We start from the raw sequence: 70,014 nt of genomic DNA, 5'->3' as shown, positions 1-70,014 counted from the left end.
ACACTGTTAGGAAATGGCTCAGGATCAGAAAACACCCCATGGATTCCCTTCCATGATCCGGACATCCAGGTATGGTGGCTTGATCTGAATACCAGCATTACTTTAAAACCCGTAGGAAGCACTCATGTTTATGTGGGGGAGGGAGAATTGGGATTACAGGTAAACATCTCAGTCCCCACGGGGAGGGAAAGTAATTGGATGGTGGGGATACAAACTGAAGGCTATTTTGGAGACAACACCACAATTGCATACTAGCCCTTACTCCCCTAGATTTGGGATGGGTTTGTAAAATCAGGAACCTTGGTAACAGTTATTGTCGTATACTGCCCACACACACACACAGAGGCATTCCCAGATGATTGTGCATGGAAGTGGGAAAAAGAGTATGTATTTATGAGAAATGCACCAAGGTCCATGAAGAAACCTGCACTGTTCAAGGTCCAGACCACACTGGTGAAAGTTTTAGTAAGCCCCCTTCTGGTAAACATAAAAATTAACATGGATTGGACAAGGTTAAATGTTTCTAACATAGAGCCCAAATGTATACCTTACTCCCTTTCCATTCTTTCAGCGTGGATAAGAACACACCAGCATTCCCCTCTCACTAGGGCCAAAAGAGATCTTATGGATACAATGCTGGGGAGTTTTGGTGTGGGAGAAGGACTCATGAATTCTGTGGATTTAAAAGCAATTAAAAATAAATTAAGCTCTCTGTCCCAGCTCCAGGACAGCCTGATACAGAAACAAATACATGCTAATGTGGATCTAGTCCAAATAGGTCTTGGTAATTTAAAAGCTAGATGGAACCTATAGTAATGGCTCAATGCTACCACCTGGCTGCTGCATAAGAAACAGGTAAAAATGCAAAACCATGCATAGCCATTTGATGTACTGAAATGCAGATACTTGCTTTGTCCACATTGGCACACAAAAAGTTTTCGGTAATATCAGGAAACACCAAGGTTTTAATACACTTGTTGAAGCAAAGAAAAAGGTCATTGTTTGATACTGCATCTACTCATATTGACAAGTATGTTTCTAGCATGGTAAAACCAGACCTTTTAATTGGAGAAATTGTTGTCAGGATTGCACATCAACAGCCTCTGGAAGCAAAGATATGGAAAGTTAGCCCACTCCCCATATTGCACATTGGATAGCTCTGGCTACCCCGGATCTCGAGCCAGTGGGCTGGGGAGGGAGGGAAGCTATTGGACACGAGAGGTTATACCGAGTGGACTCCTCAAAAGTGGGTGTGCTTGTCCCTACCTGTTGCTCCAGAGCCCTGTAGTAAAGACATTTCACTAGGATCGTGTATGTGGGATGAATTAAACAATGAAACCAAAGTATTATATAATGAGCAATGTGTATGTGTTAATTCCTGGGAGGAGGTGTTTTGGGAGGATGGAAGTGTTAGCAACCCACCAGTGGACAAATGTAAATGCAATGTAAATGCTGTGTTTACCAATAATCACACCTACTATTTGGCACAGCCAGAAAAGTCTCCGCTTACTGTAAGCACTGATTTAGCTGAGTTCTCTGTCAGTCTTGGCATTGAATAGCAGGAATTCACCAATCACCTGTTTAAAAGGTAAAGAGGTAACACAGTTCCTAGAACAGACAAAAGGCAATGTGGGAAACCGAACAATCCATATTATGCATGCAGACGGGGACATGTTAAGAATTGCCACTGCAGAAAGACAGATAACAGTTTACATATTTTCTGGATGGTCTCCCACAACTACTGGCAAACTATCTGTAATGCAACATCCCCTACTAATTGTTTTGGTTTTGAATTGTATTTGTCTAACTGGGATGTTTGGAATGTGTGCAAGACGAGAGCCACAGGCCCAAATTGTCTCCCCGTACTTTCTATTAAACAGATTAAATAAGAAGTGACACTAGTGATTAACAGGTTTCAGAGTAGCAGCCGTGTTAGTCTGTATTCGCAAAAAGAAAAGGAGGACTTGTGGCACCTTAGAGACTAACCAATTTATTTGAGCATAAGCTTTCGTGAACTACAGCATCTGATGAAGTGAGCTGTAGCTCACGAAAGCTTATGCTCAAATAAATTTGTTAGTCTCTAAGGTGCCACAAGTATTTCTTTTTACTAGTGATTAATAATCTTACTGTCTAAAAGGGGGATTATGTTGAATTAAAAGTAATTAATTAATACATTAATTATTTTCGGGAAAATATGGTCCAGTACAGACCCCGGATTTGGCTTGTATTATTAGAAAGAAATATGTCTCTCAGCCTGTTCTCTCATCCTGCTGAGTTTCTGCTAAATGAAGCAGGCCTGTTAGTTTGCAAGGTCTGTGCTAATTGAAGAAAAACATTCAGCGACAAAGAGTTTGTCCTAAAAGTGATATGATAATAACATGTTACAAATGTTTTTTCTGAACTCAGGAACAAGATTTGTTGTTCGTCCACTTTTACATTCCTATCTTGCTTGGTTTTTTTTCATGTGTGACCAGTGGCATGGATAGATTCATTGGAGTCTCTCATGCCCCAATGATTTGAAAATAGTTACGTTAAGTGAAATAGGGTGTGATTGTAAATGTATGTTCGAATGAGTACTAAAAGGTTGAAGTGCCAGCCTAACAAATAATAACTACCCAGGAACATTCGGCCAAAGAATGTGCAGGATGGAGATTACCGGATGACTCCGCAGGGCAAACCGGAATCCGTCCCCAACTACCCCAAGGACAGAGGGGCCAGAGAACCGAAGAACAAGATAACAGCAAGCTGTCACTGCTGTGCCATCTGCGTGATGGACTATCATTTTAAACATGAGAACAGTGATTGATTATCACTTCAAATGTGAAAACAGCATGACAAAGCAAACCCTATGGATTTGAATGAGGATGAACTCCTATAAAGACAGACTCTAAAAACTGAGAACTTTGAGTCTGGTACTGCAACCACCCTCCAGGAGCATTGGATGCGCATCTGACAAGACTTGGCTCCATCCTCGTGTCCAGGCCACCTGGCCAGTAACTTGGCACGAGCAACCTCCAGGCTGGTAACTATAACAACCTTGCAGGACTCTATGTATGAGTGAATGAATGTGTGAGAGAATGGAATGTTATAGCTATAACTGATCGCTTACTTTAATTCTTTCTGTATTCACAATAAACATGGCATATTGCCTTATCCCTTAAAAAATATCCTGCTGGTTTTCATTTTCTAAGTATAACACGGGGACGTGGCATACTTGGGGAAGGAGACGGGGAAGAGGCAGGGTGGGGGTTTGGGGGAAGGGGTGGGATAGAAGCGGGGCGGGGATGGAGCAGGGGCAGGAAGAGAATGGGCAAAGGTTTAGAGGAAGGGGTGATTGGGGGGTGGGGCAGGAAAAGGTGGGGCGGTGCTTGGGGGAAGGTGTGGAGTAGGGGGGGTCTGGGGCAGAGCGGGAGTTGAGTGCCCACTGGCCGGAGGGGAAGTCGGTGCCGTCTGAGGGGATGGACAAAGGACTGATAGAATCATACAATTATAGAAGATTAGGGTTGGAAGAGACCTCAGGAGGGCATCTAGTCCGACCCCCCGCTAAAAGCAGGACCAATATCCACTAAATCATCCCAGCCAGGGTTTTGTCAAGCTGGGCCTTAAAAACCTCTAAGGAAGGAGATTCCACCACCTCCCTAGGTAACCCATTCCAGTGCTTCACCACCCTCCGAGTGAACCTAGATCTCCCCCATTGCAACTTGAGACCATTGCTTCTTGTTCTGTCTTCTACCACCACTGAGATCAGCCAAGCTCCATCCTTTTTGGAACCCCCCCTTCAGGTAGTTGAAGGCTGCTCTCAAATCTCCCCTCTTCTCTTCTGCAGACTAACTAATCCCAGTTCCCTCAGCCTCTCCTCATCCATCATGTGCCCCAGCCCCCTAACCATTTTTGTTGCCCTCTGCTGGACACTCTCCAGTTTGTCCACATCCTTTCTGTGGGGGGGAGGCCGAAATGGATCGCAATACTCCAGATTTTCGCCTCACCAGTGCCAAAGAGAGGGGAAGAATCACTTCCCTCCATCTGCTCGCAATGCTCCTACTAATGCAGCCCAATATGCCGTTAACCTTCTTGGCAACAAGGGCACACTGCTGACTCATATCCAGCTTCTCATCCACTGTAATCCCCAGGTCCCTTTCTGCAGAACTGCCACTTAGCCAGTCAGTCCCCAGCCTGTAGTAGTGCATGGGATTCTTCTGTCTTAAGTGCAGGGAACAACAGCAGGAAGGTAAGTCGACCTAAGAGCGTCTCCCATCGACCCAGCCCAGTGTAGACACAGCAGTAAGTTCACCTAAGCTATGTCAAATCCAGCTCTGTTATTCACGTAGCTGGAGCAGCGTAACTTAGGACGACTTACTGCGGTAGGATAGACACAGTGTGAGCCCTGAGTTTCCACTGCAGTCTGGATGCTCAGACACTGGCTTGGGAACACCAGTCAGCAAGCCCAGGCCACATAGAGACAGGCTCAGTGTGCAGTGTGGACAGACCCTCCGACAACCCCAGTACTGTCAAATGAGGAAAGCCTTCCTGTGTTTTGACTTGCTGGTAGAAGAGCCGAGTGACATTGGAGCTTGTCAAGGTTCCTTCCCCACTCTGAACTCTAGGGTACAGATGTGGGGACCTCCATGAAAACCTCCTAAGCTTACTTTTACCAGCTTAGGTTAAAACTTCCCCATGGTACAAACTATTTTACTTTTTGCCCTTGGACTTTCGCTGCCATCACCAAAGTCTAACCGATATTATTATTAGGAAAGAGTCCGTTTGGAAATGTCTTTCCCCCCAAAATCCGCCCAAATGTTACACCCCCCTTTCTGGGGAAGGTTTGATAAAAATCCTCACCAATTTGCATAGGTGACCACAGACCCAAACCCTTGGATCTTAAGAACAATGAAAAAGTATTCAGTTTCTTAAAAGAAGAATTTTAATAGAAGAAAAAGTAAAAAGAATCACCTCTGTAAAATCAGGATGGTAAATTCCTCACAGGGTAATGAGATTCAAAACATAGAGAATCCCTCTAGACAAAACCTTAAGTTACAAAAAGACACAAAGACAGGAATATCCATTCCATTCAGCACAGCTTATTTTCTCAGCCATTTAAAGAAATCAGATTCTAACGCATATCTAGCTAGATTACTTACTAAGTTCTAAGACTCCGTTCCTGTTCTGTATGTTCTGTCATAAATGATCTGGAGGATGGTGTGGATTGCACTCTCAGCAAATTTGCAGATGATACTAAACTGGGAGGAGTGGTAGATACGCTGGAGGGGAGGGATAGGATACAGAAGGACCTAGACAAATTGGAGGATTGGGCCAAAAGAAATCTGATGAGGTTCAATAAGGATAAGTGCAGGGTCCTGCACTTAGGATGGAAGAATCCAATGCACCGCTACAGACTAGGGACCGAATGGCTAGGCAGCAGTTCTGCGGAAAAGGACCTAGGGGTGACAGTGGACGAGAAGCTGGATATGAGTCAACACTGTGCCCTTGTTGCCAAGAAGGCCAATGGCATTTTGGGATGTATAAGTAGGGGCATAGCGAGCAGATCGAGGGACGTGATCGTTCCCCTCTATTCGACACTGGTGAGGCCTCATCTGGAGTACTGTGTCCAGTTTTGGGCCCCACACTACAAGAAGGATGTGGATAAATTGGAGAGAGTCCAGCGAAGGGCAACAAAAATGATTAGGGGTGAGAGCACATGACTTATGAGGAGAGGCTGAGGGAGCTGGGATTGTTTAGTCTGCAGAAGAGAAGAATGAGGGGGGATTTGATAGCTGCTTTCAACTACCTGAAAGGGGGTTCCAAAGAGGATGGCTCTAGACTGTTCTCAATGGTAGCAGATGACAGAACGAGGAGTAATGGTCTCAAGTTGCAATGGGGGAGGTTTAGATTGGATATTAGGAAAAACTTTTTCACTAAGAGGGTGGTGAAACACTGGAATGCGTTATCTAGGGAGGTGGTAGAATCTCCTTCCTTAGAGGTTTTTAAGGTCAGGCTTGACAAAGCCCTGGCTGGGATGAGTTAACTGGGAATTGGTCCTGCTTCGAGCAGGGGGTTGGACTAGATGACCTTCTGGGGTCCCTTCCAACCCTGATATTCTATGATTCTATGATTCCCCGGCAAAAGCATCACACAGAGAGAGAGAGAGAGAGAGAGAGAGGCTTTGCTTCTCCCTCCTTCTCCCCAGCTTTTGAAAGTATCTTGTCTCCTCATTGGTCATTTTGGTCAGGTGCCAGCGAGATTATCCTAGCTTCTTAACCCTTTACAGGTGAGAGGGATTTTAAAGGTCTTTACCCTTCCCTTTATATTTATGACAGAGCTCACCGACCTTCATTGACAAACGCAGTGCTCCAGCACCTGAGCTCTCGGGCTCCCTGTTGAAAGAAAAGCTGAATGAGTGACAAAGGTCAAAGAGAGGTGCTCGTCTTTGGCCAAGGGCAGGGAGTCCCACCCTCAAAGATAGAACATTTCTCTCTTTCTCTGTCTGTGTTGGGGCAGGAGCGATAACACGTCCTCCTGCATTTGCTATTTCAGAGAGTAGTTTCTGACTGTCTTCTCAAAGATAGGGTGCGAAACAGGCCTCAAACCTGACTGAGTGGAAACAAGAACGATGCAGCTCGACTGAGCCAGCTGAGAATTGAGATGTGCCCCTTTGCTCGAGTGAGGGAATGTCCCGTGAGGGGACTGGAAACCTGACCGGCCAATTTTTAACTTGCACTCTCTCAGCATCTTTCCTCTGAGTGCCGTCACTGTAGTTTCAATACTCCAGCACCGGACGCCCTGCCAGCTCTGGGCCCGACAAGCTTTCCTTGTGATTGGATTCTGGAGAGCAGGGGTGCAGGGAAGCAACAGGTGCATCTGACTCCTTGGTGAGGTTTTCCTTGCAAGATGTGTGTGTGAGTCTGTGTGTGTCGGAAGCAATGAGTGTGGCACTCTCACTGAACCAACAGAGGGCGATAGTGGTCGGAGCGAGACAGCAGAAGAATAAAGGGGCAACAAGAATGGCATCAGATTAGCAGACCTTTGCTTTAATTACTAGGCCAACTTGAGTGATGTGCTTGCTGTCATTTCACTGTTTCTAAGGTCTCTGAGTCCTGTAATCTTTCCCCAAGTTCGTTGCCTGGCTTGACACGGGAGGTCTGGACTACTGAAAAGAATTAAGTGACAGGGACAAAACACTTAAATCCCTCCTGGTGGGAGGAGCTGGGTTTCTTCTTCAAATTCTCTCGTTCGTAAACTTCCAGGTCTGGGAATGTCCCACAACAGCATTTCTAATGGGAAGCTGGCTGCAGAACAATTAAACTGCAGAGAGCTCCTATGGAGGCGGGATGGGAATTCAGTCTCTGTATTCTGTCAGTGCAGCTAGAGCAATAGGAAATCCCCTCCAGTCACTGCAGCAACTCTCTACTCCAGATTGCTACAGGAGCTTTTTAAGTGCAGCCAGCCTGAGAGTGAGACCAGATCTACCTCCCGTTGGCACCTGGATGCTCCGGCACTAGGACTACAGCAATGACAACAGTTCACTGTTTCCATAGTTGGTAGGATTCAAACCTACGTGGGAGGGCCCCAAGGGATCTCTAGTCCATCCCCTTAACCACTCAGCCACAAGTACCTGATGGATGGTCCCTTCGCTTCACTATGATTCTCTTCTCACTGAATTATCACTTCAAATTGTTTGCTCAGACCAGCCTCCCGGGCACACCCACTGCTGTGCGGGGGTGTAAGTGTGTCCATTGTGTTCATTCCTGCTAGTTACACAGGGGTTTGATGTTGCTGCTTTGAATCCCCCGCCCCGGGATAAGGAGCAATTCAGGCCATCACTGAGCTGAGGGAGGGAGATGATTTTCTGACAGGGAGGGACGCCTCCTCCCAAAGGTGTTTGGCAGGCAGCCCTCCTTCCCAGGTCCGTCCCGACAACACCCAGTTGAAAAGGGACCCTGCCCAGCCCTCCTCAGCGCGGTGACAATGAGCGAGTGAGTGAGCGTGGGGGAGAGGGAGCGACGGAGGGGAGGGAGATGGTGTGAGCGGGCCGGGACCTCGTCAAAGGGGGGCGTAAGGGTGTTCAGTTTTGTTGGGTGCAAAAGTTGGCAACCCGAGATCCAGGGGCAACAACTCCAACCTCCAAAGAGGCTGGGCAGGGGCAGGACATCAGCTTGGAGGGGAGGGGTGGGTGGGGCAGTGACATCACAAAGGCCTTTTGCAGGAACTCAGCCCATTGGGCAAAGGTGGTGGGGAGGGGGTGACCTCACCGAGAGACCCCGACATCAGCCGGGCAGGGCCGAGGTGCAGGGCCAGGGCAGTAGCTGAGACCCCCCCCGGCTTTGCTGCCGCACGTCTCCTTCTCCAGGTCTCCTCTCGAGGACGGGGAGAGAATTAGGATTCACGACTGTGAGCATGAGGAGGAGCCTCTGTGGAGTTTTCTCCTTTCCCACCCCTGGTTGTGCCAGAAAACGAACTTCCCCTGGACAAGGTCAGAGGCTCCGAGAGGTTTGGAACCTGTTTGGTCTGATGCACCTGCTGCAGGCAGAATTCTCGGCACAGAAAACACTGGTGTAAGGGGGCAGAATTTGATTTCCTACCTAGGACTTTGACCCTTGGAATCACTGGGGACCTTGGGGTTTATCCTTTTTGGTTTCCCTTTTCCTCTTTCCTCCCTCCTTTCTCCTCGTCTCTTGCTTCTTTTTTCCCTGCTTCCCTCCCTCTACCAAGGAGGGGTGTGTGTGGAGTGTGGGCGAGGGAGGGGGGGTTGCTCTCATTGCGGGAGGTCCTCACAAAGGGGTGGGTCCGGATCTGAGAGTGATCCACTCTGATGGTGACCTGGGCCGTCCTTTGAGACATCTGGTGAGACCTCTCAGCCTCCCACCGCTCAGTGTCTCAATGCTGATTGGCCGAGCAGGGGGCTATCCACAGCGAGGAGATTCAGGTCCTTTTGGTCTCTTTTCAAATCAGGGAAATAAGACACAACCAATCCAAAGTATGGGATTCATCTTGCTGCTTCGCTCCATTAATTGTCTCTTAGCAGTTCATGATTTCCTCCAGTGTTCTAGGTCTTCTAAAATACTTGCTGAATAATTCCTGTGAACAACTGTTGGTCTGTAGGTCACCTGAGAGCAGTTTATTCTCATTGGTCAATGTATGAAATTCAAGATGTAACGGATTGGTTGAAAGTCAGGAGCAGTGTTTCCTCTAGTTTGTTCTGTCCGTGTACGGAATGAATGTTGTTCTGTGCATCGATATGGAAGTGAGGGGTGACCCCTCCCCTGTCTCTTGGTGCAGATCGCAAAATTCATTCTGCACATGGACGGTGTGTGGCAGGGTGAGGCCGAAGGTTTCGGAGTGTGGGAGGAGGCTCAGGTGGGGCAGAGGGTTGGGGTGTGGGCTGTTGTGTGGGGCCAGGGATGAGGGGCTCAGGGCTAGGGCAGAGGGTTGTGGTGCAAGGGTGTGAGGGGTCCTGGTGAGGGTGCGAGCTCTGAGGTGGGGCTGGGGATGAGGGGTTTAGGGTGCAGGTTGCCCCAGGGAGAGAGGACTCCCCCCAGCCCTCTCTCACCGTAGCAGCTCAGGGCCATGTAAGAGGCACCTCTCTCATGGCCGCAGCAGCTCCAATGGGGCCGGGTTGGGACTGGGGGAGGGGATGGGATTTCTTTTTTCTAAGTCAAAAGGGGGAAGGGAAGGAGTTATGCTTAATTTTTTACCTCATCAACTTCGGTCCCGTCTAATCTCCAAGATGCTATGGAAATAAGACACCGTGTCATGTGGTGAGCTCACAAGAGCAGAGGGTGTGAGAACTCCAGCAACTGAGAGGGCAAGGGATTTACCATCAGATTGTTTCAAATGCTGCATTTGTCGGCTGACATTTAACATCAATGCTTAGCTAACATCATGGAGAAAGGAATTCTCTGCTAAGGATTCAACGTGTCCCTTTGGCCAACTCCACCCCTTCCCTGAAGGGAGTGTGCTCAGAACAACCCCTCCTCACCAGAACACACACAAACCCACAGCTGGGCACCCAGCACAAAGCAAGGGAGGGGCTTGCTTGGCTTGTTTTACTTTTTACTTTACAAAAGTTTTTTTCAAAAGCATTTCCTGCCTCTGTTCCCCATGGGAAGGAAGCAGATGGTTGTGGGGAAGGGAACCTCAGCGTGGTGGAGCTGGGAATTTGGGGAGAGGCAGAGGGAGGGGAGTGGCTGAGGGGGTAAAGGGGCAGTTGTGGGGGAGGGAGACTAAAGGGGGTCAGATGGGGCAGCTAGGTGAGGAGTTCGGGGGGAAGGCTGAAGGAGGGCAGTTGGGTGTAGAAGGGGAAGACTGAAAGGGCAGCTGGGGAGGAGTCTGAGAGGAAGGGGGAAGGTTGAGGGCGGCGATGAGGGGAAGGGGACTGGGGCAGTTGGGGGAGGCTGAAGGGGTGCTCAAGAGGTGATGGGAGGAAGGGGACATTTGGAGGGAGGCTGAAGGGGTGATGAGGTGAAGGGGGCCAGGGGCAGCGAGACAGCTGCGGGGGCTGCTCATCCCCACGGGAGGGGAGGAGGAAGAGGAGCTGCCCTTGTATCAGAAGCTGCTTCTTTATTACAGCTTGGTACTTCACTGTTCCTGAGCAGGGTCCTGGGATCAAAAGGTTCGACAGGGATCTAGAAAGATTCATGGCGGCTCGGTCCATCGATGGCGATTAGCCAGGATGGGCAGGGATGGTGTCCCTAACCTCTGTTTGTCAGAAGCTGGGGATGGGGCGACAAGGGATATATCCCGGCATGATTCCTGTCTGTTCATTCCCTCTGGGGCACCTGGCATTGGCCACTGTCGGCAGACGGATACTGGGCTAGATGGACCTTTGGTCTGACCCCGTCTGGCCATTCTTATGGTCTAATGTTCTTATCACCTGCTCAGTGACATCTGCAAGTTGCTGCCCTCACTCACCACCAGCATCTGCTCCCTGCAACCAAAACAAATGGATACTTTTGTAAGTGTTCACCCAGTTTCAAAGAATTCCTGGCCAGTTTCCGTCTCTATAACGTGTCTGCTTGGAGCCTCATAGGAGCTCAAAATGTGTCCTATCTGCTGTTCTGATTGCCTGAATTGGTCTCCCTGTCCTGAAACCCCCTGGCTTGCTCTCATTCTGCATCTTTTCATGATTGATTTCCTAACAATGTTCTTTGGATGACACTGTCCAGTGAAGCAGGAACCCACCCGAGAGGTCGGAATTAGGAAACCCCGGTGATCCAATCCCCCTGGCCCGAGCTCTTTCATTATTTAGCCTCAGGGAACCAACTTCCACAGGAGCGCTGGAGAGAGCCCCACCACAGCACCGTGCTCCACACACTGACCTGAAACATGGGGACCCTGGTTCAATCCTTCCTCCCTTGCAGACAGTGGGGGGGTGACGCTGGCAGCACCAGCTCATGCTCAGGCCTCCCTGAGCCACAGATCGAGCCCAAAGGCAGGCTGGCCTCCGTGGCAGGACAGAGCAGAGTGCCCAAGGGGAGTGTCTGGGACTCCCTCTTCAGACTGCTGCCGTGCCTGGGGAGTTGGCTCTTGGTGGGTGAAACAAAAATATCGAGCTCCCAATCCCCATTGGGTGTATGCCCTGGTGTGTAACACTCTGCCCTGAGGTTGGTACTCACGCCCCGAGCAACGCTAGGCAGCTGGACACCTCCCAGGTGAGTGCTGTGAGAGAAGGGTCGGGCTCGGACACCTCCCCCTCGTCAGTCTCTCCCATTCAAGGGCTTGGCCTCATCTGGAGTACTGTGTCCAGTTTTGGGCCCCACACTACAAGAAGGATGTGGAAAAATTGGAAAACGTCCAGCAGAGGGCAACAAACATGATTAGGGGACTGGAACACATGATTTATGAGGAGAGGCTGAGGGAACTAGGATTGTTTAGTCTGCGGAAGAGATGAATGAGGGGGGATTTGATAGCTGCTTTCAACTACCTGAAAGGGGGTTCCAAAGAGGATGGATCTAGACTGTTCTCAGTGGTAGCTGATGACAGAACAAGGAGTAATGGTCTCAAGTTGCAGTGGGGGAGGTTTAGGTTGGATATTAGGAAAAACTTTTCACTAGGAGGGTGGTGAAACACTGGAATGCGTTATCTAGGGAGGTCGTAGAATCTCCTTCCTTTGAAGTTTTTAAGGTCATGCTTGACAAAGCCCTGGCTGGAATGATTTAGTTGGGGATTGGTCCTGCTTTGAGCAGGGGGTTGGACTAGATGACCTCCTGAGGTCCCTTCCAACCCTGATATTCTATGATTCTATGATTCTATCAATATAGGGGTTACAGGGCACCTAGAGGAGTTGGATTTTATGTTTGCATTTTGCATAATGAAAGATAAGGGATAATCATGTATTAAATGGATTGATGTAGGATAGGATTTGACCATGTTCTGCCAGCCACCCTTTCTGAGAGCAGGAAGGAACGGCCTCATGTGCCATTGGTAAAGAGGCATCAGCCAGATTCTGATGTCTGAAGCTGATTTCAGGCAGGAATAGACCAGAACAGTCCTGGTCACCTTTTGTTTTAGGATAAGGTTTCATTATGGTATTTGCTCTAAGGTCTTGTTTCTTATCTGCATTACAAATTAAGTTGTGTTTCTTCTCTGCATTGCAAACTAAGTTGCCTAAGGTTCTTTTGTAATCACTTTAGAAACCATATCATCCTTTCTAAAATGTTATCCTGTCTGAAAGTCTCCCTGAAATTGTTTGGTGTGAGTGAGAAATGTGTGCATAGTTCAAAATAAAGGTGGAAAGCCATCACAAATGTCCAGATGGTCAAGAAGAAGTGAGAGACTTGGAAACAGCAGGAGACAGTCAGAAAACATCCACTGTATCCGACGCTAAACATATTAGCAGCATTGATGACCTCAGCAGCGAGGCAGGCACCCTGAATGCAAGACAAAGAAAGAGCTAAGGATGGGAAGCCAACAAAACCACCAAACGATAACAGCGGAAAACCCGGAGATTAACCCCATTTAAGGACTAACGATTACAGAATGGCATTGCAAAATCCATAGACGAAAGTGGGAATTTACAAGTCTAAAGCTGGGGTGTTTTGCCATCAGACTCTGGGTTCAGTCCTGCAAAGCCTCGGAGCATGGGATCGCGACCGACAGAGCCCAGCTCCTCGCTTGTGTTCAATCTAACTGGCCATTAGATTGACAAGAGCTACAGCAAACTGATAACTGTAAGACCATCTGCAGGACACGTGTGTGTGTGTGTGTGTGTGTGTGTGCGTGTGTGTGTGTGTGTGGTTAAATGTGTATGCTTACAGTTGTATTTTCAATAAATGCGGCGTATTGCCTTTTCCCCTGAAAAGATGCTCCCCCAAGGAATAGAGTGTCACAAACACATCCCATGACTCTGCCCCCAACAACTGGAACTAGGACATGAATATGGAAGAAAACAAGAAGAATTGTTTTAATGGTTTATTTACAGTAAGTGGAAAGCAGGAAAGTAAAAGGAGCTGAGAAGGATCTTTCATAACGACAGCGTAGGGCAAGGAGACCCAGAGATTCTGAGAACAGTTTTCTTAATGGCACTAAAGTCACAGAAATGGCCAGGAACTAACCCAGGGAATTAAGGAATTGCCATCTCACTTGAATAAATCTCTCTGTCCCGCTCACTGTCCCGTTCCTTCTCCTTTTGCTTTGCTGTTGTTTCAGGAGTAGCTTTTCTTTCCCTGCTCGAGAGCATGACTGGCTGTCAGTCGCCCCATCCTCTTCTGGGAGCAGGTGCCGAGAACTAAAAAAGCTTTCAAAGACTGGGCTCTTTCTGTTTTGATTTTCCTTCGACTCTCTCTCGGGCTGTGTCCTTGCTGCCCTTTTGCTGCTGCTTCCAGGTGGTTGGTTTGAGGTCCATGGGGTCTGTGGTGTCCCGGTTTGGGTGGGTTATTGGAGGAGGGGGAGGACCAGCCCATGGCAACAGCCTGCGATTTGCCTTGCCTGCCCGGCTTGCGCTTTTGGCTTCACTTTTGGTTTTTGATTTTTTCCTTCCACTATCATCAGTTCATCTCTTCATCATGTAATTGTCCGGAGCCTGGCTCAGAGCTGGAGGCAGGAGGAGAGAGACAAGAGTGAGATTTCAGCATCTCCAGGTAGGGACCACAGCTCCAGGAGGCCCCAACAAACACTGTGGGGTTTTTAATTGATAGCTGTTGGTCGGTCTTGGGGAAACCCTGGCGCACCAGCGGGGGTGGGTGGGTTGGCAGGGGAGGGGGCCCAGCTGGGAGGTGGAGGGGTCTGTGTGGTGCGAGCTGTGGGAGGAGGAGAAGGGGGTTGTGGACAGGGGGCGATTGGGTTGTAGGGATGGGGACTGGGTCTGGGAGAGTTGTGGGGGAGGGAGAGGCTGTAGGGGACTTGGATCGGGGTCAATGGCATGGCTGTGGCGGTTGGGTTGGGAGGGGCAGCACCATGGCTGCCCCCAGGGGGACACAGCATGGCTGTGGGGGGCTGTAGGGAGGGGAGGGGTCTGTGGGGTGGCAGCCGGCTGCACCCTGGCTTGGGGCGAGGAGGACAGTCGGTGGGGGATTGTGGAGGGACTGGCCACACTAGAGCCTGGGGGCTGGTGGGGAGGGGCAGTGGGGTGGCAGCCGGCCATGGCTGTGGGTCGCTCTTGGGGCATCTCAGGTGGGGGGCCCCAGTGGGGGATGGCGGGTCTGGCAGTGCCCCCGGGGAGAGAAGGAGAGACCTGCCCCCCAGGGAGCTGCTCCCGGGGCAGCCTGTGCGGGGCGGGGGGGCCCAGGCTGCTCCCAGCGGGGGGGCTGCGAGTCCCTGCCCCGGGCAGAGGGAAGCTGTTGCAGCTCCCCAGGTTTGGGGGGCAGCGACATGTGGGGACCGGGGGGGGGCAGAAGGGGGGCAGGGGGCTCTGAGCCGTTCCGCCCGGCCCCGAACTCTGGAGAGCCCCCGGCCCCACCACTGCTGTTCCCCCCCGCCGCAGCCTCCGCTCCCGGCACCGCCGGCCCATGCTCCGGGCAGCGGGGCTACGAGACAGGGCTCCAGGCAGCGCAGTCAGGGGCAGGGAGCGGGGGAGGGGTGGGGTAGAGGGCAGGGGAGTTCAGGGGCGGGGTCAGGGACTGGGGGGCGGATGGGGTCGGGGCGGTCAGAGGGCGGGGAACAGGGGGTTGAATGGGGGCAGGAGTTCCCGGAGCGGTCAGGGAGAAGGGGCGGTTGGATGGGGCAGAGGGTCCGGGGGGGGCAGGCAGGAAGCAGAGGAGGGGGTGGATGGGGCGGTGGGGGGCAGGCAGGGGTGGGAGTTCCAGGGGCTGTCAGAGGGCAGGGAGAAGGGGTGGTTGGAGGGGGCAGGGTCTTGGGGGGCAAGCAGGAAGGAGAGAGGGGGTTGGATGGGGTGGTGGGGGGCTGTTAGCGGCGGGGGATCTGGGTCTCCTCAGGGAACAGAGGGGTTGGATGGGGCCGGAGGCACGGGGCAGCCATCCCGGGGCGAGAAGTGGGGGTCGGATGGGGGCGGGGGCCAGGCCATGCCTTGCTGTTTAAGGAGGCACAGCCTCCCCTCACTGTCCCTCTGTACAATTTCTGAAACCCGATCCGGCATCAGGCCAAAAGATTGCCTGCCCCTGGCTTAGGGCCTGATTTATGCAAAGACCCATTGGGAGTGTGTGAACATTGCCCCATTTCTGAAACTGGAAACAACCCCCTGGACAGGGCTGGGAAAACAGAGCAGAGAACTGGAGCCTGAACCCCCTCGTTAGAGACTGCGATGAAATCCTCTCAGGCATTGGCATCCTGACAGCAGGATTATCTGGCTGTGTCGACTCTCTCCTCAGGCCCTGTGCTTTTTCAGGGAGTTTCTTGAGCAGATGGTGCAGTTTCTCTTGGTCACCCTGAGTGGGATCAGAGGGGAATGGGCTGGAGAATGTGGAGTTGGAGAGCTGCCTAGCAGCCTTTTGTTCATATTCCAACCTATTCATGAAGACAACAGCACCTCCTTTGTCAGCCTTTTTGATTCGGATGTCAGAGTTGTTCCTGAGGCAGTGGACGGTGTTGTGTTCTGCACGGCTGAGGTTATGGACCAAGTGATGCTGCTTTTCGACCACTTCAGCCCGTGCTCGTCGGCTGAAGCACTCGAGTTGAAGTCCAGTCTGCTGTTTCGACCTTCAGGCAGAATCCTTCTTTTTGTCGTTTTGGTAGGAAGGTCTCTGTGGATTAGTGTGTTGTTCAGAGGTGTGTTGGAAATATTCCTTCTGTCAGAGACGCGGAAAGTCGGATTCCAGGTCACCGCAGAACTGTATCATGTTCGTGGGGGTGGAGGGGCAGAAGGAGAGGCCACACAAGACACCCACTTCCTGGACACTACAGTGCTAATAAGCGATGGTCACATAAACACCACCCTATCCTGGACCGCTATACTTACCTACGTGTCTCCAGCTTTCATCCAGACCACATCATACGATCCGTTGTCTACAGCCAAGCTCTAAGATACAACCGCATTTGCTCCAATCCCTCAGACAGAGACAAAAACCTCCAGGATCTCTATCAACCATTCTTCAAACTACAATCCCCACCTGCTGAAAGGAAGAATACCCAGAAGTCACCTACTCCAGGACAGCCCAACAAAGAAAGGAACAGAACACCACCAGCCATCACCTTCAGCCGCCAACTAAAAGATCTCCAGGGCACGATCAAGGATCTACAATCTATTCTGAAGGATGATCCCTCACTCTCACAGATCTTGGGAGACAGGCCAGTCCTCGGTTACAGACAGCCCCCCAACCTGAAGCAAATACTCACCAGCAACCACACAACAAAAACACGAACCCAGGAACCTATCCTTGCAACAAACCCATTGGCAACTCTGTCCACATATCTAGTCTAGGGACACCATCCTAGGACGTAATCACATCAGCCACACCATCAAATGTGCCCAAATACATTTGTTAGTCTCTAAGGTGCCAGAACTACTCCTCGTTTTGTTTTTTTTGTTTTGTTTGTTTGTTTTGCTGATACAGACTAACATGGCTCCCACTCTGAACTAAATGATTGCATCTCTCCCCAAAATAGATCTAGAAGCACAAAGAACACCATAGAGACCAGGCCTGTAAACGTTAGGAAACATCAGAGTTAAGGTGACGTGTACATACTTCGCGCAGTGCTGTTGTTCATGTGTGTTATGATACAGACTCACAAGTGTGGCCTTGGGGTCAATTCCCTGCCCCACACAGCATCAATTTCCTCCAGACTCCCAAGGAAAGTGGTGCTTCCTCGATCCCTTGATGAGATGCCTTTCTCGAGTCTGCTTTGGTCCAAAACTTGCTACTGCACCATGCAGGAGGCCTGTGATGTGCAGGGGGGCCAGATGAGATGATCTAACAGTCTCTTCCGGCCTTCAAGTCTCCAAATCTCTGAAAAACCAAGTGCAGCACATTGAGCATCCTCTGATGGTTCCACGTGTGGCCTGCGTGAACCCTTGCACGACCACTGAGTGTGTGGGGGTGACCCAGGGGGAGCAGCTCAAACATGCACAGGAGCCGGCTCGGGGCAGGACATGAGCCCTGCAGGGCAGGGGTGGGGGTGGGGGTGGCAGTGACATCACAAGGGCCTTTTGCAGCACTCAGCTGATTGGTGAAAGGAGGTTGGGAGGCCGTGACCTCACAGAGAGTCCACGACAACGGCCAGGGAGGACAGGCTGCAGGGCAGGGGGATCTCAGAGACCCCCGGGGCTTTGCTGCAAGGAGTCTCCTTCTTGAGGTGTCTCCTTGAGGACTTAGAGAGAATTCAGGGTCTCGTATGTGAGCGCGAGGTGGAGACTCTCTGGAGTTTTCTCCTTTCCCACTGCTCATTGAGCGAGAAGACAGACGTCCCTGTGGAGAAGGCAAGAGCCCCAGAGAGGTTTGGTACCTAGGCAGCCTGATCCACCCAGTGCTGGCCAAATTCTAGGCACGGAAAACAGGAGGTTAAGGTGGGACAATTTTCCCCCAGCTAGGCCTTTGTCCCTTCGAGTCCTTGGGGTTTGTCTTTTTTGGTTTCCCTTTTCCTGTTTCCCTCCCTCCACTGGTGAGGAGGGGGCTGCTCTGTAGCCCTCATGGTGGGAGGCCTCCCAAAGAGATGAGTCCGGAAGCGTGCTCTGAGAGTGATCCTCACCGGTGACCTGAGCCATTGCTGGGCCATCTGGTAGGGAGGAGACCCAGGACTTTGTTGTTCTTGTTTAAGGCCCAGCAAATAAGCCAGAACCAATCATCTGCTTAGTGAATTGTTCTCCTTCTCGCTGCTGATTGTCTCTGAGCCTTCCCTGGTTCTCGCTGGTATTCTCGTGCTTCTGAAACACTTGCTGAAGAATCACTGTGAATGGTTGTTGGTCTGTAGCTCATTGCAGGTCACTTTATTCTGATCATTCAGTGTGTGAAACTCCAGACTGATCATAGAATCATAGAATATCAGGGTTGGAAGGGACTTCAGGAGGTCATCTAGTCCAACCCCCTGCTCAAAGCAGGAGCAATCCCCAACTAAATCATCCCAGCCAGGGCTTTGTCAAGCCTGACCTTTAAAACTTGTGAGGAAGGAGTTGCGGTTCTCGCCGCAATCCTCGACCTCCAGGAGGGGTCCGGGCAAGGCTGAACTGCAGCCTCCGCCCACCCAGGGACGCCAAAAGCTGTTGCTGGCACCCAGTGCCGAGAGGCTGAACAACAGCTTGAGTTGGTTCGCTACCCGGTGTGCTAAACCCAATAATCACAACGGGGTGGAGAAGCAGAAAAGTTTATTTGAAGCTTCAAAAAGGTACAGGGAGATTTGAATCTCAAATCCTGTACCCGGAGCAGGAAGTTACACAGGCTTTTATACATCCTTTTTCCCAGCATACTTATTTAATAGCAAGCTGCCCCGAGTATCCATATAGCCAGCCAATCCAGTTCCCAGCTAGTTCACTGGTTCTCTGTATCATTTGTTAACCTATACATAAAGCTGCTTTATTCAGCATTGTTCTTTCATATCTGCCCTGTGTGGCCTTGCTTAGTTTCAGGCAGTCTGACTCTGCAGCATATTGTTGCAGATTCTCAGCATAACTGCTGTGAGTGCCTCCAGGTCGGGGGGGCCAAGGACACTTGGGCCTAGTACGCAGAGCTGCTGCGAGTGCCTCCAGGCGGGAGGGGGGGCCAAGGACACCTGGGCCTAGTGCGAGGGGGCTTCATCAACACTCGTGGTCTTCCATCCCCTCGAGTTACCGAGTGGCCATGCCCCAGTGTCCCCAACAGATTGGGTCTGCACTGCGGGTAACCAGACAACAGCTCTGCCATGAGGGATTCGTTCTGATCGATAGAGGGAGGGATGGGGCAGGGAGCCAGTCAAGCTTGGGGAACAAATTCCTTCTCCAGGACACTTTGCTCCAGGATCTTAGAGCCCAGGCTCTACGGCCATTAATTCCTGCACCACCAGCCGGAAGGGAAGGGCTGGGACAGGTCTCTGCACTCCACATGTCACAGGAGGACAAGGCAGAATGAACCATGACACAAAATGAATCAATTGCATCGCCTGGACTAGAACCCAGGACTCCTACCGGCCAGCTCTCTTCTCTAACCATTAGACCCCACTCCGCTCGCAGTCAGGATAGACCCTAGGAGTCCTGATTCGTCCACACACACACACACACACGCACACGTTTCTCTAACCCAGTGGTTCTCAACCCGGGTTACGGGTGCCCCTGGGGGTACGCAGAGGTCTTCCCGAGGGTACACCAACAGTCTACACAAAAAGCATGAGCGAAGTCAGGACAAACTAAAATGTCATACAGACAATGACTTGTTTATACTGCTCTGTGTACTGTTGGGTGTGTTTTGTTACAGGATTATAGTCTGTTAAAATATGTGTATATTAAATTCAATATGGGGTTTGTGAAGACAGAGCAGCAATCCAAGATGGCGTCTGAACGGCCATCTTGTGACCGCCATCTTGTTGTTTAGGGTGATCATGGCCCAGTCATAACTGGATCCAACCGGTTTTTCCCGCCATTGGCAGCTCCCAGGACAATTTTACCTCAGACTGTTCCCACCCCGGCTGGGGCTGTACCATGTTTTCCCGCCGCTCCGTGCAGGAAGGGCCGGACGGGCTGAGCAGGGCACAGTCCGTTCCCTCCGGCCTCCCCGCCCCCGGCAGCGCTGAAGGACGCCATTCCCGACGGGGCGAGACAGGCAGCGGCCGCTCGCGCCATTCGACCTGCTCCTGTTCCTGGTACCACACAGGGCCTGGCTGGGAGGGCTGGGGGGGAGGCGAGGTGCCTGGCTGACGGGGGGGCTGGTTGGAGGTGGGCGAGAGGCCTGACCGGGGCGGGGGGCGAGGGACACTGCTGAGGGGGGGACACTGGTTGGAGGGGGGACTTGCAGCTCAGTGGGAGGCCCTGACTGGAGGGGGCTGAGGCCCCACTACCCCAACCCCGTCCTCACCTTAGCCCTGCCCGAGGCGCCCACCTCCCTCTGCGCCCCACGTGACCAGGTGGGGGTTCAGTGGGGACCTGCGTGGCCCTGTCACCGGGCGCCTGCCCCTTGGTGCCCAGGCCCAGCCCCCGCAGCGCCAGAAGTGGGGGGCTGTGGCGTTCAGCCGTCTTCAGCCTTGCAGATATCGACCCGCCAGCACCCCAGGTGCTTTATACCAAAATCAGTCACGGGGGGGGGGGCTGGGCCCGTCCACCAGTGACACAGGGGGGGCTGGGTCCATCCGCCAGTGACACTAGGGGGGGCCGGGCCCATCCGCCAGTGACACTAGGGGGGCCGGGCCCGTCCACCAGTGACACAAGGGGGGGGCCGGGCCCCTCCACCAGTGACACTAGGGGGGGCCGGGCCTGTCCACCAGTGACTGATTTCAGGGTCACTAGGGGCCGTCGCCCAGCGTCACAGACGCTCCCCAGAGCACGGCAGGGAGAGGCCAGGGGGTGCCCAAGGTCAGGAGCAGAGCCGGGGCAGAACCCAGGAGTCCTGACTCCAGCCCCACCCCGCACACAGCTGAGTCCCACTTCTACCCACAGGGCTCGAGGGGACGTGGCGAGAGGCGGAGATGGCCCCGTCCGGGCTGAAGGCAGTGGTGCGCGAGAGTGAGTGCGGAGCCGGGGGGTCTAAGCCCGGTCAGGGGCAGGGTCTGGTTGGGTGTGGGTCTGGGGGGGCAGGGCCCAGTTGGGGGGCCCTGGGAGGGGCGCTCCTGGGGGTATCACACCCTCAGGGAGGATTAGGAGTCAGTCGGAGTAGAGAGCTCCCCCCCGCCTGCCTGTCACACACCAGGAGGGGGCGGAGGGTGTCTGCCCCACCCCCAAGGGCTGCCCCCTCCCATAGGAGCTGCACTTTGCGGGGGCGTCGTCGTCCTCATCCTCGTCTCTTTCCATCGGGATGACTCCCGCCAGGGCTGGTGCAAGGATATTTTCCACCCTCGGCGAAACTTCCACTTTGCACCCCCCCCCCCCTCCTCCCTCCGACAACCTCCGAAAACTAGTAAAGTTAGCATTATAAACAGCCTGTCAGAACAGGTAACGGCTGCACGCGAGGAGAAAAATGATGTCATAGCCACCCCACCCACCCACCCCCGTAGTGAAGCAGTACACTTCTGCCCGGCCCCAACACAGAGCTGGGGTAGGCTACAGCTGTAATGTAGGAGAGAACAAGTTAAAGCCTTACACTTGATGAGCATGGCCTCCGCTGCCTTGTGCATGCTGGACTCTGAGGTGTTAGTTGCTATGTGTTAGTCATTGTCTTCTGGCAACACCCTGACCCGCTGTAAGAGCTGTGTTACTTCAGAAGCACAACCCACTGCTGAATCTCCAGCCCAGGCTGCAATGGATGGGGCCTGTGGCTAAATCCAGACCACAGACCTGGGGTTTAAAAGACCCTTGGAAAGTGGATTAAGTTCTGATGTTCCATGGTTTCCCCCAGAACTGGGACAGAGGAAAAGTGGCCCACAGCTCAGGATGGCCGGTGGTGCTAACAACCCTTAGCTCTTCTCTTAGCTTTTCCTCACTAAATTGCACAATTAGGAGGGCCTGACACGTGACTTTTGAATACTTGGGGTGGGCCACACTGCCCTGGTTCAAGAGGGGTCTCTGAACAGGAATAGCAGGGTGCTGCGGGTCAGGAGTGAAGGGCATCTGCAGAGCCGTGCGGGGGGAACCCAGGACTGGAATAGCTGCGGGTCAGGAGTGAGGGGCACTGGCGGAGCTGGGAATGGGGGGGCGGGGGGGGGAGCAAAGGGCTGGGATAGCAGGGGGCTGCGGTCAGGAGTGAGGGGCATCTGCAGAGCCGTGAGGCAGGGATCCCAGGACTGGAATAGCTGCAGGTCAGGAGTGAGGCAGAGCTGGTGGGGGACAGACAAGGGCTGGCATAGCAGGGGGCTGTGGACAGGAGTGAGGGGCACTGGCGGAGCTGGGAGTGGGTGGGAGCCCAGGGCTGGGACTGCAAGGGCTCCAGTCAGTAGTGAGGGGCACTGGCACAGCTGGTGGGGGTAGTCCAGGGCTGGCGTGGGGGGTGGGGGGGGTGTAGCTACAGTTCAGGGTTGAAATGCCTGGGTGGAGATGCATGGAGAAAGCAGGTTCGTGTCTGCCTTCGCCATGTCTGGATCCAGTCTGTGCTGCCAGCCCCTTACCGTGCACTCGAGCCCCACGTGCCCCAGTGAACGGGGCGTCCGCATGCCGCAGGTGTAAAGGAACTCATTAGGACTGAGCAGCCAAGTCCTGATGGGCTAGAGGTGGGGTAGGGAGAGGCATTGCTTGAGTTATGGGGGAAACATAGTGTGTTGGGCAGTGCACTCACGCACGCCCGCTTTCGGGAGTGAGGGTGAGAGTGAGAGCACAGGTCAGGGTCTCGGGGCTATTGCCCTACGGGGCCAGCCAGAATCAGGTGCTTCGTAGGGGTAAAACAAACAGATGTATTATGGTAGCACCCAGGAGCCCCAGTTATGGACCAAGGCCCCATTTTGCAAGGTGTTGTACATTATTCATTAGGTGTATTACGGTAGCACCCAGGAGCGCCAGTCATGGGTCAGGGTACCATTGTGCTGGGCACAACAAAAAGATGGTGCTTGGCCCGAAGAGCTGACTATCTAATTGCTTCGCTTGGCCGTGGAAGGTGCCCAGGAGACAGGCCGGCAGTTCCCTGAGCGGGGCATGCCTTCGAGGGGTTCTATGTGCAGGACTCAGGATTTGAAGTCTTTGTTCTGTTGCTGTCCCCCACATGCAGTAGAGGGTCCCTGGATCCCCTCCAGTCGAGAGGTGCTGGGCAGGATCTGTTCTCTTCCTGCACGGGGCCAGATCCTTAGTTCAGCTGCACTCGTATCCAGCCTGACAGAAAGGAAGGGGGATCAGACCCATGGCCCATCTAGCCTGTCACCCCACCACGATCGCTGACTGGGGGCTCTGCTAGGAGCACAACGCTATCTGGCCTGAAAGCAGCCTCTGAGCCACTTCCCTGAGGGGTCCTTCCACCAGCCAGTCCCATCCTTCCACCAGCCATCCCGTCCGAGCCCCACCGCTAATCCCTGTCTCTTTCCCTTGCAGAGAACCTCAGCGTTGTCCTTCGTAGCGTGAAGAAGGAAAGAAAATGGAAGGTAAGCAGGCCGGGCCCCCTGGGGATATGCTGTATCCGTATATCGTGCTCCTCCCGCTCCAGCCTCTTGGGATTCATTAGGAACCTGAGGTTTTCCAGGCTGGATCAGATCCCTGCTGTCTAGCTCATCATCGGTCCCCAGCTAGGCTTCGGTATGTCTGCCTTCCCACTGTGCTGGATCAGACCCAGCTTGTCCAGCTTGCCCCATATCTCCACCCACACACACACACTGGATCAGACCACTGGGCCCAGTCAGCCAACCTGGGTGGGAGGAGGAGCAGGAGAGCGCCAAGCATGGGAGCAGTATGCACCATTGGGCAGGCAGGTTATTGAGCCCCCGGCATGGACTGGGCTGGGGGGTGTGGAGCAGTGGGCTAGGCCGGTGCAGCAGAGCTTGCTTAGTGGCCGGATTTGGTGCAGCGGGATACTGGACTGCACAGAGCAATGGGTTCATTCAGCACGGCAGGAAGGTGGTGGAGATGTTGGGCTGATGGCCTACAGGGCTTTCCTAGGGGAACACGGAACTAAATGTAAAGCATAATTTGTGCACAGTGCATCCATTCCCCACATTTCAAGATTTTGAGACTTTGGATATGAGCAGCTAAGGTTCTTATGAAGCACTTTTCAGTTGCTCCTCTGTACACTGCATTCATTTTATTTATTTATTTTTTGTTTTTGCAGTTATATAAAAAAGCTTGAAATTGCTTATGGGGTTTTTTTAATAAAGCTATTTGCTAGCCCTAGACTTAGAGGCAAATTGTTAAACTGATTAATGGAAGTTGTATTCAGACTTCAGCTACTGTCTGAAGCGCTAGTTTTGTTAAAGTTCCGACATTCCATTAAATGTGTAATGTGAAAAAAAAAACCACGGAGACTCCCCTCATTCCATTTCTCTGTGCCCTGATCCTGGTTCTGACCGAGGGCTGGGGAGCGGGTATCTGGTGGATCAGAGCAAGGGACTGGGAGCTAGGACTCCTGGGTTCTGTCCCTGCCTCTTGCACTCACCCTGTCACCTGGGCGAAGAGGCTGATCTCCTCCAGTCTAGGAGGATGGAACCATTCTGAATGGCCAGGTGTCCCAGGTTTGTCTCCTACATCTCGTACCAGCCACTCTGCTCGGAGCTGCTCTCCCTGTAGCTCCTCACGCAGTCCTTAGCATGGTCAGCTCAGCCAAGTGCAGGCTTGGTACCGGCCCTGCTGCTCTGCTGTGGAAGGGCTGGGCCGGGAGCCGTCAGCTCTGCTGTTAGCAGTCGCTCTGCTTCCTTGGCTGTGCCGTGGATGATGATGGTGGGCGGCTGGGCTCAGGGCAGTGACTAGTTCATCCGAAGTGGAGCACTCATCTCTCGCTACCCCAGGTGCTGATCATGGACCACCCCAGCACGCGCATCCTCTCATCGTGCTGCACGATGTCCGACATCGTGGACGAAGGCATCACACGTGAGTGGCCTCTCCCTCCCGTCTGCTCCCCCCGCCAGGGCTCCCCTCCCCCTTGGATACACCTCACAGTCTTGGAGTTGACTTGTCTACATTCACGTTTGCATCTAGTTTCCCTCCTTTGCAGCCCCCTAGACGCCCTCCTTGCTGTTGGTACCTTCCCAGCCAGGTCAAGTTCCCTTAGCCCAGCACTTTCAGCCCCTGGAGCCTCTTCACCGCTTTTCTCAGACTCCCGTTAACTCCTTGCTGCTCCTCCCCCATGCTGTGGGCAGGGTCCTGGCTGGGGAGGGGGAATGCTGGCTCCCTGCTCCAGGGTGGAGGAGCCCTGGGGTTGAGGGGCACAGAGCTGAGCCAGCACTCTAGCGGGGTGTCCCCAGCACAGTACAGAGGGACGTTCCCTCGCTGCTCCATACTGTGGCAGCATCGCAGATCCACAGCCCCACATCAAAGCGGCTACTGCATTGTAGCCTGTGGAACGCCCCGGCCTGCTGCCAGCGAACATCGCTGTGCCCCTTGGCTTCCCCTCCCCACATCCCGGTGGAGAGAGGCTGGGGCGGGTGGCTAGGACACGCTGACCCGCGCCCAGTGTCTGCTCTCTCCTAGTCGTGGAAGATATTAACAAGTGCCGGGAGCCAATCCCCAGCCTGGAGGCCATCTACCTGCTCAGCCCAGTGGAGGAGGTAGGAGCTCGGGCCTGGGGCAGCTGGATGGAGAGCAGGGGAGATCCCGGGGCAGCTCCTAGTGCTGCCTGGAGGTGGCGCTGTCTGGGGAGATGCGCAGCACAACATCAGGATGGGAATGGGGCCAGTAGGGGCTCCCCAAGAGGCTGCTTCCCCGGAGCTGGGCTTCGTGTTCTTTGCCACGTGAGGCACAGACTGTCCCCCAGACCTCTCGGCAGTGCAGTCCTGTGGGGGCTGGATGGGCAGGTGCAGCAGGCAGAGAGAGGCGACCTCAGCTGAGACTCAAAGCGAAGGAGAGTCGGTGAGGCAGAGGCTCAGGGAGCAGGGGCTGTGGGGGAGGAGGCTCCTGAATCTGCAGCAGGGAAGTGAGTGGTGGGAGACCAGGGGCAGGGGGCACTGGCGGAGCAGGGTGAAGCCCAGAACCCGCAGGGGCTGCCCGCGGAGGGAGCGCTGTAGGAGAGGACTGCGAGCTGGGGCCTGGGACTTGGGACAGGGCAGCCAGGTTCTCACCTGTCACAATGGCCGGTCGAGGAGTCCGAACAGCTTCCGAACACCCTGCCTGGCTAGCTGGTGTGGCGAAGCTGCAGGTGCCCAGCCTGGCGCCGGGGGAGGGAGCGGGCCCTGATGGCAGCTGCCTGGGATTGCTGCTCGGCCGGCTGTTCCCTGGGCACTGCTCAGAGCCCACTTAGTTCAGCAGCAAGGCCAATGCCAGGCCCCATCTGTGGCCGGGCACGAACACTTGTGTGCCAGCAAGAGACGTGGCTGGGCCCTGAGGATGTCCCGGCCACATGGGCACATGCCCTGCTCCAGGCGGGGAGGGAGCCCAGAGCTAGGGGGGTGAAAACCAGCCCACCTCCCGATGGCATCATGCTAGGCCCGGAGTCCCCAGGGGCTGGGCATGGGTTGGGCCCTTCGGGCAGCAGGGAGGGGCCTCGGCTGGTGCTGACAACCCCCCTCTTCCCCCTTTGCAGTCGGTGCAGGCTCTGATCAATGACTTCCAGGGCACCCCCAACTTCAACTACAAGGCAGCTCACGTCTTCTTCCTCAACCGTGAGTATCGGGGTCGGGGGATCCCCCAGCTGGGAGCCTGGCCAGCGGCACACTGGAGCCTGGGGGTGGGGGGTCTCTCTCTGCCAGCAGGCCAGTGCGCAGCACCCTGATTACGCTCTGCCCTCCTGCAGGGGGATGCAGCCCCAGCAGGCCAGACCGAACGACCCCACCTATCCCTTCCCCCTCTTCTCCCCCACGGGCCTGCCTCCAGCCAGCATGGCTCACAGACACCTGCAACGTGCGCCCAGAAAGGTGGCCTCTGGCTACCATTCCCAGCATGCATTGCTCCATCAGTCCCAACTGGGGTGGGGAGATGGGACACCACCAGAATACCCAGTGTGTCAGGGTCAGATCTGCTTCTCACCATTACAGTGGCAGGGGGAGCCCAAGTCCCCGTTCCTCTTTGTGCATCATCCTGAGTTGTACACTCCAGTCACTCAGCCCTGTGGGGTGGCTGAGGGCAGGGTGTGAGGCAGGGGCTGTGTAGGAGAGATTGTGGCCCCCCCTCGCTGCTGATGCTGCAGAAAGCGAGAACCCGGTATGATTCTGGTTCGGGGGGGCTGGACTCATCGTTGCCTCCTGTGTGGCCCTGCTGGCTTGCCCAGGTTCCCCACAGGTGTGCAGCACTACTGCCCCTGCTGTGCCCATCCTGGCCCCATCCGTGGGGGCTGGCGCTGTGCTGGGGGTCCTGAGCCCTGTGCCTGTCAGTCCCACCCACTGCCTTTGCTTTGCAGCCTGTCCTGAGCCTCTGTTCAACGAGCTGAGGAAGTCCCGGATCACCAAGGCCATCAAAACCCTCAAGGAGATCAACATGGCCTTCCTGCCCTACGAGAGCCAGGTGAGGGGTGGCCGGGCTTTGGAGGAGCAGGGCCGTGGGGTGGATGGTGACATACGACACTCCACCCTTAGTGTTTCATGTGGCTCGGCGGGGGGAACCTTTCCCTTCTAGGGCCCTGGGTTTGACGCCAGCACAGGGCAGCCGGGACTAGCCGGCTGCTCACGCCCTGTGAGACGTGGAATCGCTGATTTGCACCTGGTGGGGATGATAGATGTATGGGGGAGGAGGGCCCTGCCTCCCTGGCTTTACCAGCTCTTACTGATGGTTTATACCAGGCCTTCAAGACAGCCCAATACTCCACACACCTGCCCTTTGCCCAACTGCCCCATCCCCTCCTTGTGTCATCACAAGGAATCTCCTTCCTTAGAAGTTTTTTAAGTCAGGCTTGACAAAGCCCCGGCTGGGATGATTTGATTGCGGATTGGTCCTGCTTTGAACAGGGGGTTGGACTAGATGACCTCCTGAGGTCCCTTCCAACCCTGATATTCTATGATTCTGTGATTCTATGATCAGTGGATTTCCCCCCTCACGCCCCTGAGGGGCAGGGCTGTGTTGTCAGCCCCATTGCATTGATGGGGAAACTGAGGCACCGAGAGCCTGGTCTACACACAAAAGCTTTGTTGGTATGGGTTTGTTACAGGGACATGAGAGAAAAAATCCCCCCTGTAACTGATGCAGCTGTGCTGGCAGAGCCCCTGGGTAGATGCCGTTATGCTGGCAAGGCAGTCCTTTAGCCACTGTAGCTGATTTCATCTGGGGTACCGGTGCCAGCTGTGCCAAGAGAAGCTTTGGCTGGTGTAAGCTGAGTGTCCGTCAGGAGGCTTTGCTGGCTCACCGGTCCCATTGTGCCAGCAAACCCTTTGTGGGCCGATACTGTTTTATTGGTGTCCAAGCACGTTTGCCCCAGTGGCTCGTTTTTTTCGGCCAGTGAAATAAGCGACAGCGGCAGACGCGCCTTGATGCCGGGTTTGCCCATGGCTATGCTGGGGCTTTCGCCAGACTAGAAGCGTGGCCAAGCCCCCTCCCGCAACATTGAGTTCTCCAGGGCAGAGACACACCCCTGAGGGCACCCAGGAGTCTGCAGCCACATAAGGACCTGAACCTGGGGCATCTTCATCCCAGGCTGGTGCATGAATCTCTGGGCCACTATCCCTCTACCACAACAGGAGTGGCACCGGCAAAGGGATCTCTCCCTCACTAGGGGCTTGCTATGGCTCCACCAGGCTGGCCTGGTCCAACAGCGCATCGTAGGGGCGCGGTATGGGGCACAGCTGGCCTAGCTGCCAGCAGTTGGCACCAGGGTCTGATCCCTGCTCTCCCCCGTCCCCCAGGTGTACTCCCTGGACAGGCCACAGACCTTCCACAACTGGTTCAGCCCCTACCGCTTTTTCGAAAAGAACAAGCAGATGGAGATGCTGGCAGAGCAGATTGCCACATTGTGTGAAACCCTGGAGGAGTATCCAGCCATCCGCTACAGGAAGTGAGTGTGCCCAGAGGGAGAAGGGTACCCGGCCATCCTCTACAGGAAGTGAGTGTGCCCGAGGGGAGGGGTACCCAGCCATCTGCTTCATGAAGTGAGTGTGCCCGGGGGAAGGGGTACCCAGCTATCCCCTATAGGAAGTGACTGTGCGATGGGGAGATACCCGGCCATCCTCTACAGGAAGTGAGTGTGCCCAGAGGGCGAGGGTACCTGGTCATCTCCTACAGGAAGTGTGTGTGCCCCAGGGGAGGAGCTGTTTCTGACCCACAGGGTTTGTCTTTGCTGCAGGGACCATGAAGATAATTTCCACTTGGCGCACGCTGTGCTGGCCAAACTCAAGGAGTTCAAGGCATATGAGCCCAGCATGGGACAGGTGAGCAAGCTGTGCCGGCCACGCCCTCACCATGGGACAGAGCCGCGGGGGAGGGAGAGCACATGAGAAGTAAAAGGAAGGAGGAGTGATTTAGAACCTGCTCGGAGATCCTGGCGGGGGGAGAGGTGGGGGTCTAGACCCCCTTGGAGATCCTGAGGGGTTGGCAGAACAATAGCATTTCCTCTGTGGCTGGACTAATGGCCCCAGCCCTTCTCTAACACTGGCTGTGGGAAGATCTCAAAGCGCTCTACAAAGGCCAGTGTCCTCATCCCCTCTGAACAGATGGGGAAACTGAGGCACCGACTGGGGGAAGTGTGTGCCCAGCACAATCTCTCTGTTTATAAACAGGGCAGTTCGGTCACCGCTTCGCACATAGAGCCTCTTCCACACCTGGACACTCCTGTCTGTGTGTGCTCCGACACCCATCACCATGGTATCGGAACCTCACTAATGAATTCAGCCTCCCAGGGGAGGCAGGGTGGGCTGTGTTACAGATGGGAAACTGAGGCATGCAGGGAGTCTGTCAGAGCAGGAATAGAACCCAGCTCTCCCCAGCCTTAGCCACAAGTCAGCCCTGGCCTATGGCTTCCCCCAGCTCCTGCCATCCCCGTCCCACCCCCAGCAGAGGGGAGCTGCAAACCCACTTTGCCCTGGATTCTTACATGGGAAACCCAGTGGCTCCTGTCCCTGTAGGAGAAGCAAAGTGATGTAAAATCCAAGGCCTGCCCAGATCTCTCCTTCCTGTTGCCTCTGCTCTTGCTTCCAGCCTTTGCTGCTGGCAGACTGTGCACCTGTGACCAACTGGGAATGTCTGTAATATCTTTTATGAATTCGATGTGTGCCTCAGTTTCCCCTATATATTTCATGGCTTCTCTGGTGGGGGGTGGGAGGAAGGACTCTCAGGGAAGGTAAGAGTCATGGGGGGGTGTCACCTCCCTGTCTTGGTGAAATGAAGAGAATCCAACCCAGATCAGCGTGGGGGCCAGAAAGACCGTGCCAGCTCCAATGGCTCCTGGCTGGATGCTCCCAGCAGGGAATTGGAGCAGGGCCTCCAGCTCGAGAACACAGGGTTGGGAAGGTTTGAGCTGAGGGATAAGTGGGGGAAGCTGGGAGCTCTCGCCTGAGAACTGACCAAGATCAGGCCGAGGCCTGGTCTACATGAGGCAATTGGGTCGGTGCAACTGCGTCGCTCGGGGGTATGGGAAAGGCAGCGTCACTGAAGCGGAGCAGCTGAAGTGGTTTACATGTAGACAGGCCCTGAGCGAGAGACCCGGAGCTGAAAACAGGTTTCTCTGCAGCTCGGCCGGGCTCTGGGCTGACCAGAACGGCCTCTTGCTTTAACCTTCAGTGGGCTGGGCTGCCCGGGCTGGGGTCCAGGTGCCTAAGAAACCCGACTGTTCTGACAACGTTGGGTGAGTGGCCCTGTCACCCAGGCTGAGGGGCGTCGGGCCCTGCGGAGTGGACAGGTCTCTACCAGGATCTGTCTCAGCTGGACTCGCTGGGCAGGGCTCACGGGGTGAAGCCTAGCGGTTCAGTCTCAGGTGGTGGGGAGGCCAAGTGGCCTGTCTTGGAGGAAGAGAGAGACCTGTTGGGGTCTGGCACAGCAAAGGGCTTCCTCCCAGAGACTTCCACAGCTGGGGCCCTGGCACTGACCCTGTGGATCAATGACCGCACCATTCCTCTCTACTTTCCCATCCACCGAGGCAGTGTTGCCTAGTGGATAGATCCCTGGACTGGGACGGGAGACCCAGATTCCATTCCCAGCTGGGTGACCTTGGGCAAGTCACCTCCCCTATTTGTGCCTCAGTTTCCCCATCTGTAAAATGGGGATAATGATACCAGTCTCGGGCAGGGGGGCCCCCCTCTGGGATAGCTGGCTGCCATGGCACAGACGCTCTGTAACTCACAGCTGGCAGCACAGGCCTGCCTCCAGAGGGGAGCATGACACACACCTGGCTGCCGAAACCATCTACACAGGGAAGGGAGTGACAGCATGCTTGTTAACCACCGGAGCTACTTGCTGTAGCAGAGCTGGCTCCAGCCTGCAGCCCCAGTCTGATCTGGGCTATTTTCAGGAGCTGACGGCTGCTCTCAGGAGGGCAAAATCCTGCTCTGTGTACACCCTGCTGCTGTTACTCCCGTGAGTGCCCCCAGGGATATTCCTGAGGCTCTTGCCAAGCCTCCCTGTCATGGGTGTAAGCACTATCCCCATGTTACAAGGGGGAAACTGAGGCATGGAACAGCGTGCCAGGAGTAGGTGGCAGAGGCAGGAATAGGAGCCAGGAGTCCTGCCTGCCCAGCCCCCTTCAATAGAATCCAGACAGCACGCCCACTGCAGGGCCGGGAGTGCTGACTCAAGCCCCTGCTCTCAATGCAATGCTGGCTCCATGCAGCACAATCCCGGCCGGCCAGTCCAATGTGCCCCTGCCTTGCCAGCTGGCGCAGAAAGAACCCCAGGGTCTCTTGTAGCATGGTGTCTAGCAGTCAGGGCTCCAAAGCCACCCAGCCCGCAGTCCCGGCACCCTGGGGCCTTGTCTGCACTAGTCCCTCTTGCCTTGATGTTTCCCAGCTGCCAGCCCTGAGGGGTAGCTGGGACAGGCAGTGCTGTGGCACCCACCAGTGCACTAACCACCCCTCTGCTCTGGGCAGGGTGGGGTGACCCGGTGATTACGCCAGCCCCCATCTGCACTCGGGGATCCCTCCAGCAGAGCCGAACTGGCAAAGGTGTGAGCAGAGTCCCGTGGGGGCGGGGGTGGGGCTGGGCATAGCAACCCATCCAGGCTGGGTAGGGCTGGAGAGGAATGAAGGCGCCAGCTCTGGGTTCATGTCCCTGCTCTGCCACAGACTCCCTGTGTGACCTGGGTGAGTCACCCAGCCCCTCTGGGCCTCCATCCCCCTCTGCAATGGGGTGACAGCCCTGCCCAGCCCCACGTGCATGGGGGGGCAGGATGCAGCAATGATAGTGCTACAGTGGTGGGGGCCAGATACTCCTCCAAGAGAGGCGCTCCCCCGTCAGCCTCAACCCATTTACTCAGAGGCTGTGGAGACCTGCCAGGCAGGTGGGTGGTGGCTGATCCGACGTTCTGCTCCCGAGCATGGCTGAAAATCGGGCCACGTACTGAGGTCGGAAAAGTTGGGGAAGCGTCAGGGGCTGTATGTCCCCCTGGCCCCCAACTGTCTGTGCTACCCAGCGAAGAGCAGACTCAGCCCCTTGCCGAGGTGCTCCTGGGTGGGCTTGGGTTCCACTGGGGCTGCTGGAGCCGGTTTCAGAGCCGTCTGCCATGAGAGCGCAGGGCTGGTCTCCTATCGCCACCTGCTGCGCAAAGAGGGCAGTGCATGCTGATCAGGCAGGGAGCGAGGGCTGGGCCAGCCTCCCCATGATGTGGGTCTGAGATGCTGACCATTTGAGTGGTCTCTGTCCAACTGGATGCTGGAGGGCCACCCAGGCTGGGAGTGGGGAGCTAGAGCCTCATATGGGCTCCCAGCTCAGATGCAAGATGGGGCATAGGGATAACGTCCCATCGTCCCCCTCTGGGACCTTGTATCAAAGAGTCTCTGGGCCTGGTGTTGGTTCATGATAGACTAGCCAGGCCCTTCTGGTGTAGTTCCCCCCCTCCCTACGCAGCATATGGGGCAGGGGGCAGTCGGGGGGCTGCCTTGTAAGGGGCATGCTCCCGTTCGTGGAGAGGCATGAGCAGAGAATGTGCTTGGGGGAGGGGGGCATTGCTATTTGCACGAGGGGCAGGTAGCCCGTCCCTGCAGGGTGGGGAGCTCTCCCTGCCAGTCAGGGCGGGACCCCAGGGCACATCCCAGCTAGCTTGGGGCGTGTCTCTTGGCTTCCCCCTGGGGTTGGGGCTGGGCCACAGAGAGGGAGGGTGGTGAAGTTTCAGGCCACCAGGGCCCATTGGATTGTGCCATGTAAGCCAGGCCAAGAACCCTCCGCCAGAGCAGGGGGTGACGGGTTTCTCTCTCCTTTGCCCCAGGGCCCCGACAAAGCCCGTTCTCAGCTGCTGATCGTGGACCGGAGCTTCGACCTGGTGTCCCCACTGCTGCACGAGCTCACCTACCAGGCCATGGCCTACGACCTGCTCAGCATCGAGAAAGACACCTACAAGTAGGGCCTGGCTGCCAGCAGGGGGCGCCCCGCATCCCTCCTCAGGCGGGCTGCGGGGGATGTGACCCAGGCACCTGCACTGCTCCGCAGCCCCCACACTGTGGGGAGGGGTGCCACAGCCTGACCCTGTATCCCCTCTGCAGGTACGAGACGACGGGCATCAGCGACTCGCGGGAGAAAGAGGCGCTGCTGGGCGAAGACGACGAACTCTGGGTGCAGCTACGCCACATGCACATCGCTGACGTCTCCAAGTGAGCGCGCTCAGCCCCGCCCCCGATGCACCCCTCCATGCCCCGCCCATCCACCGGACATGCCCCTCCGTGCCCCACCCAGGGCCGGGACCCATCCACCCCCGGCACACCACTCCGTGCCCCACCCAATGCCAGGACACCCCCAGACACACCCCTCCGTGCCCTGCCTAGTGCCGAGACTCGCTACCCCCCACTTTGGCACAGCCCTCCCCTCCCCGCCCACTGCCAGGACCTCCCCCCTCGGACATACCTCTCCACCGCAGTGCCAGGACAGCCCACTCCATTGACACACCCCTCCCCCTCTTTTCCAGTGCCAGGACTTCCCCCATCCTCCCCTTCAGATACACCCCTCCCCACCCTGGGGCCCCCTCAGTCACACCCCTCCCCTTTCCTTCCCACCCAGTGCTGGAACCCTACTCCCCCTTGGATACACTCCTCTCCCACCCAGTGCAGGGACACCCCCCGCAACACACCCCTCTCCTGCTCAGTGCCAGGACTCCCCCACCCCCTCCCACCCAGTGCTGGGGCTTGTCCCTCAGACATGCTCCCCTCTGAGTGCTGAGACCCCCTGGACCCAGCCCCTCCCCTCAAATGACCTCTGAGCACTCCCTTCCAGAGCCACTGTCCACATCTCCTCTCGGGGATCCCCCTGGACACTGTCTTTCCCCGAGCCCAGGGTCTCCCCATGCACCTCACAGCTCCCTTGAGTGAGTCCCTCACCGACCTCCTGCTGGGCCTGCCACTGCCCCCAGACCTCCCCAGCAGGGCACCAGGAGCCCCCTGAGGTGCACTGAACTCTGCCTTGGGGTAACTTAGGAAGAGGAGGTCCCCCCGCCCGTCTGAGGCTCTCGAGGCAGAGAACCCTGGTGCCCGTGGGGTGGGGGCTCCATCCCCTGTAGCATAGGACATGGCACCCCCTACCTCCAAGACAGTGCCTGGCTCCGTCCTGACCCCTCTCCCTGCTGCAGGAAGGTGACGGAGCTGCTGCACACCTTCTATGAGAGCAAGAGGCTGATCACAGACAAGGTGCGGCAGGGGTTGGGGGGAACGATTGGGAGTCCGGGATGGGGGGACCCATCCCACTGCCACTGATGGGGAGGAGAAGCTATCCTGCTGCCCCAGGAGGGGTTGGCGGGGGCTGTCCCATTGCTCCCAGGATTTGCCTGTAAAGGGCTAAGAGGTGTATATGGAGTCCCCTGCCCCCCCAGCCAGAGCTCTGGAGCTCCCCACAGTGGGGGAGGGCAGAGGCCCATGGGGTGGGGTCAGACAGCAGGATCGGGACTGCGCAGGGAAAGCTGCAGGGAGCCAACGCTGGCATCTCCCCGGCACGCTGCCACTGTACACCTTGAGGGGCGCTCGGGGTGCGGGGCTCCTGTCTCATTCCAGCTGGCCTGGGAAGGGCAGGTCTAACCTAAGCCGCAGCCACGCGTGGCCTGAGTGACCCGCCCTGGCACAAGTGGCTGGGCTGCTGCGGCTGTCCCCAGGCGAGGCCTCTGCCCTGCAGGGGGCTCCGTGCCCTGGGAGGGGCTGGGATCTCACCACCGCCTCCCTCCAGGCCAACATCGAGGACCTGTCCCAGATCCTGAAGAAGATGCCCCAGTACCACAAAGAGCTGAACAAGGTAACGGGGCTGGGGCTGTTAGTGGGCGAGGGGCAGGGCATTCAGTGGGGCTGCTGGGAGGGTCAGGGTGCTCTGTGGGGCTAGTGAGGGACAGTAGGGACTCTCCTGGGGGGCAGGGCACTCTGGGGCACTCCACTTTACTGCCTGATGAGAGCTGCTGACCTGTCCCGTTGGGCAGAACAATTTTCCCCCCAGGTGCTGTGTGGCACCATGGGCAGCAGCCTGCCTGTCAGTGCCCAGAGCTGCAACGTTTGCCCCACCAATGGCAGCCCTTGGGTAACGCCCGTGCCCTGCTGCTGCAGCTCTCGGGAGAGGGCCTTTGTGGGCTTGCAAACCAGCCTGTTGGAGCCACTCCTGGTGCCACTGGGCCATGTGCCAACAGAAAGCTCCTGGCCACTGGCACAGGTACCCCAACACCTACTAGTCTCCAAGCCCCCAACCTCGTGGTGACTAACAGAGAAGCCATGGGCTGTTTTGGAAGCTGCTCCCTCGTCCTGGTCCTCCCCTCCCGCTGCCCCGCTCCACCCCAGAGGTGGCTGCACATCAGTGCTGGGCAAAACTATCCCTATATTCTCAGCTTCTACAGCCGATTTTGGATGCCCCTCTGGCTGAGGGGCCCTTCTTGTGGGTTGGGGGGTTTCAGGTGCTCTGGACCAGCCGGTGATGCAGTAAACTCCCCCCCGTGCCCCGGTCTCTCCCCGCAGTTCTCCACGCACCTGAACCTGGCCGAGCACTGCATGCGACACTTCAAAGGGACAGTGGAGAAGCTGTGCAGCGTGGAGCAGGTGGGTCTGTGGGCAGAGCCTGGCTTGGGGGCAGAGTCTGGCTCGTAGTCTCAGCCTGGAGAGAGGGGTCTCAGACCCGCAGGTTCGCTGGAGCCAGGGCCAGCCCTCCCATGCAGCGCCGGGGATGCAGAAGGGGGACATGGGTCTCGGGTTACTCCCTGGGGGCCCGTTGCTCACCCCAGAGGGAGCTGACCCCAGGGAGGAGGGGGCCCTGGCCCGGAGTAGGCGAGCTGTGGGTCATGGGGCCCTCACATCTCCCATTCTGCTGCGGGGGCGGGAGGAAGCAGAGTGGCCTGACCTGGGCCTTGTGTGTGCGCCCCCTCACCCCACAGGACCTGGCCATGGGAACGGACGTGGACGGGGAGAAGATCAAGGACCCCATGAAGATCATTGTGCCCGTCCTGCTGGACCCCAGCGTGCAGGCCTACGACAAGATCCGCATCATCTTGATCTACATCTTCCTGAAGAATGGTAACGCCACAGGCCTGCAGGGGGAGCACTGGGGGGCCTGCTGCTGCAGGGGGCATTCCTGGAGGCAGGGCCCAGGCCTGTGGGGCTGGGGGGGAATAGCACTGCTCAGACTGGCACGCCCCCCAGCCATGTAGGGCGCCTCCCGGCCAGCCGCTTCCCAGGGCCTGTGTCCAGCTTGGCTCTATGGCCCTGTCTCCCCTCTGCCCACCTCTCGGTGCCTGCGAGGCTGCCAGTGCGCTGTGCCCACGCTCCACACTGCCCCCTGGGGTCGGACCTGGCGGCCTTTGCTCCTCGCTGCTGCCTTCCGAGCAGTGTCCGCTCTCCACACTCCCCCAAGCCCATTCTCTGCAGGGAGGGGAAATGAGGACACACACCCGGAGCAGCCCCCCGGCTCGTTCTCTGCAGGGAGGAGGGACACTGCCCATTGCCCAGGCCAGGGTGCCCTCTTGGGGCTCCTCTGGCTGCCTGGCTTCCCAGTTTCCTGGCCAGGGGGTGCTGTGAAGTTGCCAGGCCTCCCCGTCTGCACTAAGCAGCAGTAAATGGTTTGCGAGGGCAGGGCGGGGGGGCACGTTGCCCTCCCTCCAGCTCAAGGCCTCACAGCCTTAAAGAGCCAGGCCTCGGCTCTGACATTGCACCTGACTGGCCGCAGAAGGAGGAGCGCAGATCAGGGGGACGGGGGCTCCCATTGCACTGCCAGGGGAGCTAGAGAGACCCCTGACCCCAGCGCCCGAGAGAACCTGTTGAGGGAGGAGCAGCAGGAACCTAAATTCGATCACTAACTGTGTGGGGTCCAGTGGGTTAGAGCGGATGATGCTGGGAGCCAGGACTCCTGGGTTCTGTCCTCAGCTCTGGGAGGGCAGTGGGGTCTAGCGGGGGCTGGGAGCCAGGACGCCTGGGTCTACCCCCAGCTCTGAGAGGGGTGGGAAGAGCAGGATCTCAGGATTTGATCAGGGAACTAGGACTCCTGGGGCCACGGACTGATGGGCCTGGGCTGTGGGTGCGTCCCAGGGGTGCTAGCGCTGACCTGTCTGTCCCCGTGCAGGTGTGGACAAGGAGAACCTCACCAACCTGATCCAGCATGCCAACATCCAGCAGCAGAGAGACATCATCCACAACATGCAGTTCCTGGGCATCTCTCTCAGGCCTGGGGTAAGGGACTGGGGCCAGGGGCCAGCAGCTGTACCCATGCCAGGGGGCAGATCTGTGCTGCACAGGGGAGCCCAGGCCATCCTGGAGGTGCCCCCCTATGGCAGTGACCTACTCCCAGCACAGAGGTGGCCTCTGTCCCTGCACAGTGGGGTGACGCCCTCCCCATATGAGGGTGACCCCCGAGTTACTCCCCATCTGGGGTGACTTCTTCTGCCCCTGCAGAGGATACTGGGAGTCAGGACCTCAGATCGCCAGGGAGCTGGAGCTGGGGACCACTGCTTGGGGTGGCCATGCGGCAAATGGGGGGAAGCAGCTCTGTTCTCCCATCAGTCTCTCTCCCCTCCTCTCTCTCTCTCTCTCTCTCTCTCTCTCGCTCAGTGATCCATTCTGTTCTTTTCTCTGCCTCTCCCCTGCCAGCCTGGCGGGCGCGACTCAGACAGGCCGCGCTCTCCCTGTCTGCCCCCGTTCCCACCCCGCACCTCCTCCCTGCTGCCTCTCACCCCGTCCCTTCCTCCCCCAGAGCGGGCAGCTGCGACCGGAGAGGAAGGTGCGGCTGGAGTCCAGCTACCAGCTCTCTCGCTGGACCCCCATGCTCAAGGACATCATGGAGGTACCGGGCCATCTGCTTCCTGGCCTTGGGGGTGGGGTCGCAACTGGCAGGCTGGGCCCAAGGGGGAGGGGTTGGTTTGGGGTCAACCATGTGTAGAGCCCTGCATATCTGCGCACCATTTCTGCAGATAGCGGATCGGCTGCAGATACAGCCGTGCAGGGCTCTACTCCCCAGCAGCACCTGGCCCGTGGCGTCCGGCTCAGGCAGCCTGGGGGATGCAGCGCGCTCGGGGCCGCTGGCCCGCAGCCAGTGCTGGGCGACAGGTCGGAGTCGGGGCTGTCCGGCACCCACTCGCTCCGCCGCGCTGCTTCCTGTCCAGCAGCTTGAGCAGCACCAGTGTCCCCATCAGCTCCTGGGCAGCAGGATTTGGGATTGGAGTGGGCAGGGCCCCGGCGCCCCACCCCTCCACCCCACTGTGATGCAACATGCTCTGCTGCAGCTGTGTACTGTCGCTCGTGACCCCCCAGGAGCGGCACGTGATGAGACACCCCTTTCCCCAAGCCCCCACTCCCTCCACACTGCCCCTTCTCCTCGAGACCCCGCTCCCTCCACGCTGCCCCTTCCCTCAGCCCCCAACCCCTCCACGCTGCCCCTTCCCTGCAAGACCCCTTCCCCACCCTCGCTAGCTGCTGCCAGTGAGGATGCGGATACAGGGAAAAGGCGGCTTGTGGATCGCGGGCTGATGCACATCCACACTTTTGTATCTGCGCAGGGCTCTAGCCATGTGAGGGGCTCATCAGAGAGTCCTCTCCTGCTGCCGTCCTTAGGGGTCTTAAATCCTAGACACGAGTTCAGGGGAGTTGTCTTACCCGGTGCTGAGATGCTGCCACCTCTGGGGTGGGCCATGGGTGGTTTATACAGCAGTCCCTCACCGGGGCTGAATTCTTCCTAAGGAGTGGCAGGCAGCTATTAACAGCCGCCCAGCAGCGCTGCCCGAGAGTCTAGGGCAGGAGGTGATCAGTGTGTGGGGCTGGAAGTGCAGGGGATCCAGGCAGCACACTGTCATGACTGGCACTGGAATCTGAATGGCTGGCAGGATCCTTGGTCCAACCTCCAGTGAGGAGCAGCTGTTTGACGCTCATCTAAAGGATGAACTCCTGCACCACAGTACTGGTCACGCCCCCTGCAGACCCCCCCGCCCACTCCCTGCAGTACAGCGCCCCCTAGCACCGCACTGGGGCAGCACTGACTGCCAGGGGAGAGTGCCCCCTGCAGAGTCCTCCGCCCGCTCCCTGCAGTACAGGGCCCCCTAGCGCCGCACTGGGGCAGCACTGACTGCCGGGGGAGAGTGCCCCCTGCTGAGCCCTCCGCCCGTTCCCTGCAGTACAGCGCCCGCTAGCGCCGCACTGGGGCCAGCACTGACTGCCAGGGGAGAGCGCCCCCTGCTGAGCCCTCCGCCCGTTCCCTGCAGTACAGCGCCCGCTAGCGCCGCACTGGGGCAGCACTGACTGCCGGGGGAGAGCGCCCCCTGCTGAGCCCTCTGCCTGATCCCTGCAGTACAGCGCCCCCTAGCGCCGCACTAGGGTTATAGAGCACCCTCTGTTGACTCACTAGCACCCCCCAGCACCCAGTAGCTTTTCCTTAGAGGTCTCCTATCCAAGCACTGCCTGGGCCCAAACCGGCTTAGCTTGTGAGAGGTGACATGGTCACTCCATCATCACCCTGTCCTGTGGGGCACTCCTCAAGGGGGTGGGGGGGCACACTTAGTTGCCTTCAACCTGCTGGCTTGGGGCTCCTCCAGGCCAAGAATTAACCCCCCGACCGGAGCTCCTGTCCCTGGCAGATCACAGGTGGGAGGCTCCCAGGCCCCTGTTCCAGCATTGTGATGGTTCCTCCTGTGGGATTTTGGGGCAGGCAGTTGCGGTAGCCTCAATCCCATGCCTAATCCAATCGGGGTGCCCCCTCTCTGCGCCAGCCACAGCTTGGCAGGCCTTAAGCTTCCCCGTACAAGTCAATGCAGCAGACTAATGTAAAAGCCCCTATTATGTGGCATTAGGATGTATCATATCCTGGGCCCCCTGCGTGCCTGGGACACACCTCATGGAGAAAGAGGCAGGGCCTGGATCCGCCCGCAGCAGGAAAGGGGCACTGAGGGCAGCCCCCTGCCTCCTCCCCCCACCCCCCAAATGAGGGGCCCTGGATCTGGCTGCAGGAGGTCTCCGCCCTCCTCATAACGGTGGATGGGTGGGGAGTTCACAGAAGGGCACTGAGCAGCTGAGGGGGATGTGGGGAGATGGGGGGGCATCACTGGAGGAGTCAGCGTGTTCTTTGCTGGCTCCCCATGCCCCACCCTGGAAAGGGGGCCCAGGCTGCTCCCCCCAGGGACTGTCAATCATTCAGTGCGGAGCCGTCCCAGCCCCTCCACCCCAATGGGGCCTGGCTTGGCCACCAGATCCGAGGTTCCTGCTGCTTGGCCCCTGCTGATCTGTCCTCCCTCCACCCCCCACCCCCTGCCAGGACATCATTGAGGACAAACTGGACAAGAATCTGTGGCCCTTTGTGTCGGACCCAGTCCCTACCACCAGCTCCCAGGCTGCTGTCAGGTAAGGCTGAGCCTGGCTGGGCTGTGGGTGGCAGAGCCCTGACACACACACGCCAGGACGTAGGAGCCTCTGTGCCTGGGAGTGTGTGGCCAGGACCCTGCCGTCTACGGGGGAGGGGATGTCCAAGAGCCTGGAGCCCTGGACCCCTCTTACCATGTACCCCGCGCCCCAGCAGTCCCTCCACACACCAGGCCCAGGATGGAGGAAAGGGACTGGCCGAGCTTTAGACAGCACCCCCAGCCCAGCGCAGGTGCCACCCTCCCCTACTCCCTCTTGCCTGCTTTGGGACTCCTGTCCCACTCCCTTGGGCAGGGCCTGCCCCCCGGCCTCCTCCAGGCCCTGCCCTTCCATCTGGCATTCCCTCAGCGAGCCCCTAGTATCCACACTGCCCCTCTCTCCCCCCAGCGCCTGCTTTGGGCATCGGCACAAGAACAAGCCAGCGGCCGAGTACCGGACAGGCCCGCGCCTCATCATTTATGTGCTGGGTGGGGTGTCCATGTCTGAGATGCGCTGCACCTACGAAGTGACCCCGGCCACCAAGGGCAAGTGGGAGGTGGTGATCGGTGAGTGGGGCGAGTCCTGGGGGGAAGGGCGGCTGGAATGTCCAGGTCAGGGAGACTTGGGACCCCCTGGGAGGGGGAGACCCTAGAACTGCCTGCCCAGCACCCACAGGGCTCCCATGCTACCCTCTGTCCTCCCACACCCGGGGGCCTGGGAAGAGATGTGCTTGCCCCACATGGCCTGTATCTAGCCGCCTGATCTCCTGGCCTCTGGCTCCCCAGGCCTCTCATTGCCCAGCGACCATGTGTGGGGGCCCAGTCAGACACCCCCAGTAACTCCTATAGGGATATGGCTCACCCCCTGCACACACCCCTCGAAGACCCAAGGGTGAGGAACACTGTCAGCGCGTGGATTCTTGCCTGGCTGTGCAGGGTACAGCGGCACGAGGGGTGCGGTGCCAGGCCACCGGGGTAGGAGACAGTCCCTCCCCCCCTGCACTAGAGCAGGGTCCAGCTGCAAGAATGGGGGTGATGGGGATGCCAGCCACATACCTGCCCCACTGTGGCCACCGCTGCCAACCACCTCTCTCTCCCCCAGGTTCCAGTCACATCCTGACCCCCAAACGCTTCCTGGATGACGTCCAAACCCTCAACCAGCTGGCCCCCGAGGAGGCCTAGAAGCAGCCCCCTCCCCCCAGAGACTCTGCCCCCCACAGCTTGCTTCCTCCAGCTCCACCTGCTCTTCTCAACAAGGCACCTTCCCCCCTACTCCTGGCTGCGGTGTCAGTTCTTGGGTGGGGGCAGGACCCCCAGGCTGCTTGGCTGTTTGGGCAAGGGGCAGGCCAGGCTTCCTCCCTCTGGCACAGCCTCTAGGGCTGTTACCCTTTGTGCCCCGTGGCCACCCTGCCCCCGATGGGATAGGGGGAGAGTCAGGCTCCATTATCTACCAGCTTCAGCCATTCCTACCTCCCCTGCCTGGGACCCAAAGCACAGCCCCTCTCCATCCCCGTCCTGTCACCCCTCTGCCAGCGATGGGGGGCGCACAGAGGCTGCTACCAGCACCTGGATTTGTGGGGGGGATGTGACCCAGCCACTGAGCCCCAGGCTGTGTCTGTCCAGTCTGCAAAGGGTTAAAGAGAACCCCCCCCTTCTGCCCCCATATCATCCCCATTCACCGCCTTGGGGTGCTGGCCCAGCTCTGTCTCCCTGCACCCCTCCCATCACAGCCTGGCACCCTGGCCTCTTGGCCCTGTCCCCCAGTGGGGACCTCAGCTCCCGAAGGGGGGAGGGGTCCTAGCAGGAGTTGCAGTCAGAGTGCCCAAGTAAGTGGGGGTGGAGCCAGGACTGCGTAGGAGGTGCGTCCAAGGTTGGTCAGCAGCAGGTAGGGTGACCAGATGTCCCAATTTTATAGGGACAGTCCTGATATTTGGAGCTTTTTCTTATATAGGCCCTTATTACCCTCCACCCCTTGTCCCGATTTTTCACACTTGCTGTCTGGTCACCCTAGCAGCAGGGCAGAGCAGGCTCACCACCCCGATGGGCCTGGATCAAATGCCCCTGCCCAGTGGCAGACACCTCCCCACTGCCTTTCCCTGGGTATCAGAGCCACGCCCTGGGCACCTGGAGCCCCAGCTCCATCTGAGGCAGCCAGCTCCAGCCCCCTTGGGTCTGATCAAGCCCTGAGCCAAGCCTCACCCCCTGAATCCCATGGGCCCTAGAGATCCTCTCTCTCTTGCCCGCCAGCAGGGCTGTACTGGGGCAAGCGCTGGCAGGAGTGATCCCAGGTAAAGGCAGTGACCTCCTTTACCGAGAGTGACCTCCGGGGGGTGGGGGGCGCAGGGGGAGAGTTTGTTTGTTCGCAGCTCTGAGGCGCCCCCCGCCCATTATCACAAAGTCAGTGCTGGCCCTGCCCCCGGCTACTGCCCTGCTGGGCATGTGCCTGGGCCAATGAAGTGCATTGCCAAAGGCTGGCCGAGGTCTCTGCTGCTGTTCACAGGCGGGGGAAGGGAGGGCACAGGGCGGGGCGGGTGGCTGAGGACCCAGGGAGCGGGATCGCCCCAGCTCCCCCTCCGGCCCTGCTGCAGGTCCCAGGTGTCCTGGCTCCAAGTCACCCGGCCAGCGCTGCCTCCCCGCCCCCGGGAGCAGGGTGGGACAGTGGCTGCTCCTTTCACTGTTGGACCAGGGCCTGGGGGCAGCTCTGCTCTGGCCTGTGGTCGCCCCCTGCCGGTGCAGTGCTGGCTCACCCAGCCGTGCCCCAGAACCTACACAGTTCCCCGTGGCCCCCTGCCCCTACTGCCTTGTTCTGCCTCTGGTCCGTGTGCCAGAGGGACCAGGAGGGAGCCTCAGGAGTCCCCCAAGCCAGCTATGGGGTCCCCATCAAGTGTGGGGTTGGGGCAGGCACTGAGTGAGCACCAGGGCCCAGCCCCCAGGCTGGCCCCCACAGGGAGCCATACCCACCCAGCCCCTGCCCCTCCCAGAATCAGCGCTGGAACCCAGCCCTCTGCGTCCCAGCCCCTGCTCTAACCACTAGCCCCTGCTTCCCGCTCAGATGTGGGACAGAACACCTGCCTCCTTGGTCCCCCTCTAGGGCCTGGCCTTTGCCCCAACCCCCACCTCCTCCATCCTCCTGTGCCTAGAGCTGCCCCAGGGTCCCGCCACCCCAGCTGCTGCTGGCCCCCAGCCCTTGGGGCCCTGTCCCTGCGCTGACACCTGCATTGTGTGAGCAGCTGCTGTAGGCTCGTCCCGCCAGCCAGGCCAGGCCTCCCCTCTGGCACCCTCTAGCCTGTGCCAACAGCTGGGGGTGCAGTGGCAGTGTCCCCAACCCCCCCCCCTCGTTGGAGGGTGAAAGGAGACAAGGAGGGGCTGTGAGAGAGCCCCATTCTCCTACCCTTCCCACACCCTGCTCCCCCGGCTCAGCTCAGAGACTCATCCTGCCTCTGTAGTCACTGGGCATGGGGGTTAGCGCCATCAGCAACCCCACCCCCCACCAGCTGGAGACAGTGAGAGACCAGTGCTAGGTCAAGGACCTGCCCCAGGTCGCGGAGGTGTACGGGGGATCAGGGCCCAGACCAGGGGTGACCGAGGTGGGGGATCAGACCCATCACTCATGAGGGTTGGGGGTTGTCTAACTTCTCCTCTCAACCTGCTCGCAGGCTGGGGCCCCTCCTGCCCTCTCCCAGCCCATCCCCTGCTCCCTTGGCGCCCAGGGGGCACTCAGCTGGCCACACAGGGTCGCGCACCCCATGGGGTGGGAGGGAGGCTTCAGGCCTGTGAGCTGTGCTGGGCCAAGGACCAAACCCGCCTTACCCAGGACCCGGGAGATTTTCGTGATGCACAGAGTCACTGCTCTGGTTGCCTGTGACCCCTCCCCCCCTGACCTGCAGTGTCCCAGCCAGGCCAGTGGGGGGGGGGGGAGCGGGAGGGGAGGGGAGCAGCACCGCTATTGCAGGCAGTTGGGGAGGGCGGGGGGCTGGAGGGCACTGACTTGGCCAGGCAGCCAGGGGTTGGGGCCTGGGCTGAGCCAGGTTTGGCACAGGGATGGCCTGGCTGGGTGCGCCCTGTTTGTGATCATCTGGGCCTGGCCTAGGCCCCGTCAGGCTAGCACCCCTTCAAGCCCAGTGCCCCTGGCTGGTTCACGGGAGGGCAGGCGGCTGCTTCCCAGCCCAGCTGGGGGCTGCCCTGGGTGGGAGACAGGCAGAGGGAGAAAATGCAGTTCCTCTCCGCAGCACCAGGGGACCAGCCGGGTCAGGCACTCTCAGCCTATGCGCCCCCTACAGCCCAGACTCTGCATTGCACCCCTCCTGTGCCCCTACCCATCTCACCCTGCCATGGCTTCCCAACACCTGCCAGCCTCAGAGTGCCCCAGGCTGGCAAAAGACGATCCCAGCCCCCCAGGGGGCTTAGAAAATGCCCAGCAGCACCCATGTGACACGAAACCTCAAAAACAGACACCCAGAGAGGGAATGACTCACATGGATTTGGGGGCAGAGCTGGGCATGGAACCCATGAGTCCTGCCTCCCAGCCCCTGATCTAACCCCTAGACCCTACTCCCCTCCCAGAGCTCAGCACAGAACCCAGGAGTCCTGCCTCCCAGCCCCCCTTGCTCTGCCCATCCTTCTCTCCCCTCATACTCCTACTGATAATTGCACTCGCAGCCTGCTGGGGAATGTGCCCCGGCACAGGTCAGTCCCTTAGAGCCCAGCAGGCCCTGTTTCCCCTGCCCCCTGGGCCAGCTCCTCTCTCCCTGCTGGGCAAACGAGCACGGCCAGCGCTGCGTGCCTGCTGTGGACGGGGTGAAAGACCCTGGCACCTCAGATCTGCTGCTCGGGCCCAGCCCCAATCTGCTCAGCTGCGGAGCTTTCCATCCCTGATCCCCGTGGGGAATTATCAGCCACAATTAACAGCCATTTGGATAATTGCTGCGCGGCTGCCAGGCAGGTGGGCGGCGAATTGGAGCCGCAGAATTAAAAAGCTCCGGCAGAGACACCTGCCCAACTGGGGGCTCGCCAGCTCCCACCATGGCTGCTCTTACAGCTGGGCTGCCACCGGGGCTCCATGTGCACCCCGGGCCTGCACCTTGAGCAAGGGGGACCCCAGCCACACACGCTGTACCCCTCAGCCTGCCCCCAGAAGCATGAGGGGGGTGCAGGCCTGAGACAGCTGGCCATGGGCCTGGTCGGTGCCAGGAGGGAGGGTGGGTCCAGCAGACAGGCCCAGCCCCTCTGCCCTCGCTCTGCCATGCTCTGCCCCAGTCCCTGGTGAGGGCAACTGGAGAGGGCTGCACGCATCAGCCCATGCAGTGGGCCTGGGGGAGCTGATCACTGTGCTGGTCCCAGCCCTGGGGGCCGGTGGGAATGGGGTGCCAAGATGCCCCTGTCTCCCAGTACCAGCTGTGCCAGGGCCCTCAAGACCTTTGGGCCTGGACTGGGGGGATCATGACTAGGGCGGAGCTGGGACCCAGGGACAGGTGAGGCTGCACCAGGCTTGCAGAAGAGCTCATCCTGCAGAGACCTGCATGCAGACCCTGCTGGAGGGAGATTGTTTGGGGCAGAGCGGGGTGACTTGGGGGGCTTACAGCAGGGCTGGGGGGAGGCAGTGGGGGTAGCAGGGAGGGGGAGAGGTTTACAGTAACTGCAAGCTGTATACAGTGCATGGATGGAGGGGCCAGGGGGTGATTTGGGGTGGGGCAGTGGGAGGCAGGAGGTGCTGGTGGGTGATACCCCCATGCAGTGGCAGTGCCCCCTGTAGGCAGCACGGGTGCATCCAATGGGCCCTAGAGGAAATATTGTCTAAAGATCGGAGTTCACCAAACCCAGGCTGAGCTAGCCCTGTCCCCAACCTGCCCATCCCTTGTGGGTGTGGACTGCAGCCCGGTGCCCCCTGCCCTGGGCCTGGCCATGCTGGGGGCTGAGCGATCCCAGAATGATGCCCAGCGCACACCCCTTCTCCCGGGCAGGGACCCAGCATCTCGTCCCCCAGCCCTCCCCAGAGTCGGCCCCCAACCTCCAGGGCTGGGCGGGGGGTGGGGAAGGCGACCGGCCTGAGCCAAGTTCACAACTATGCAACCAGCCCGTGTGATGCTGCTTATCATCTTACTGCGCAGCCCAAAGCCGGCTCACCCGCCCCTTTCATGGCATTTCATTGCCCGAAATTAAATCTCATTTCCTAATTACTGGGTGGGCTCCAGCTGCTGGGCTGGTCTGGACTTTAAGAAGGGGGCAGCGTAGTGTGATCAGCATCAGTCACAGAGATAGCCTGTTGGAGAGAACCCCCTCAAAGCCCGAGACCCCTCTCACCACAGCCAGCCCCCCAGGCTGCATCTAACGAGGCCCACTCACCTCTCTCTGCCCTGCAGAAAACTCAGCCTGGCTGGTTCCTACAGGGCCCATCCAGCCCAGTATCCCCTCTCCCTGCTGTGAGCAAATGTCAGGCCCTGCCCACTTGCACGTTCCCAGAATCTGGCGAGCCCAGCGCTGATCGTGCAGAAACGCGCAGTCCTGGACAGTGCTCGGCACAAAGGACTCACACAAACACATTCCAGAAGCGTGGTACAAAAACCACAATATCAAGAATGGCACAAAAACATTCCCCAAGGATAACAGGAACACACTGAGCCCTCCTAAAAGATAAGGTCAAATAGCAACATAATAAATACAAATGTTTTAATCAAACCAACATGTACAAAAAAGTGGACAATAACTATGGCATATCCAGGTCAGAGGGCAGTATCTAAGTCAGAGGGGCAGCTTGTTTGTATCAGGGTATCTCTGAGAGAATGTATTGGTCCAGCCAAGGGGGAAATGGAAAGTCCTGCCATTCACTGAGCTGCGTCCATTGTCACAGGCATACATGTCTTAGTATCCTCGTAGAGTCTGCCGGGTGCTATTACCATGCCTTGTCAACAATAAACCTGGCCAGGTGCCTTCGTCCCTTAACGGATCTTGGGGTCATTGGGCGGTTCACTCAAGGTCTGCTGTGCTGGCTGTCTGCACAGAGCTGGGGCAGCACACAGGGAGAACACACACACGCAGTGAAATATCTAACAACAGAGGCAATCAGTAAGGATGTTTCGCAATGGCTCGTTTGGTTTCAATGGGCAGGTGTCACGGAGTGCCCGGGCGATGCTCTGGAACTGCTCCCCATGAAGCCAGTCAGGACTCTGGGGCAGTCGCCTTCCGGTGAGCAGCCTGTCCGCAGGGCAAACAGCTCACACGGCTTCCACCTTCCTGGGTCTGACCTCGGAGCATTCAGCATCCTCTGCCCCTCCGTGTGCTTCCCACAGCGAGACCGCTCAGGCGGGGCTCCTGGGGAAGCCAGAGGGTCCTGCACCCCAACTTCGCAGTCAGACGGGACTCTCAGCCAGCCAGTAAAACAGAGGTTTATTAGACGACAGGAACATGGTCTAAAACAGAGCTTGCAGGTGCAGAGAACAGGACCCCTCAGCTGGGTCCATTTTGGAGGGCAGTGAGCCAGACAACCACGTCTGCACTTCACTCCATGTCCTAGCCAGCCCCAAACTGAAACTCCCTCCAGCCCCCCCTCCTCTGGGCTTTGTTCCTTTCCCAGGCCAGGAGGTCACCTGATTCCTTTGTTCTCCAACCCTTTAGCTGTCACCTTGCAGGGGGGAAGGGTCCAGGCCATCAGTTGCCAGGAAACAGGGTGTCGGCCATTCTCTGTGTCCAGACCCCTGCACACACCTGCCCTCTAGGGCTCTGCAGTGATCATACACCCTTACCCCACCACCTAGATACCCAAGAACTGCATAAGGGAAACCGAGGCACCCCCACAATACCCGGAGGAACCATCAAGAACAGTCCCACCTCGTCACAGCAGGTCCAGCACTTTACACTAATTCATGCTTCTCCCCTGTTGGGGGAGTTACACAGGCCATGGCTACACTACAAAATCAAATCGCCCTGCGTGCAGCCGCCACAGTAGTTACGGCACTTGTGTGTGTGTACACCTGGCTCCTTGTGTCTGTGGTGTGTGGTATCGATTGTACTGTCAGTGTGGGGCATTGTGGGACAGTCGATGTAAGCAACGCAGTATGTACACTGACACTGCATTGACCTAACTACGCTGACTGGGGGCGGTGGCTTGATTAAGTCGGCAAAGCAGGCGAGTTACATCAGCGGGAGCCAAATTTTAGTGTAGACGCAGTGTTAGGTGGACGTAAGCTGCCTTGCAAACTCAGTGGTGCAGAGCAGTTACAGAGGTTTACGATGCAAACCTTCATTCTAACTTTATACCACGGGCTACAGAGGTTATGGGAGAGATCAATCCTGCAAGCAATTCCACAAGTCAAAACACTCCACACACGCTGATCAGCAGCTGTTTTCACACGGCTAACACACAGGCTGGGTCAAGCTCTGCATTTGTCAGTGTTCAGTGAGGCCTAAGGGCCTGGGCATGAGCTGGCACCTGGTCTGCTAGCGTCACAGGACCCATCTAGCCCAGTACCCCGCCCTCTCCCTACTGCCTCCTTCCCCCAATCAGATCAATGGTGCCAGCCACCCCAGCACCAGCTACTTCAGAGGAAAGTGCAAGAACCCCCTCCTAGTGGCTAATGATGACATAACCAGTCGGGGGAGGGGGGGAAGGGGGGCATATCCCCCTCATCCTGACAGTCAGCAGTGGCCTTGTGCCCTGTTTTCTAAATTCTGTCCTGACACCCTTGCTCCCCCACTCCCCACCATCCTTGTCTGAATCCTGCCAGGCTCGCAATGTCAGTGACATCTAGTGGCAGTGAGTTCCCCTGGCTAATTATGTAACTTCCCTTGACATTTGCTTTCACAGTGCATCCCATTGCTCTTGCAACACTGGGGCAAGTGAAGGGGGGGGCAAATAGGAGAACCCCCCTCCTTTCATTATATTCTGTACCTATTTCAGCCCTGCTTTTTTCGCTCCTCTTTTAACTAAAGCCTGAGCTTTTTTGTTTGTAAATTGGCCTTTTTCTTGACAGTGTTGTAGAAAAAATTTGCTTCTTTCTAAACATTTCAGGTTTTTGATGAGCAATTTAAAAAAAGCCTTCGAAAAATTACCCCTCCCTCCCCCATTTCTCTGCCCTTTGTCCTTTTCTCATTTGCCACTGGAAAGTGGATGGGAGGGGATGAAAAAAACCACACACACACACACACACACACACACATATACATTTTTGGCTTTTGAAAATTTTTTGCAAGGGGTGAAAACATAAGGGTTCCACACACACCCACAAATTTCCAAGGCAGCTCAATTGTGGGGCTACTGCTCTTCCTGCTGCCCTTCTAGTGCCAGGGTAGACCAACACCCTGGCACACTTTAACCCTTAAATGGCCAGCATTGCCAACGCCCATCATTGCAGGGTGAGCCCAGCAGTGGGTGGGTGGGTGGGTGAGTTGGAATGGGATCAGTAACGAAGACTCTTCGCTTTCGTTAGATAAAGTGCCCACCCTCGGCGTGGGGGAGAAGCCCTAGACCTCGCATCTCCCAAACACAGCCACGCCAGAATGCAAACAAATATTAAAATCTTGTGATTTTTTAAGCAAATCTCATGATTTTGAGGCCTGACTAGTGACTTCTGAATGTTGGGGGCGCAAGAGGGGCACCAAAGGTGATGGGCCCACTTGGCCTTTGTGCCATCTGGACAGAGGCACCTGTGTGGGCCCCGGGGTGGCTCGTGCCTCCCCATACTGGGGACAGACAATACTAAACATCTCATGGCTCCCCCTGGCAGTGCGTGGAGGGAAAGCCGCTCCCGAGCTATGGCCACAGAGCCAAGGGAGGCAGTGTGGTCTAGTGGGTAAAGCACTGAACTGGGATGCAGCAGACTGGAGGTCTATGTCTGGCTCTGCCACTGGGTGACCTTGAGCAAATCCCTTCCCTGCCCTCTGCCTCAGTTTCCCCATGTGTACAGTGGGGATGATGACACTGACCTCCTTTAGGAATTGTTTTGCTGGACAGTGCTATGTAAGATGAATAATAATATTCTGGGCTGGCGGGGGTAGGGGGCGTCTCTCCTCTCTGGGGCACGGGTTCGAATCTGTCCCAGGGGAGCAGTGTCTGACAGTGTGGGGCTGGCTGTGGAGAGGGGCTCAGTCCAGTTCCTGTTGGGACAGCACCTGCGTTGCCTGCCGGCTGTGGGACTGGCACGCTGGGGCTACAGAGCCTGAGCTCCGCTCTGCCCCGAGATGGGTCCCTTCAGGGCAGGGCCGTTGGCGTGGGGGATGGGGGTGTGACGCAAGCCTTGGGCTCTGGGGCAGTCGAGCTGGCCCTTTCCCCAGTGCTGGAGTCCCCTCCACAAGGTCCAAAGCTCCCCAGGCCTGAATCCTGGCCCCACGGAGCCCGGCTCGAGGGGAGGGGGAGGTGTTTCCTGCAGCCGCACGGCCTCTCTGGTACAGCCAGTGGCCTTGGCACTCTGGGGCAAGGCAAGTCACTTTCCAGCCCCCACCCCTGGTGCCACGGGGCACAGGCCAGCCCAGGGCTCTGAGGAAGATGGGGCGCGCCCTCCGCCCCTCTGGTTTAAACGTCGCTCTGTCCCTTCCCCCCGCTCCATGGCCCCGTGCACAGCTCTCCTCTTTCTGCATCTTCCCCTCCTGCTCTTTAGGATCTCGCCCCCTGGGGTGCCCAGGTGTCAAGGAAACCCGCTCCCGGCTGGGGAGCCATGGTTGGCTTTTGGGCCCCAGGCGTCTGCATGGCCCTGGCGAACGAGCCCCTTGGGAGGACAGCGTTGCCCTGCATGAGCCCTGGGGCCTCGGCAGGAGCTGCCACCGAGAGCCAGTGGCAAAGCGGCCAGTGGAGGCCTCTCCAGTGCCCTGCAGAGTGGGGGAACTGGGCTGAACTGGGGCCAGCGTCAAGGCCATGGGAGGGACCAGCCAGGTAAGGGGCTGGGTTCCCCACTGTTGGGCCCTATGGGGATGCTGGCTGAGGGTCCCTGTGCCCATGGCTTTAGAGGGATCGCAGGGACCAGGCCCTGGGGGCTGCTGGGAGTTTGGAGAGGGGTCCGTGTTCAGCTCCCATCTCCCCACACACAGTTCTGATCCGGACTGGCCTGGGTGCGAGACCTTCCCCTGGCTGGTGCCGAATGGCCAGTGTTTCCTGGGATGCTTTGGACCCGGCAGCTGCTCCCTGCCCCTGGGGGAGGTTCATCGCTGGGGCAGTGCTGCCAGCCCCAGAGACTGAGGGCCTGGGCCCCACAGCAGATCACTCTGTACTCCAGCCCTTGCCCTGCCCGAGAAGGTGGGGAGGGCACTCTTGGCCAGTCCTTGGCTGTCAGCTAATGCCCGTCAGAGCATGGACCCATCCCCCTAGGGATGGGGTTGAGACCCCCAAACTCATGTCACACATAGGCCTGCTGGGCGCTGGCAGTGGGGCAATCCCTTCCCTGCCAGGGACTGCGGGGGGAGGCTCTTGGGGCAGAGATGGGACCAGCGGGGCATCCCTGGCACAGCGGGGGAGCAGGTCTATAGTCCTGGCCTGGAGAATCCGTTATCCACTGCTCATTACCCGCTGCCCAGTCGAGGCACCGAAAAGAAACCGTGTGATTGTAGGTGACCTATCGAGTGGCACCTAATGCGACTCAGAGCGACATGGCTGGCACGAAGGGCTCGGTGAATGGGGAGGGCTGGCTGGGAGTGGGGCACTGACTGAGTCACTGGGCTCCCACAGCCAGAAGAATCTCGGCCCCGGCCTTGCACCACCCCAGGGCCCCAATCTCTGCTGAGGCCTTGCCCACCTCCCTGGCAAGAGGCCCAGCAGCCCTGGTCACTCCCAGGACTAGAGTCACTTGTATTCCAGTCACTCAGTTCATCCCTGGGGTTGAGATGTAGCCACCTCTGGGGTGGGGTGCAGGGGTTATTTATACAGGGATCCTTTGCCCAGCACTGAGATGCAGCCACCTCTGAGGTGGGACGGAGCAGCTGTTTAACAGCCACAAAGCACAGTAGCTTAGGACAAGTGAAGAATCCCACATCTAGTTGGACTGTGCTGCACAGAGTGTGGGGAGCTGGGCCAGGGAGCCAGGGGGGAGGGATAGCTCAGTGGTTTGAGCATTGGCCTGCTAAACCCAGGGTTGTGAGTTCAATCCTTGAAGGGGCCATTTAGGGATCTGGGGCAAAAATTGGGGATTGGCCCTGCTTTGAGCAGGGGGTTGGACTAGATGACCTCCTGAGGTCCCTTCCAACCCTGATATTCTATGATTCTATGACCAGGCTGCACTGCACATGGGCTCCTTAGTGACAAGCGCTCAGGAGCTTAGATTTACAACCCCCAAAATAGCACAAATTGAGCACTATGCTGGGGCCGGCACAGACTAGAAGGGGTGAGTGCCCCCTACTGGGTCCTCCCACCCCACTCACTGCAGCCCCTAGCACCCCATAAGCTCCATCCTTGCACAGTAAGGGGACTGGCACATGGAATTACAAGCCCAATAGCAAGGATTTCTGATGACTCTGTAAACTCCGGGCGGGGGAGTGGAGAATTGCTAATATAGTTCCTATGTATAAGAAATGGAAAAAAATATGGTCCAGGTATCTACAGGCCTTTTAATTTGACCTCAGCTCTCTGCCGGGTCTTGGGACAAATTCTGAGAGAGAAAGTAACGAAGGACAAAGGGGTGAACGGTAACTGGGATAAAATACAACCTGGTTTTACAATCGGTAGGTCCTGCCAGGCCAACCTGAGTGGTGTCTCTGCGAAGATAACTGAGGTTTTAGACAGAGGAAATGCAGTAGATCTAATCCAGTGGTTCTCAAACTTTTTGTATTGGTGACCCCTTTCGAACACCAAGCCTCTGAGTGCGACCCCCCCTTAAAAATTAAAAACACATTTTTGATATTTAACACTATGTTAAATACTAAATTTAAACCCTATTGCTTAAAATGAATTGACCTTTACTCACTGCTTTTAAATTAAGATGAAAACACAGCGGGCGGCGGGGCTCAGGGCTGACAACCCTGTGTGGGCTCCCTGCTGATAACTTTCAGCATGGCCGGGCTCCGCCTGAAACCCCAGTACAGGGGTCGGGGCTCACAGCATTCTGGATGCCCCGGCTCAGGGCTCACAGCCCCACTCCTGGTTGGGGTCAGGACTTGCAACCCCATGTGGCAATCGGACTTAGGGATCACAGCCCCGCTCCTGGCCAGGGTTGGGGTCTGGGCTTGCAGCCCTGTGTGGGGGTTGGAGTCGGGGCTCGCAGCCACGATTCCCTGTCGGGGTCGGGGCTCACAGCCCGGCGCAGGGGTCGGGGTCGGGACTCACAGCTGCACACCGGGGTCGGGGCTCACAGCCCGGCGCAGGGGTCGGGGTCGGGACTCACAGCCGCACACCGGGGTCAGGGCTCACAGCCTAGCACAGGGGTCGGGACCCACAGCCGTGTGCCCAGGTTCGGGCTCGTAGCCCCGCAGCTCCACACAGGGGTCGGGCTCACAGCCTGGCGCAGGGGTCGGGGCTTGCAACTTACAGCCGCGCGCTGGGGTCGGGGCTCGTGACCCCCCCACTTAACTGGGTTGTGACCCCCAGTTTGAGAACCAATGATCTAATCTACCTGGATGTTAGTGAGGCATTTGATACAATTGGGAAATTATTATTTCAATTGGAGAAGATGGGATTTAATATGAGAATTGAAAGGTGGATAAGGAACTCGTGAAAAGGACCTGCAGAAAAGGACCTGGGGTTACAGCGGATGAGAAGCTGGGGATGAGTCAGCAGTGTGCCCGTGTTGCCAAGAAGGCGAACAGCATATTGGGCTGCATTAGTAGGAGCATTGCCCGCAGATCGAGGGAAGTGATTATTCCCCTCTATTCAGCACTGATGAGGCCTCATCTGGAGTATTGCGTCCAGTTTTGGGGCCCCACTACAGAAAGGATGCGGACAAATTGGAGAGAGTCCAGCGGAGGGCAATGAAAATGATTAGGGAGCTGGGGCACGTGACTTATGGGGAGAGGCTGAGGGAACTGTGGTTATTTTGTCTGCAGAAGAGAAGAGTGAGGGGGGATTTGATAGCTGTCATGGAGTCCCTGGGCGATGCTCTGGAACTGCTCCCCAGGAAGCCAGGCAGGACTCTGGGGAAGTCTCCTCTCGGGGAACAGCCTGTCTGCAGGACACACAGCTCACACAGCTTCCTGGATCTGACCTCGGAGCATTCAGCATCCTCTGCCCCTCCGTGCGCTTCCCACAGCGAGTCCGCTCAGGCGGGGCTCCTGGGGAAGCCAGAGGGTCCTGCCCCCCAACTCCGCAGTCAGATGTGACTCTCAGCCAGCCAGTAAAACAGAGGTTTATTAAACGACAGGAACATGGTCTAAAACAGAGCTTGTAGGTGCAGAGAACAGGACCCCTCAGCTGGGTCCATTTTGGGGGACAGTGAGCCAGACAACCACGTCTGCCCTTCACTCCATGTCCCAGCCAGCCCTAAACTGAAACTCCCTCCAGCCCCTCCTCCTCTGGGCTTTGTTCCTTTCCCCGGCCAGGAGGTCACCTGATTCCTTTGTTCTCCAACCCTTTAGCTCTCACCTTGCAGGGGGAAGGGCCCAGGCCATCAGTGGCCAGGAAACAGGGTGTCGGCCATTCTCTGTGTCCAGACCCCTGCACATACCTGCCCTCTAGGGCTCTGCAGTGATCATACACCCTTACCCCACCACCTAGATACTTAAGAACTACATAGGGGAAACTGAGGCACCCCCACACTATTCAGAGGAAACATTAAGAACAGTCCCACTTCGTCACATCAGCGCCCCCCCAACTTGTCTAGGATTTTATCGGTGGTAGGCATCGGACACGGTGATGGCACTGAATTTCCGATATCCTCACAGAACCGGATCGACCCATCCTTCTTGGGGACCAGCACCATGGGAGAGGCCCAGGGGCTGGAGGACAGCTGGATCACCCCTAAAGCCAGCATGTCTCCAACCTCTCTCTCCAGGTCCTGGGCTGTTTTCCTAGTGACCCTGAATGGGGAACACCTGATGGGAAGAATGGCTCCTGTTTCCACCCGGTGAACAGCCAGGTTAGTGAGCCTAGGCCGGCTGGAGAACAGCTGCCGGTGTGAACACAGCACCTCTCTGATCTCTGCCTGCTGGGCAGGGGTGAGCTGGTCTGAGAGGAGAATTGATTCCAGTGAGGGGTCAGCCCCCACTTCAGGGAGGAGTCCCACCAGGGGATCCTCTCCCTTCTCCTCCCACTGCCCACACCCAGCCAGCCCCAACTTCTCCCTGGCCCAGTATGGCTTCATCATGTTGACATGGTGCACCCGGTGGTGGTGTGCCCGGATGGACAGTTCCACGACATATTTCACTTCATTTACCTGTCTGATGACCTTGAAGGGGCCGTCCCAGGCAGCTTGCAGCTTGTGCTTCCTCATGGGGATGAGAAGCATCCCCTGGTCCCTGGTAGCCTAGAAACAGGCACGTGCTGAGTGGTCGTACCAGACCTTCTGCTTCCTCTGTGCCCTGGCTAGGTTTCCCCTGGCCAAGCCCATGAGCTCCGCGAGCTTTTCCAGAAAGGTCAGAACATACTCCATCGGGGGAGGCCTTCCCCCCGTACTCGTCCCTCATCAAGTCGAGGGGCCCCTCACCCTCCTTCTATACAACAACTCGAAAGGGGAAAACCCTGTGGACTCCTGGGGCCCTTCCCTGTATGTGAACAGCAGGTGGGGTAAATACTTCTCCCAGTCCTGTGGGTGCTGGTCCAGAAAGGTTTTCAGCATCATCTTTAGGGTCCCATTGACCCTCTCCCCCAGCCTGTTGGACTAAGGGGGACACCCCGAGGCCCAGGTGTGTCAGACCCCACACGTCTCCCACAAGCACTGGAGCAGGTTGAAGTGAAGTTGGACCTCTGGTCTGTAAGGACCTCCTTGGGGAACCCCACTCTGCTGAAAATGGTGAGCAGCGCATCTGCCACGATGTCTGCCTCCACAGAGGACATGGCCACTGCCTCGGGGTAGCGCAGAGCGAAATCTACCCCCAGCAGAATGTATTTCTTCCCCGACCGGGCGGCCCTGCTGAGGGGCCCCCCTATGTCCATGGCCACCCTCTGGAAAGGCTCCTCTCTGATGGGCAGAGGTCTCAGAGCTGCTTCACACTTATCCCGGGCCTTCCCCCCCCTGGCAGGAGTCCCAGGGCCTGCAATGCTGCTGGACGGCGTCAAAGGCCCCGGGCCACTGAAAGTTTGGCAGCAGCCTCGGCCTGGTGCCGGATGCCCTGAAAGGGGAATATCGTGGGCCAAGTACCACAGTCTGTGGTGATACCTCTGGGGGGGACCACCAACTGCCTCCTGGCTTTCCAAAGTTCAGCTGGCCCTGAACCAGCCCATTCCCGGGACAGGAATCCCTTCTCCCACAGGAATCTCTCCCGGTGGTCCTCCCCCTGGGATCCTGCACCATTGTGGCCAGCCAGGGCCCTCAGCTTCTCTAAGGAGGGATCCTCCTGCAGCTCCATCTGGAATTTGGCTGCTGGGTTTGAGGGGACAGCCCTGCTTGGCGGTGCCTCATTTTCCCCACCTTGGGACAGAGGCTCTGGCCCAGCACTGTCAAGCCCTACCCTCGTGCTTCGGTGTGTCCCCGACCCCAGCATAGCCCTATCGACTGCGGCCCCCTGGACCCGCGGTGCCCCCTCCTGGTGGGCTTCCACCCAGTTGAAACCCTGCGGGTTCTGCTTGGCTGCCATTTCCTCCATCTTCAGGCATTGAGCCACCTTGTGTCCTTTTTGGCCACAGTAATTACATTTCAGGTCCCTCAAGTCCCACGGGGGGTCGGCCTGCCCCGGCCTTCAGGGGCACCTGTGAGTTGGGCTTCCTGGAGTCCCACCCTGGAGAGGTCTCTGTGTGATTCCCCTTCTGAGTCCCTGATGTGGGTCTCCCTCCTGCCCCCTATCTGCTGTTCACAAACTCATCCACTAGTGCCCCTGCACTGCGCAGATCTTTAGGCTTCTGGTCCACTAACCACATATTAAGGTCTGGAGGCCAGATGTTATAAAGTGTTCTTAAAATGAACAACATGTGCTGGGTCATCATCCGCGACTGCTATAACAGGAAATCTGTGGCAGCGTGCGGGTGAAACAGCGCAGGGGGCACACCGCTCTCCCCCAAGGAGTTCAGTCACACATTATTTAACCCATTCGTTTTTTTAACAAGTGTCATCCGCATGGAAGCACGTCCTCTGGAACGGTGGCCGAGGCATGAAGGGGCATACAAATGTTCAGCATCTCTGGCATGTAAATACCTTGCAAGGCCGGCTACAAAAGTGCCATACAAATGCCTGTTCTCACTTTCAGGTGACATTGTGAATAAGAAGTGGGCAGCATATCTCCCATAAATGTCAACAGACTTGTTTCTCTCAGTGATTGACTGAACAAGAAGTAGGAGTGAGTAGACTTGTACGGTCTAAAGTTTTACATTGTTTTGTTTTTGGGTGCAGTTATGTGACCAAAAAATCTACATTTGTAAGTTGCACTTTCACAATAAAGAGATTGCACTTCAGTACTTGTATGAGGTGAATTGAAAAATACGATTTCTTTTGTTTATCATTTTTACAGTGCAAATATTTGCAATAAATAGAATAGAGTGAGCACTGTACTTTTTGTATTCTGTTTCAGAGTAACAGCCGTGTTAGTCTGTATTCGCAAAAAGGAAAGGAGTACTTGTGGCACCTTAGAGACTAACCAATTTATTTGAGCATGAGCTTTTGTGAGCTACAGCTCACTTCATCGGATGCATACTGTGGAAATTGCAGAAGACATTATTATATACACAGACACCATGAAACAATACCTCCTCCCACCCCACTCTCCTGCTGGTAATAGCTTATCTAAAGTGATCATCAAGATGGGCCATTTCCAGCACAAATCCAGGTTTTCTCACCCTCCGCCCCCCCACAGACAAACTCACTCTCTTGCTGGTAATAGCCCATCCAAAGTGACCACTCTCTTCACAATGTGTATGATAATCAAGGTGGGCCATTTCCTGCAGGAATCCAGGTTCTCTCACCCCCCCACCCCCATACACACACAAACTCACTCTCCTGCTGGTAATAGCCTATCCAAAGTGACCACTCTCCTTACAACGTGCATGAAAATCAAGGTGGGCCATTTCCAGCACAAATACAGGTTTTCTCACCCCCCCACCCCCATACACACACAAACTCACTCTCCTGCTGGTAATAGCCTATCCAAAGTGACCACTCTCCTTACAACGTGCATGAAAATCAAGGTGGGCCATTTCCAGCACAAATCCAGGTTTTTTAACCCCCCCCACACACACACACACAAACTCACTCTCCTGCTGGCAATAGCTCATCCAAACTGACCACTCTCCCCACAATGTGCATGACAATCAAGGTGGGCCACTTCCAGCATAAATCCAAGTTTAACCAGAAGGCCGGGGGGGGGGGGGGGGGGGGTTAGGAAAAAACAAGGGGAAATAGGCTACCTTGCATAATGACTTAGCCACTCCCAGTCTCTATTTAAGCCTAAATTAATAGTATCCAATTTGCAAATGAATTCCAATTCAGCAGTTTCTCGCTGGACTCTGGATTTGAAGTTTTTTTGTTGTAAGATAGCGACCTTCATGTCTCTGATTGCGTGACCAGAGAGATTGAAGTGTTCTCCGACTGGCTTATGATAGGTCCTTGCAACAAAGCCCGTTGCCAACTGTGCCCACATATCTATTCAGGGGACACCATCACAGGGCCTAATAACATCAGCCACACTATCAGAGGCTTGTTCACCTGCACATCCACCAATGTGATATATGCCATCATGTGCCAGCAATGCCCCTCTGCCATGTACATTGGTCAAACTGGACAGTCTCTACGTAAAAGAATAAATGGACACAAATCAGATGTCAAGAATTATAACATTCATAAGCCAGTCGGAGAACACTTCAATCTCTCTGGTCACGCAATCAGAGACATGAAGGTCGCTATCTTACAACAAAAAAACTTCAAATCCAGAGTCCAGCGAGAAACTGCTGAATTGGAATTCATTTGCAAATTGGATACTATTAATTTAGGCTTAAATAGAGACTGGGAGTGGCTAAGTCATTATGCAAGGTAGCCTATTTCCCCTTGTTTTTTCCTAACCCCCCACCCCCCCCCCGGCCTTCTGGTTAAACTTGGATTTATGCTGGAAGTGGCCCACCTTGATTGTCATGCACATTGTGGGGAGAGTGGTCAGTTTGGATGAGCTATTGCCAGCAGGAGAGTGAGTTTGTGTGTGTGTGGGGGGGGGGGGGTTAAAAAACCTGGATTTGTGCTGGAAATGGCCCACCTTGATTTTCATGCACATTGTAAGGAGAGTGGTCACTTTGGATAGGCTATTACCAGCAGGAGAGTGAGTTTGTGTGTGTGTGTTTTGGGGGGGGGGGTGAGAAAACCTGGATTTGTGCTGGAAATGGCCTACCTTGATTTTCATGCACGTTGTAAGGAGAGTGGTCACTTTGGATAGGCTATTACCAGCAGGAGAGTGAGTTTGTGTGTGTATGGGGGTGGGGGGGTGAGAAAACCTGTATTTGTGCTGGAAATGGCCCACCTTGATTTTCATGCACGTTGTAAGGAGAGTGGTCACTTTGGATAGGCTATGACCAGCAGGAGAGTGAGTTTGTGTGTGTGGTTTTTGGAGGGGGGTGAGGGGGTGAGAGAACCTGGATTCCTGCAGGAAATGGCCCACCTTGATTATCATACACATTGTGAAGAGAGTGGTCACTTTGGATGGGCTATTACCAGCAAGAGAGTGAGTTTGTCTGTGGGGGGGCGGAGGGTGAGAAAACCTGGATTTGTACTGGAAATGGCCCATCTTGATGATCACTTTAGATAAGCTATTACCAGCAGGAGAGTGGGGTGGGAGGAGGTATTGTTTCATGGTGTCTGAGTATATAATAATGTCTTCTGCAATTTCCACAGTATGCATCTGATGAAGTGAGCTGTAGCTCACGAAACTCATGCTCAAATAAATTGGTTAGTCTCTAAGGTGCCACAAGTCCTCCTTTTTTTTTTTTTTGTATTCTGTGTTGTAACTGAAATCAATATATTTGAAAATGTAGAAAACATCCAAAAATGTGTAATACACAATAGAATACCAATTGAAATGTAACTGTGCGATTCATTTTTTTAATAATTTTTTTTTGAGTTAATCGCATGAGTTAACTGGGATTAATCGACAGCCCTAATTAGTACCATGGTCAGGTAAGGGTGCTGCCCTCTCCAGAGGCATAGCCAGGTATATGGTGTTGGTTTGAGGCATTGGGGACTTTTTCCCCCCATAGTAGTTCATGGATGCACGGGCTTGGTGCTCTGGAACCATTGAATGAAGTTCAGGGCTTGTCTACGCTTCCGCTTAAGTTGATGTAACTTATGTCGGTCACGGATATGAAAAAGCCACCCCCCTGAGCTGTCCGCACCGGTGCTAAGTCAGTGGGACACACTCTCATTCTGTCATAGCTTCCACCTTTGGCTGAGGTGGAGTAATTATGCTGACAGGAAAGCGCTCTCTGGTCTTCATAGTGCGTTTACACTACTGCTCTACATTAGCGCAGCTGCAGTGAGTCTGGTGAAGACTAGCCCCCGGACCAGGACCCTCTTGCAGTGTGACTACCCCTTGGGGCACACTCTCACTAGGATAAGCCTCCTGGGCTTCAGCTCCTCCTTGGTCTGATCTCGGAGCATTCAGCATCCCTGTCTCACGCCATAAGCTCCCTGCAGTGAGCCACCTGAATAGGACACCTGGGGAAACCTTACACGCCCTCCAAAGGGGCCATGCACCCCCGACTTCAGCAGTCAGGAGTGACTCTCAGCCAGCGGTGTAAAACAGAAGGGTTTATTAGTTGTCTGGAACACAGCAGAGAGCAGAATCTTGTTAGCACAGAAAGCAGGAAGTTACAGCAAAGTTCATCTTGAGGAGACCCAGAGCCATGGGCTCTCCTCCTGAGTCCCAAACCAGGAGTCTGACCAGCCTCCAGCAGCCCACCTTCAGTCACACCCAGTTGCCCCTCCTTCATCCTGTATGCTGTTCCCCAGGCAAACCGGTCACCTGGCCTCCACCTCTCTTTGTTCTCCAATTCCTCCGACTGGCTCTTGCAGAGGATGGGCCCCGGCAATCAGTTGCCAAGATACATCTATTGTCTGGGCCCAGGGAGCTAGAAGGCACTTGCACCTTCCCTCTCGGGGTATCTGCAAAGATCACACACCCTTATCCCCCCACCTAGATACTTGTGCAACACATAGGGAAAACTGAGGCATGCACAGGATTCATACAAACACTAAGACACTTTCCACTTTGTCACAAGTAGCCATTTGTCCTAAGTACCTGTGTCAATCTTTCATAGAATGGCCTGTCCCTCAGATCTCCCTGACACTGTTTAGAAAGGCTGCAAGCTTTGGATTCACCAAGGGCAAGTCATGCCTGACCAACCTGATTGCCTTCCAGGATGAGATAACTGGCTCTGTGGACATGGGGAAAGCAGTGCATGTGATATATCTTGACTTTAGCAAAGCTTTTGATACGGTCTCCCACAGTATTCTTGCCAGCAAGTTAAAGTAGTATGGATTGGATGAATGGACTATAAGGTGGATAGAAAGCTGGCTAGATTGTTGGGCTCAACGGGTAGTGATCAATGGCTCCAAGTCTAATTGGCAGCTGGTATCAAGAAGAGTGCCCCAGGGGTCAGTCCTGGGGCCAGTTTTGTTCAATATCTTTATTAATGATCTGGATGATGGGATTAATTGCACCCTCAGCAAGTTTGCAGATGACACTAAACTGGGGGGAGAAGTAGATACACTGGAGGGTAGGGAAGGGTCCAGAGTGACCTGGACAAATTGGAGGATTGGGCCAAAAGAAATCTGATAAGTTTCAACGAGGACAAGCGCAGAGTTCTGCACTTAGGAAGGAAGGAAGGAAATCCCATGCACTGCTACAGGCTGGGGACCGACTGGCTAAGCAGCAGTTCTGCAGAAAAGGACCTGGGGATTACAGTGGATGAGAAGCTGGAGATGAGTCAGCAGTGTGCCCTTGTTGCCAAGAAGGCCAATGGTATATTGGGCTGTATTAGTAGGAGCATGGCCAGCAGATCGAGGGAAGTGGTTATTCCCCTCCATTTGGCACTGGTGAGGCCACACCTGGAGAGTTGCGTCCAGTTTTGGTCCCCAAAGGGAAAGGATGTGGACAAATTGGAGGGAGTCCAGCGGAGGGCAACGAAAATTATTAAGGAGCTGGGGCACATGACTTATGAGGAGAGGCTGAGGGAACTGGGGTTATTTAGTCTGCAGAAGAGAAGAGTGAGGGGGGATTTGATAGCAGCCTTTAACTACCTGAAAGGGGGTTCCAAAGAGGATGGAGCTAGGCTGTTCAAAGTGGTGGCAGATGACAGAACAAGAAGCAATGGTCTCAAGTTGCAGTGGGGGAGGTCGACGTTGGATGTTAGGAAACACTATTTCATTAGGAGGGTGGTGAAACACTGGAATGGGTTACCTAGGGAGATGGTGGAAACTCCATCTTTAGAGATTTTTAAGGGCCGGCTTGACAAAGCCTTGGCTTGGATGATTTAGTTGGTGTTGGTCTTGCTTTGAGCAGGGGGTTGGACTAAATGACCTCCTGAGGTCCGTTCCAACCCTGACATTCTATGATTCTAAGCTGGTCCCTGCTATCAAAAAGGTTGAAAAACACTGATTTATGTAATCAATCTGGCCCTTCCTCCTTGCTTCCAGCTATCTAGAAAACCTCCCACAGTCTGTTGGCCCATGTTCCTTTCTGTGCATGCCCTCTGTACACTGATACCAAAGTGGATAAATAGCATGGAAGGTGTGAGGGGAGACACATTTGTGATGGCAAGAAAGCTGCTGCACTGACACAAACTGAATCCTGAAGAAGAGGTCTATGTATGCTTGAAAGCTTGTGTCTCTCACTATCAGAAGTTGGTCCTCCCCTACCTTGTCCCTTCTGTGTAACTGTTAAGTGATTCAGGTGACTCGTCCCTGTCTCTGGGTCATAGTAGGGACTAGGAGGGAACATTTTCAAAAAGTGCCTGTGACTTAGGCCCTCGCTATGTTCAGTGAGTGTTGGGCTCTTAAGCACCTGCCAACCTCTGCACTTTACAGGGCCAAGTGCCCTGTAGGGCAAAGTGCATCCTTAACTCCAGACATGTTTGTTTGAGTTTGATTTTTTTCTTAATCCAGCAGAGATGGCCTTGGAGTATGAAGGTAAATGTAAAAGGATTTACTTCAGAATGCCGTGCTTCTGCCAATCCTTAGCATGTCACTACTGTACAACTAGCTAATTTGGTAGCTTCAAGGGTTTTTATAGTCATGTTTATTTCCAGCTCACTGTTCTGCATAAGTATAGTCATTAATATGCACTGGCCACTCTGCACTACTGATTGCGCTTTCCTCATTTTTAATTGAATATTCCACTCACCCAAAATCCGAAGTGAATTTGGTTGGGTACACACAGTGAGTGCCAACTTAGCAGTTTAGCATTTTTGTCTCGGCTATTAAAAATTGACGGCTTAACCCCGTTAGAGGGCAGCTCCAGTACCTAGTATGTTTCCACTCTTGTTAATTGTGTTGATGATGAACTTAGATCTTGTTTTACAGAATGTTTTCTTTTGTCTTTTTATTCCTTCTCTTCCAGTTGATGCTTTGGATCCAGAGAGGTTAATACAATGTCCCTACGATAACTATCATCAAATCAGGGCCTGTCGGTTTCCCTATCATCTTATAAAGTGCAGAAAGGTAGGATGGGATGTTAAGGTCTCTAATGCACTTGGGAAATCATATTTTTGTAAATGCTAATGCATGGTGAGCTCAGTATGCTGTGCTGCCTTTTGCTAGAAGGATGCATTCACTTGCTATTAGGCTGGAAGAAGCCGTCTTTATTTCATATTTATATCGCTCATCCATTTACCACTTCGTAAAAGCATCCAGTTCATATTTAGTAATGCCCTTCAGATCAGTGCATTTACCCTGAAGAAAGGCGAAACAGGTTCTTCAGAATACCTAGCTCAGTGATGGGATCCTATTCTCTTCCAACAGTTCACTCATGGGACCAGGGTATTTACTTCCCACTTCAGGCCATGGACCAAATGCAGCCAGTGTTACATGGATGCCTTCTGGCTGGCCAAAGCAGAAGTGATCTGATGTTGCAGTTAATTCTTTACTTTGTAATCAGAGCAGGAGAGCTGCTAAGCCATCTTTTTTTTTATTGCTAATAACTCTATTCAGTGTACATCTGTCTGCAAGTCCCTCTTCTCAGTCTTCTATCCTGGGCGAGAATGCTGTATATTTAAGAGGAGAATCAGCTCCTTTCTTTTGTCCTCTCAGTCTAGTATCTTATTTTAAGCTCTCCAGTGCTTATACCGGTATAGCTGCGTCCACGTGTTAAGATGATGTCCTGGTCTGATTGTATTGGTTAGGAATCACACCCCTAGCCAACATAGCTAGAGTAATAGAAAAGCCATGCAGAGCAAGCCTGAGCAGTGGGTTCGTCCTCTTTGTATTCTTGCTCTTTTCTAAGGGTAAAGGCTCTTCATTCAGTGGGGGACAGTAGTGTCCACACTAGTTTACCTATACTGGCAAAATGCTCCCAATATAGATGTGGCCTCAGCTGGAACACTGAGTAACTTCCCTCCTGTTTCAGAAGGGTTAAATTAACGGCAAAGACTTAAGCTCTAGCGCAGACAGAGACTTATCATAGAATATCGGGGTTGGAAGGGACCTCAGGAGGTCATTTAGTCCAACCCCCTGCTCAAAGCAGGACCGATCCCCAACTAAATGATCCCAGCCAGGGCTTTGTCAAGCCCGACCTTAAAAACCTCTAAGGAAGGAGATTCCACCACCTCCCTAGGGAACCCATTCCAGTGCTTCACAGCCCTCCTAGTGAAAAAGTTTTTCCTAATATCCAACCTAAACCTCCCCCACTGCAACTTGAGACCATTACTCCTTGTCCTGTCATCAGCTACCACTGAGAACAGTCTAGAGCCATCCTCTTTGGAACCCCCTTTCAGGTAGTTGAAAGCAGCTATCAAATCCCCCCCTCCTTCTTCTCTTCTGCAGACTAAACAATCCCAGTTCCCTCAGCCTTTCCTCATAAGTCATGTGTTCCAGTCCCCTAATCATTCTTGTTGCCCTCCGCTGGACGTTTTCCAATTTTTTCACATCCTTCTTGTAGTGTGGGGCCCAAAACTGGACACACTACTCCAGATGAGGCCTCACCAATGTCGAGTAGAGGGGAACGATCACTTCCCTCGATCTGCTGGCAATGCCCCTACTTATACATCCCAAAATGCCATTGGCCTTCTTGGCAACAAGGGCACCCTGTTGACTCATAGCCAGCTTCTCGTCCACTGTAACCCCTAGGTCCTTTTCTGCAGAACTGCTGCCGAGCCTTTCGGTCCCTAGTCTGCAGCGGTGAATGGGATTCTTCCCTCCGAAGTGCAGGACTCTGCACTTGTCCTTGTTGAACCTCATCAGATTTCTTTTGGCACAATCCTCCAACTTGTCTAGGTCCCTCTGTATCCTATCCCTACCCTCCAGCCTATCTACTTCTCCTCCCAGTTTAGTGTCATCTGCAAATTTGCTGAGGGTGCAATCCATGCCATCCTCCAGATCATTAATGAAGATATTGAACAAAACCGGCCCCAGGACTGACCGCTGGGGCACTCCACTTGACACCGGCTGCCAACTAGACATGGAGCCATTGATCACTACCCGTTGAGCCCGACAATGTAGCCAGCTTTCTATCCACCTTATAGTCCGTTCATCCAGCCCATACTTCTTTAACTTGCTGGCAAGAATACTATGGGAGACCATGTCAAAAGCTTTGCTAAAGTCAAGGAATAACACATCCACTGCTTTCCCCTCATCCACAGAGCCAGTTATCTCGTCATAGAAGGCAATTAGAGTAGTCAGGCATGACTTGCCCTTGGTGAATCCATGCTGACTGTTCCTGATCACTTTCCTCTTGTAAGCAGAATCGGGATGAGCTCCACCCTGACATCTGGTGGTGAGGTGTGGCAAGTTGTGGAAAAGAACTTCAGGGGCCAATCTCATTTGCATAGGCACACCCACCCCGCCTAGAACGAGGCCATAGCTGCCCAAATGGTCACTTTGGCTGCTGTGGGATCCCCATTGTCTCTGTTATTGGGGCAGGAAGAATAAATTGTTATTACCCTGATTATGGGAATCAAGGACAGTGGAACTGTACTTGGCCTTTTGTTATGATGGAAGGACTCGCCATCAACTAAGTAGCACTCGCAAGGCAAGGGACATGGGTTCCAAAACTCTGTGAAAGGAGAAAGGCTGGGGACAGGTATTAATACTTGGTGGTGTGGGCCCCCTGGTGAGGGCCTTACATGCTAATTGTATTTCCTCCTCTTTCCACTCTAATTTTGATTCCATTAGGAGTCTAGTTACAGGATGCTGAGCTGAATTCACTCTGGGCTAATGGTGCACCCGCACTGAGGCTCCCCTACTACAAGCTGAAATGAAGAAAGAGCTCAACTTACTAAGAGCTGAAATCACTGAGTGTTGTGTTAAGCAGTGGGGGAACCTGAAGATATATGGTGGAGCAGTTGCGGGATGGCGAGCGGAGCAGAGCGGCTGGGGGAGCAGAGCAGTTTGTTGGATGCCTAGAGCAACTCATGGGGCGGCTGGCAAAGCAGAGCCCCATGGAGAGGTGGGGCCATCAGCTTTGGACCACGTAAGGTGCCCCTTAACCCCAATCTCCACCCAGGTTGGGAGGTAAAACTCTGCAGATAAACTTTTGAACTCTGGGGCTGCCCTGACCAGGGACAGAGACTTTTGGGTCGTTGGACTTTTGGGACTTTGGGTGATTTTGGGTTGCTGGACTCAAGAACCAAAGGGAAAGGACATGCCCCAATTTGCTTGGGGTGGGTTTTTTGCTCATGGGTTGTGTTATGAATCCTGTTGGTGGTGTTTCCCCAACATAATGCCACATTGTTTCTCTCTGTTATTAAAAGGCTTTTTGCTACACTCAGACTCTGTGCTTGCGAGAGGGGAAGTATTGCCTCTTGGAGGCGCCCAGCGGGGGTGGTATATATTTGTCCCAGGTCACTGGGTGGGGGCTCGAGCCGGCTTTCCATTGTGTTATTGGAATGGAACCCCTAGATACTGAACCCAGCCCTTGTTGCTGCCAACTCTGACAGGCAGAAAGGTTACACTTATGCTCTTAAGATACAAAGGCTGACTTTGGAGAACTGGCCTGGAGAGCAGGCCCCCGCTGCCCTAGCGGCAGGGCCTTTGCCCCACCCGCAGAGTTCATTCTCCACATCACAGCGTAGAGACCCACCTTGTGGGACTCAAGCAGCTGCACCGATTAGGCTCAAACTTTAGAAGAAAACCACTCGCCACCTTCAGGCGAATGCCAGGTGGCGAAGCTCCAGGCCCAAGGTGACAGCATGAAGCAGAGTTCAAATCAGAGGCCTGGTGTTACCGTAACACCAGCATGGCAGTCGGTGGCAGGTTGCCAAAGCTCAGGCTCCAGGCCCCGCCCTGCCCTCACCCTGTAGCCCCCTTATCGGCCAGAGAGAGGCTACAGATAACAACGGTGAGGGATCAATGAACAGCAGCCGCCCTCTATCCCACACAGACTCACAGCCGAGCCCGTGATGCTGTTAACAGCCACCCAAGGGACAAAGGGTGTTGGATCAATGGGACCCAGATTCCTGCCAGGGCAGCCATCTCCTCTCACCCGAAAGCTCTGGCACAGAAGGAAAGGCTGCCTGGGAGAGCTCCTTGGCAGGGAGCTTTGCTCAGGACGCAAGGGTCCCTCTGCCGGCTCTCATGCAGGGTGCCCACTGAGGCATGGGGCAGAAGCAGTCAGGTTAATCCAGCTCTTGATTGCCTTTGCACTGCAGCAGCAGCCTCTGAAGACTGATCAGCAAGTGAGGCCACGCCCTGATAACAGGGCTAGACAGACAGATGCTGTGTGGAAAGGCCAAGCAAAGTGCCCGTGGCCTTCCCCACCCCACCAGCCCAGCCTTCCCTGCCCAGCATCTGCCAATCCCAGCCTAGCCTTTGCCCCTCCTAGCCCACCGCCCATGCCCCCCATGTCCCAGCCACCCAATTTTTCCCACCCAGCACCTGCTTCCCCCAACCCAGCCTCCCTCAACCAACACCCCCTCAACTTCCCACCCAGTGCCTGCCACCCTCCTTCCAGCACCTGCTGCTGCCACCGCCCCACCCCCTTCCCCACAAGCCTTCCCTGCCACCCTCAGGCAGTCTTCCCCACTTGCCACCTCACTCTCTCCAGCCTGCCCTGCCCCACCCAGCATCCCACCCCACAACCCACCCTTTCCCACCCAGTGGCTCAGCTAAGCCTTGCAGCTCCCCTCATTAACAGTGTCAGCTACTTCAGAGGACATCTCTGTGCTGGTTGTTACTAGCGTACTTTGGAGCTAATAGGCACATACAGCCCACCATCTATGCAGCATCACCAGCTTCAGAGCTCAGAAGTGAGGCCCCCAAAATCATGGGATTACAAAACTGATCAGTTTGGGTTCTTTATTCATCCCTCCATGGAGCTGCTGGACTGTGCTCCCCAGCCATGAGCGCTAGACACTGACTTCATTGGCTAAGCAAAAACTGGAATTCTCACGAATTCACATGACTCCAGGAGCTGGGACTTTAAGAAAGCCACCAGTTCTCCTGAGAGTCAGTGACCTTGGCTGTGCTCAGGGGAGGCTCAGCTCTGTTCCCAGGTGCCCAGCTGTGCCCTGCTTGGGAGCACTCTGTCACAAGTGTGATATTGGGGAGAAAGGAGCACACAGGGGGCATGGCCCATGCCTGAGAGACAGTTGGACACATTTCCATGTGCAGCATCAGGTTTAAAACCTACCAGAGTATAATAAAGTGGGAATTTTCTGTAATATTTTTAATTAATTCTATGCATACCTCAGTTTCCCTCTGCACTTCACACTGTTACCCAATGGGTCCAGAGGGTTAAAATGCCCATGGGGCAAAGCAGGAGACATGAGGTTCCTGGACTTTCAGAAAGCCTTTGACAAAGAGCCTTCAGTGGGGGTCCTAAGCAAAGTAAGCAGTCACGGGATAAGAGGGAAAGTCCCCTCATGGGTCAGTAACTTAAAAGACAGGAAGCAAAGGATAGGAATAAATGGTCAATATTCAGAATGGAGAGAGGT

The 70,014-nt window shown here is 55.8% G+C and overlaps 1 protein-coding gene across 1 annotated transcript; it reads left to right on the top strand.

The window, feature by feature from the left end:
* Positions 1–23,463: 23,463 nt before the first annotated feature.
* On the top strand, positions 23,464–42,098 carry LOC141985708 (syntaxin-binding protein 2-like). Its single transcript, XM_074949898.1, has 18 exons — positions 23,464–23,502; positions 24,856–24,937; positions 25,538–25,614; positions 26,586–26,664; positions 27,399–27,502; positions 28,834–28,982; positions 29,271–29,355; positions 33,339–33,469; positions 33,613–33,720; positions 34,689–34,746; positions 35,276–35,341; positions 36,046–36,126; positions 36,459–36,597; positions 37,640–37,746; positions 38,267–38,356; positions 40,814–40,899; positions 41,305–41,462; positions 41,998–42,098. The coding sequence occupies exons 2-18, from the start codon at positions 24,865–24,867 to the stop codon at positions 42,075–42,077; spliced, it is 1,671 nt and encodes a 556-aa protein (XP_074805999.1). The 5' UTR covers positions 23,464–23,502; positions 24,856–24,864; the 3' UTR covers positions 42,078–42,098.
* The last annotated feature ends 27,916 nt before the right edge of the window (positions 42,099–70,014 follow it).

This window comes from Natator depressus, chromosome 4 (assembly GCF_965152275.1).
Source record: "Natator depressus isolate rNatDep1 chromosome 4, rNatDep2.hap1, whole genome shotgun sequence".
NCBI lineage: Eukaryota > Metazoa > Chordata > Testudines > Cheloniidae > Natator > Natator depressus.
Note: the sequence above shows the minus strand (reverse complement) of the source record. Positions and strands in the feature narration are given on the sequence as shown.

What these genes read in the sequence shown, in the direction of transcription:
- LOC141985708 (XM_074949898.1), top strand. Translation starts at nt 24,865, where the DNA reads ATGGACCACCCCAGCACGCGCATCCTCTCATCGTGCTGCACGATGTCC. An exon ending in TGCTCAGCCCAGTGGAGGAG is followed by an intron (nt 25,615 to 26,585) that starts GTAGGAGCTCGG and finishes CCCCCTTTGCAG; the next exon opens with TCGGTGCAGGCTCTGATCAA. An exon ending in TCCTGCCCTACGAGAGCCAG is followed by an intron (nt 27,503 to 28,833) that starts GTGAGGGGTGGC and finishes CCCGTCCCCCAG; the next exon opens with GTGTACTCCCTGGACAGGCC.